General features: G+C 43.9%; 1 protein-coding gene across 1 annotated transcript; it reads left to right on the forward strand.

The window, feature by feature from the left end:
- The first annotated feature begins 28,585 nt into the window (after nt 1-28,585).
- LOC148509665 (nicotinamide N-methyltransferase-like) lies at nt 28,586-40,591 on the forward strand. Its single transcript, XM_088442937.1, has 3 exons — nt 28,586-28,733; nt 38,902-39,109; nt 40,156-40,591. The coding sequence occupies exons 1-3, from the start codon at nt 28,586-28,588 to the stop codon at nt 40,589-40,591; spliced, it is 792 nt and encodes a 263-aa protein (XP_088299063.1).
- Nucleotides 40,592-72,089: the final 31,498 nt, after the last annotated feature.

Below are 72,089 nucleotides of genomic sequence, written 5' to 3' on the forward strand. Positions count from 1 at the left end.
ATGCAGTGTCCCCAGCAGTAGTCCCCTCTATGCAGTGCCCCCAGTAGTAGTCCACTCTATGCATTGCCCCCAGTAGTAGTCCCCTCTATGCAGTGCCCCCAGTAGTAGTCCCCTCTATGCAGTGCCACCAGTAGTAGTCCCCTCTATGCAGTGACCCCAGTAGTAGTCCCCCCTATACAGTGACCCCAGTAGTGGCCAACCCCCCCATAACCTGCCCCCATTAGCAGCCCCCACAATACAGTTCCCCCAGTAGTGGCCATCCTCCCATAATGTGCACCCAGTAGCGGCCCTTTAAATTCAGTGCCCCCAGTAGCAGCCCCAACATGCCCCCAGTAGCATCCCCCACAATACACTGCCCCCAGTAGTGTCCATCCCCCCATAACATGCCCCCAGTAGTGGCCACTCCCTATAAAGTGCCCCCTAGTAGTCACACTCCCCCCCTCTGTGCTGTGCCAGAAACAAAAAATACACAGGAAAAAAAGCAACTTACCTCATCCCAGCTCCTGCCGACGACCACCGCTGTCCACTCCTCCGGGCCCACTCTCGCTCTGCACTATGGGATGGGAGAGACGTCATAACATCTCTTCCATCACTTGTTGTTAAGGGAGCCATAAGACGGAGCTCAGGAGTGAGCTCCAGCCGGCTCCCTCCGTGGATGATGCTGCAGCCAATTAGAGTCTGTCTGACTCTCATTGGCTGGCTGCTATAACAAACAGACAGCCACCACTGGTGGCTGTTTGTTTGTAACTGTGTAGGGCAGACTGCTCTCACTGCGGTCTGCCCTACACTTGGGGCCCGGGGAACTAGCGGGGCTAGTTCAAGCCCCTGCGGTAGTCCACCCATTGGCTGCTGGTGGCCCTCCGGCGCCCCCCCTTTTGCCGGTTCCCCTGGCGAGTGCCATCCTGGCCAATGGGTAGATACTCCCCTGCAAGGTTATTTGAAGTATCAGAAAAATTAAATGGGAGACTTTATAGTGTACAGGCAGGGGTGTAGTGTAGGCAGAGTCAGCGGAGCTCTTGCTTGAGTTCTGACCACTTGGGAGCACTAAGCGTGGTGGATAGGCAGTTTTTCTTTTCTTTAAACATTTTAAATATAGACAGTCATGATTGCTCAGTCCACTGGTCCCAAAATGGAACTTCAGCTGGGCAGGAATAGCACAGACACAGAAGAAAAGAAGTCAAGGAGTAGAGCAGATCTGGTAAGAGCTGTAGAAAAGACAGAGGGCCTGATTCAGAGTTGGCAATAGAGAGAGAGAGAGAGCACTTAGCTGTGTACCTGGACAAACCATGTTGCAATGCAAGGGGTGTAAATCTTTTTTGCATGTAGGATAAATGCTGGCTGCTTTTTTTTAATTGAGTAATTTTTATTCAAAATTTCAAAACATTACACAAATATTACAATTTGAGCTATCTTATTCTACAGCTTACATTCAATATAATAGTACACATTATACTATCATTTGTGCATGTATAACATTACCACAATAATACATTACATTAGTTCCCCATATATATTGTCAGATAAACCTTTGTTATTGCAATATTAATTTTAATCTCCATCAATCTCATACATATCCCCTAAACATAGATTATATTAAAGAAAAAAAAGAAAAAGAGAGAGAGAAAAAAAAACATAATAACTAATCTAAACAAAACCCTATTTTGATATAATGTACTGCCCATACCACATATCAACAACTGAATCATATATATTTTATCAGTAGTCATCAGTCTAACTCAATATGACCCCTTTAAGTTAACGGACCTCCAGACATTCATATAATCTGGATTGTATCCGTTTATACCAAATCTTATCAAATTTAGTCTCAGACCTACATGTTATATACATATATTTGTCATGTGACACAGTGGAATTAACCTGCACCTTCCAGGATTCAAAGTCAGGCCCCTCTTGAGCCAACCATGATCTAGCAATAATTACCTTGGCCAAGATACATAGATTAACAACCAGTTGTGTAGTATATCTATCTAACACTTCAGGAGATATTATTCCAAGGACGCAGGCACTTGGAGTTAATACAGAGATAGGTATAACCATATCAGCTACAGTTTGAATAACCCTAACCCAAAATATTTGCACCACAGAGCACTCCCACACCAAATGCCAGTATGTACCTCTATCTACCACACACTTTGGACATGTATCTGATGCTCTCCCAGCAAATTGCATAAGTTTGACAGGTGTGAGATATGTCCTGTGTAGAATAAAAAGCTGTATCTGCTGGAACCTAATCGAAGCAGTGGACCATCTAGGAGATTCCATACCAATGTTCCAGGCCTCCTCACCCAAGGGACCTATATCAGCCATCCATCGTTCCCGAAGGCCAGGATAATCAGAGCAGTGATGAGCGGATGGCAAAATGGAGTATAAACCAGATATGGTTCTACGCGACCCTATAACCAATAATAACTTTTTAAGGGGAGAATTCTCAATAATTGGTGGGGAATTGGGGAACTGGGCGCTCAGGGCATGACTCAACTAGAGATAACAGTAAAAATATGTATTTGTTAGGTTAAATTTGTCTCTCAACTGTGCGAAGGCCCTAAGCACACCAATCTCATATAGTTGACCAATAGATATAAGGCACCTGGAGCTCCATACTCCATCTACCTGAATAGAAGACAACTCAGATAACGCTCTAGAATTCCATAATGGGGTGTCCGGGTCTATCCCCTGATATTTAATTAATTTAGCAACCAGCTACCAGATTTTATTAGCCTGATAGAACAGGGGGGATCCTGAATGTTACGCATTTCCGCCAACAGAGCCTGTCTAGGAGTATGACCCAGGGATGACTGAGACACCAGCATACATACTAACTCATCTGTATGTTCATCCTGTATCCACTGACTCAAATGCACCAGCTGCAATGCAAAATAATACATCCGTAAGTGAGGAAGGGCAAACCCCCCCACACTCCTGGATCTAATAAGATTATTCAGTTGGATCCCTGGGCATTTATTCATCAAGACCAGAGAAGACAACATACTATTTAATTTTCTGAATATAGATAACGGTATATAAACTGGGGAATGTTGGAAAACATACAAAAATTTAGGTTGAACAACCATTTTGACTAAATTAACTCTACCGGTCAAAGTCAGGGGCAGTTTAGTCCAAACGTGAGATTTTCCCAAAAAATATTCAAACAATGGTTGAATATTTAGAGGAACAAAGTCACATGGGTTGTTAGTGACCCATATTTCCAGGTATTTGAAATCTCAGGGGAATAGAACTATCCGGGGAAGTGGGACATGACCCACGAAGCGGCATGATATGGGATTTCCCCCAATTAATCTTTAGTCCAGAGTATGTACCAAAAGTTCTAATGACCCCAAGAACCACCGGCATGGAAGCATTATAATCAGCCAAAAAGAGCAAGAGGTCATCAGCATACAAAGCAATAATGGCTGCTTTTACATGTAACCCACAAATAATGCACAGCTTTATTATTACTTTACAATTTGCATGTCAGTTTGGACGTCTCCCAACTCTAAATCTCTCTGCACATTTTAAATCTGCCCCACCTGTAGTGCAGCATGGTTTCACCAAGATGATCAGTTGAGAGAGATATCTCTCTCTATTCCCAACTCTGCATCAGGACCAGAGTGTGTAGAGCATCCAGAAAGGTAGGTGTTTGTGTGTGTGTATTTGTATGTGTGTGTGTTTGTGTGTGTGTGTATTTGTGTGTGTGTTTGAAGTAGGAGTGCATAGCATTGCTACCAGGGCATAAATGATCTTCTTTCAATGGGTGTCTAGATCCATGGAGTCAGTTCTCAGATCTATATTACTGAGTGAGACCTGGTCTCAGTCTGTCCGTACCCTCACACCCCAATTCCTCAGATTTAAAATACTTTTTTTTCAAATAGAGTCTGTAGTAGCCTCTGTCTTACAGAACCATCCTGTTATCTCGTGGCCTCTCTCCCTTAGGTCAGTTTCCAAAAGAGCATCATCAGGTACCGGAACCACCATCTCACCTGTCCCTTAAACCTCGCCATATGCATGCACAGGCTCAAGGAAAAGGATGTACAAACAACCTCACATCCCTGTGACATAGGTCCCCCTGAGACATACACTATCTGCCCTAATCACACCCCGGCGACATACACTACCCACCCTACCCTATTGGTACCAGTGACATACACTACCGACCCTACCCTATGCTACCAGTGACATACAGTACCCACCCTACCCTATGGTACCAGTGACATACACTACATGCCCTGTATCTCTGGCCCCATCAACATATACTACCTTCCCTAAACCACAGTTTCAGGGACATACACTACACACCTGAACTTTTAGTCTCCAAGCGATACAGTAAATCCCTGTCCCAGGAATGTACACTAACAATGCAATCTCCTGGCCCCTTAGACATACAGTACTCCAACTCCCAGCCCTCTGTAATACACTACTGTCCCAACCTCCGGGCTCTAAAACATACACTGCCCACCCTAGCGGCCCCAGGGATATACACCACCTGCCCTACACCCAGCCACGGGGACATAAATAATCCATTCTACCTCTCACAAACCAGGGACATACACTACCCACCCTACCCCTCCCCCTTTCCCCCAAACACCATCATGGCTTCTCTCTTTATTTTATTTGCAGGTGGTCTTGTATATATTATGTTCAATTTTATTTTATAACAACAATAGATTTAGTTTGCTTGTTTGAGAATGTAATTAAATAAATGACTCCATAATAGATGCTGCCCTTCCTGTACACTTGCTGCATCTCAGCCCCATGTGCTGACTAGAGACACACTTCTGTACTGCAGGATGAGGGCCACCATAACACGTGCCTGCTCTGGGTGCCGTAGCTCCATGCTACACTTCTGTATACAGGATAACTACATTATTTCACTGCTGTGTGCAATGGGAACAGGTGAAACTTTCCCTGCTTACAGAGAGATGTCAGCTACAGACATCACTCCCACCCATGGTGCTTTGTCTCAGTTGGAAGGGCGCTAACCCACCAAATATTATACACTCAGCACAGAAATCACAGCAAACTCAGGAATCATAGAAATACAGAATCTTCCTTTTATTGAAACACAGAAAATTGAGGAATAATATCTAATGTATTGGATATATAAACATATATCACACAGATGCTATTTTGTTATATTTTTTTTTTGCCAACACAATGGCCTTCATTAAGAGGCGCTCGCAAGAAGCGAGTGCTCGCTCTGAATGAGGGCGGCCGCTTGTTTTTTTTAGTGCGGCCTCCTGGTCGCTAGCTAAGATGTGGGTTACCACCCACAGCTTCATCGACCGACCAGGGTGATAGTCGCGATGGTCTTGACCATCGCGGCTTGTGACAGGACCCTAAGGTTGAGTCTTGGAAACCTCAAGCCCCAGGGCGCTTCCTGCTCTGATCGAGCAGGAAGCTCCCCAATGACATCACTGTTGATGTCAGTGCGGCCGCCCACAAACTGGCAGGCGTTCTGTCAGGAACGCCTCAGTTTGTGTAGCCAACCCTCCACCCCACCTACAAAATGGGGCGAGCTGTCGATCAACATCAACAGCCGCCCCTTTAGTAGTGAGCTCCAGAGCGAGAGAAATTCTCTCTCGCTCCGGGATTTGCACACATGCAGTGCGGCCACTGCGTGTGCGCAGGGCCTTAACATTGACCCGGTTGCAAGCACTCAGCACTTGCGACTGGGTCTGAATGAGACCCAATGTCTCATGTAGACCATGTGCCCATTACAGTCACACAGCTGTGGGAAATTCAATAACTCTTGGAATGGCAGTCATTTATTTCATTGGCATAGATGAAGGAACCCAGGATTGTGCCAGGAAACATACACCATGAGATCTCTATCAGTATATGACCAATGCTGGGACTCACATAATCTATCTTTGCTGCTAACTCACTGTAACTATATATAATGTTGAAATTCTTCTTATCTGAATCTTCCCTGCAGGTCGTATTAAAGGGGAAACTTTGATTGACATCAGTTTAGGATCCATCGTTCATCATCTTTTTGTTATCAGTGAATTTTTTAAGGAGATCATTGTACTAAAGTTAAAAGAATCCTGTATTATGGAACTCAACAAATGGGTGAACACCCACACTGGGGCTTTTGATTGGACTCATGCATCTAAGATTGTTAACCAGCTGGGAGGCATCAGGTAAAATGTGATTCTAAACATAGTACATAAAGGTTGAGCCAATTTAAATAAAAAATCATTTCAAAGGGGATGTAGTTAGCTTGCCAATGCCCGGGATGCCAGCAGTTGAAATCCCAATGTCGGAAGCCCAACTTGGGACAAAAGATAAGTGTTGAAATGCTGACAACTTTTATTAGCCCCATGCTGAAATCCCGACAAGCCAACATCCCAAACGATGATAAGTAGGGTCCCTTAGCTGTAAGCCACGGGGAGGGAGGGTTAGGTTTAGGAAGCATAGAGGGGTTAGGGTTAGGTTTTGAGGGCTGGAGGTTAGGATTAGGCACCACTAGGGGGCAATTAGGCATATAAAACACTGGGGGGGTTAGGGTTAGGCACTAAGGGGGGATGGATAGGTTTAGGCATCAGGAGGGAGGGTTAGGTTTAGGCATTTACAGGGAGGGTTGGGGTGAGGGATGGGGAGGTTTAGGGTACAAGAAGGAAGGGTTATGGTTAGGGAAAGAAGGGGAGAAGGTAAGTACCGATTCCATATCAAAAACATCACTTAAAGAACAACTGTTTCAGTTTTGAATGGAGATCAGAGAATTAGGTGATAATAGTGAATATTTCCTAGTTGGTGGCTGCATTCCTCCCGAATTAGCAGCTCTAATTGTGCAAATAGTCATCTAGTAATGAAAAAATTAAATAGGATACCTTACAGATAAAGAGCACATTCAGTGTTACAAGTAAAGTGTTTATATTCTTTGAGATGATTTTTTGTTTTTATGTTTTTGTGGCTGAAATATAAAAAAATGTAAGTAAAACAAACAGTTCTGCTCTGTTCCTTGAACCCATGGGCATAACTACCATAGTTTCAAGGGGTGCAGCTGCTGTGGAGCCGAGAGCTGAGGGAGGCCCATCTTTCTGGTCAAAGGTACATTTGTTTTATACATTTTTCACCATTGTGTGGTCCAAAAGGACCCTTACAAACTTTTGCTACCCCAGTATGAACCTACTCTATTACTTAATATAATTGGTTTATTATTTTAGTGTGGAAGAACAAGACAAGGAAGAAAAGGTGAAGGAAACAATTAAACGCATTGTGCAATTTGACTTCAGCAAAGAAAACCTCACGGATCCGGTGCTGTTACCACAAGCCGACTGTCTACTCACAGTGGGGATGCTGGATGTGGTTAGTCAGGACCAACAAGAATACATCAGAAACCTGAGGAAGATGTCAAAGTTGCTTAAACATGGGGGATACTTTATTGTAATTGGGGGCTTAAATACCACATATTACATAGCTGGTAATGAATGGGTGCATTTATTTAACTATGATGAAAGTTTTCTAAGACAGACCTTCACCGATGAAGGATTTGTAATTGGTTCCTGTGAGTTACTTGATAGAAAAGTAGAGAGTGAGCATACAGATTATAAGCAATTGATTATCCTTACTGCTGTCAAAGGGAATACTTAGGATGTCTGAGTAGTGGCCATTGGCTGGATGGATGATTACTTCAAAAGCTTCTTAATAACTACTGATCTAACTTAGTTATTATTACCTTCTATAGCCCTCAGCCATTTTACTAAATCTTACATAATGTACAGCTATCATGTGATATAGATTAAGTTTATATAAAAAATTATTTTTAGTAAATGTTAATTATGTTTTTAATAATCCCAAATTATTAAAAAAAATATTGCTATAATGGTTTGTTTTTGTGTTTTCTATTTAAAGCAAGGAGCTGGGGCATATAATGGGGAGAGGTTCTGCTACTATGATAAAAAGGTGCCGACACTCACCTAAACTGCTGTAGTTCCGTGGTCAGGTTAGTTTCTCTCTTTCTATACAGTACTGTAGTCGGAATGGACTAGTTGGGTGATTCAAGTTCAAGGCAGGACTGTTAGTCAATTCCAGGCTTATGGAATAAGAATTACATGTTTCAGAAAAAAAAGTGCCAGTTCTTAGGGCCTGATTGAGAGATGTACACATACCCAATGGTTAACGTATATCTCCAATGGTGAATGATCTGAGCATGCACAGGACATGTTCTGTGCATGTGCAGAAGGGGTCCTGTGATCTCACGCAGAAACCCTCCAAAGCCTTCGGGAGGTAGAGCTGGGGAGTTCCTGGGCAGCGTATCACCTCTGTTTTCTGGGAAGGATGAGGCCAGGGTCTGCATTGATGGATGCAGATTTCCTGGCCTTGCAGCTGCCAGGTCCTGGTCAGGCTGTGATAAGCTTCAGCTACCGTCACCTGTCCAAAGGGACAACCATCACAACCAATGGTCATGATGGTCGTGATGCTGAGTCCAGGCTGCGACCTTGGTCTCAGCGCTGGGATCGCAGATGCAGCAAGGAACTTTCTGTTTCCCACAGCTAACTCCTGCTGGATTTGCATTTGAGATGGATGAAATTGCACAGCTGCATGTGTGCTGCTCTATAATTCCACCCATCTCTGAATATGGCTCTTAGTACCATTAAGAGCCCTCAGAAAATAACAATAATGAGAAATATAATGAGTTCTACATAGTTGGACCAATGAAGAAGATCATCAAACATGATATCTAATGTCGTTAAAGGCAATGCATCACTGTAATATGGTTTTAGTCTATACAGTATTTATATGTGATTCCTTAACTCAATGCAAGATATTTACTTATAAATGTGTAAAACCCAAGCCAGTCAGAGGTTACTTTCCTTGTCTAACTTTGCTTATACTAACAATTAGATTTTCAGATCTATGCCAGAAAAAGGAGAGATAAACAGAGACAGAAAAAGTGTCAAATGAAAGAACGAATAGAATGAGAAAAATGTACAAGAGAGGAAACATACAAGAAAAGATAAGGATAACAAAGAAATGAAGAATATGGTGAATAGAGGAGAGAATGAGCTCCTAAAACTTAACAACAACTTAAAAAAGTAATGTATGTATACATATATACAAACAAACACATACACACATATAAAAATATATATTTATATATACTAGCTGAATTACCCACCGTTGCTCGGGTTTAGATCTTTAAATAATTAAGTTTTATTATGTGATGTAATCCAAATCTATCCACCCAGTGGAAGGCCCAGAACAGGCTCCCTGGGTCAAATTTCTACCCAGTGTACACAACGGGAGGTCTGACTGGGACCTCAAACCCCTAGTATGTCTTCTGGGATCTAAAGTTACCACTCTGTGAAGTTTTTGTCCAAATCCATCCCGTGGAAGGCACAGCACAGGCTCCTTGGGACAAAGTTATGGCTGGTACACAATGCCGCGAGGTCTGACCAGGACCCCAACCACTCCATTATGCATCCCAGACCAATTGCCACCCCTATGTGAAGTTTTCATCCAAATCCAACTAGTGGAATGCCCATAAGAGGTTCCCCAGGTTAAAGTTCTGACAAGTATTCACCAACAGGAGGTCTGACCAGGACCATATCCCCTAGTATGTCTTCTTGGATCAAGTGTTACAACTCTGTGAAGTTGTAACTAAAACCATCCAGTAGAAGGCCCAGAAAAGGCTCCCAGGTCAAAGTTCTGCCCACCGTACATCAATGGGAGGTCTGACCAGGACCCTAACCACTCTAAAACCTGCCCAGCATATAACTGGACCCCCTGCATTGGTTTCATCCCAATCGGTGTAGGGGTGTCCAAATGTATAACTGGACATACAAACAAATAATAAATAAACAAACAAACAAACGAATATATTTGTATGTATAAGATATACATATAAATATAAAACAAATAAATATTTTGTGTGACTATCCTTTGCCTTCAAAACAGCATCAATTCTTCTAAGTACACTTGCACAAAGTCAGGGATTTTGTAGGATTATAGTCAGGTGTATGATTAACCAATCATACCAAATAGGTGATAATGATCAGCATTTTCATATGTACAGTAGGGTGAAACACAGTCATTAACTGAAACAGAAATACATTAGCTGTGTAGGAGGCTTATAACTGGGTGAGAAACAGCCAAACTCTGCTACAAAGATGAGGTTGTGGAAGACTGTTTCATGTCACAAGTCATACACCATGGCAAGACTGAGCACAGCAACAATACAGAAGTTACACAAGTTACAATAATGAGTGACTACAAGCAACAGTGAAGCATGTTGGTGGCTCCTTGCAAGTTTGAGGCTGCATTTCCGCAAATGGATTGGGGATTTGGTCAGGATTAATAATGTGTGTCCTCAATGCTGAGAAATACAGGCAGGTACTTATCCATCATTCAATACCATCAGGCAGGCATCTGATTGGGTCCAAATTTATTCTGCAGCAGGACAATAACCTCAAACATAGTGCCAATGTTTTTAAGAGCTATCTTCAGCCTAAAGAAGAACAAGGAGTCCTGGAAGTGATGATATGGCCCCCACAGAGTCCTGATCTCAACATCATCGAGTCTGTCTGGGATTACATAGAGATAGAAGGATTTGAGCAAGCCTACATCAACAGAAGATCTGTGGTTAGTTCTCCAAGATGTTTGCTTCAACTTCCCTGGCGAGTTCCTTCAAAAACTGTGTGCAAGTGTACCTAGAAGAATCGACGCTGTTTTGAAGACAAAGGGTGGTCCCACCAAATATTGATTTGATTTAGATTCTCTTCTGTTCATTCACTTTGCATTTTGTTAATTGATAAAAATAAGCTATTAACACTGCTATTTTTGAAAGCATTCTTACTTTTTTTCCACACCTGCCTAAATCTTTTGCACAGTTCTGTATATATATATATATATATATATATATATATTTATATGATATAAATTAATATAAGTGGCGCACAAAGCTTATAAATAAATGATACATGTGATAAACCAAATGAAATGTGATAAAAAACATAAACTTATGCAAAAATATTCCAAAACACTCCCTATTTAAGATGGCTGCCACCCCTTCCAGATGTGATCTATTCAAAAAAATCACATAAATAACAGATATATGAATTGTGAAGGAGTGGCACCTTCAGTGTACCAGTTTCTAGAGCAGGAATTTTTAGACCAAGTCCATAAGGTCTAGAAATATGTCCTTGCAGAGTTTTCTTGTGCTTCCCACGATGTAGATCTAAAAAAAACAGAAAAAAACAAAAACACACATAGTGTAGTCTGAAAAAATATGCATATACGTTTTATATATGCTAACGTATGAAGGTACACACAATGATAGCCGTGAGTTAGAAACAAAAGCCAGAACCTTGTTCCACTGTGTCTCTCTTTGCCATTGCGAGAGATTACGGCTGCATCCCAGGATTTCAGCAGAAGATTTTCTACATCAAGCAGCCAGCAGAGTTTTTGGTGGACCAGCTGGTTCTGAATGCATGTGCATTTGGATTTGGTCCCTGGACCCGGAAATGAGATGAGAAAGATCCTTGTTATACTGATATAAGACAAGTGACAGCTGGTACGAGGCTTTTTTATACTCTGGGTGCTGGAGTTCTATGTGTTTTAACATGATTGGAGTATTTCTAACTCACGGCTATCATTGTGTGCACCTTCACTATTTTTGCACGGTAGCACCTATAAAATGTATATGCTATTGTTTCAGACTACACTATGTGTGTTTTTGTTTTTTTCTGTTTTTTATTAGATCTACACCATGGGAAGCACAAGAAAACTTTGCAAGGACATATTTCTGGACCTTATGGACTTGGTCTAAAAATTCCTGCTCTAGAAACTGGTACACTGAAGGCGCCACTCCTTCACCTTTCATATATATATATATATATATTAGGGATGTGCAGGCTCGGTTCTACTCGGAACCGATATATATAAATTATAAACATGCAGTATATCCACATATATATACACTTAAATTATAAACATGCAGTATATCCACATATATATACACTTATCACTGCCCCATATAAGATAATCTTATCTTGTATGGGGCAGTGATAAGTGTTCACAGTTTATGTTTTTAATTTTACAATATAAGGTTGTATTATATAATGTCTGTTTTAGAGCACATATTAAATTCACATGGATGGATATTATACTTTGAGTTATGTATGATACTTGATGGGTAATGGAGATCTTAGTTTGCATAAGATTTTGTAAGTCACTATGTCTATTTATTTTGTTTTGTTTATATATAGAGCTGCCATGGGAACCAGCCGAGCCAGGAAAGCATCACTTCAGGTGTGTCCGGAATCTTCGGAGGACGGAGGTCCACGCCGGAAGGTTAGGCAGTGGTGTTGTGGCAGCTCATCAAGAAGGGTAAGCCTATTTAAGAGAGTTTGGTTCACATTGTGATTTTATTGTTTTGTATCCTGACGACGGGATTACGGACCCCTGGAACGTAGATCATGTGTTTCCATCACTAAATATTTTTAAAAAAAGGCTCTAAGCGATTCCTTGTTTTTGTTTGCTAAATATGGAGGACCAGGCTCCATAAAAGGAAGGCACCAGGGTGAGGTGGGCCCCTGAGTGCCAGGATTATTGGATTGCATATATATATATATATATATATATATATAAATATTTATATTGCAATTTGTTTTATATACAATATAATTGGGGGAGGGACCATAAGTACTTGCAGAGAAAGTAATTGCTGGTTCATTTTAAGAAACAAGAAAACAATCTCAACAATAGCTAGCCTGTTAGTTTGCAGTGCAGTGTGTGAGTGTGCAGTGTACCTAAACCTATCTCCTCCTAACCTAATGCTGCTAATGGCATTAATGGTGCCCTGATGGATTACTAAAGCATTTTTTTATATTCAATGTCTCACTAGTCCAGCCCACACTTCCGCACCCTCTCCCTCCAGTCTTCTATGTGAAATGGCACCCAACACATAGGCAAATGCAGGGGGGGTTCCATCTGCCTGGAAACCCCCCGTCCCTGCCCACACCATAGAAATAGTAATATAATACATTGTTACTAGTGCTGGATGTTCTCAGTATCACAAATTAAATAATTAGCACCACCTGTGGATCTTTTAACATGTATCAGCCAGTAATAAATAACCTGTGCACCAACTAGAAGATCTGGAAAACATGCACTGTTAGAGATGCACTGCTATAGAGCCCATTATGTGCATATACAGTATGTCCAGGGCAATGCTAGGTTCTTCTTCTGCTCCTCCAGGCTCCCGGACTTGCTCCAATAGTCTGGAATGGTGCCCACATCTAAAATAAATACGTGCAGCTCAGGCAGGATGGCCTACTTGCACATCTCATGGCTTACTGTGATCACTGGTCCTGAATATGCTGGAATTAATGCACACAATACACTTTGTATGATGCTTATTAATGCTGGTAAAGTACTAATTCTGCCCTCTTCATTGACTGGCCACACTCGCTCTAAAATTAAGCATTTGTAAACCCCCCTCAGGAAATCCTGCGTTTGCCACTGGGGTCGCCCCTCTCAGGGCAGCAAAATATAACGAAAAATAATTACATACAAAAATACATATATCAAAGAAATATATAAAATAAATATAACGTACACCCAGGATCCAAATATTAAAAATGTTAAGGATCATTGTACCATGAATGTATGTTTCTCTTCACTAGTAGAAATGTATGTGTCAGAAAACATCAGTCTGCATCATATATTACAATACAATGAGGAGAGATGAAAGTCAGGGTATTAGAGATCTGTTATACACTAAGTCAAGGGCGTATTTATAATGGGTGGAGAGTGTGTTGTGCAAACGGGCCCTTGGGTCCAGGGGGGCTTGCACTGCACACTGTGCACCCATGTTATGGTTACCTCTCCAAAGTCCCACCACGGCACCGGTGTCAGTGATGTAAACAGCAACTGGAAAATTACAGGGGCGTCCATTTCTCCGGCGTTTTGCACATGCGCAGTATGGAAGCATAAGGAAAACTACCGCAGCGGCCAATTTCCCATTGACCTGCGCATGCACTGTAGACTCTGGGCACACTCTCAGAGTCTGTCAGTGTAGCGCTGTGCTCAGTGTGCTGCCGGCTGCTGGACTGAGAGGAAGGGACCCAGGACGGAGACTGCACACAGGTCACCTGCTCTCTTGAAATTAGAGATGTGCGCTGACCCCAGTGTTTTGGTTTTGGATCTGGATCTAACCTGGTTTTGGATCTGGATTGGTTTTGCCAAAACCTCACCTCCATGTTTTGTTTTCGTGTTTTGGTTTTGGATCTGGATTTTTTCTTAAAGAATCAAAAACACAGCTAAAATCACATAAAATTGGCCTTTTTTTTGTTCCTACAGTATTAATAACCTCAGTAACATTTATTTCTACTAATTTCCAGTCAATTTTGACCACCTCACAGCTCACAATATTGATTTTTTTATCTAGTTAAAGGGCAAAAAAGGTTGCATCCAGGTCGCTGGCTCAAAACTGATTGATATAATTATTAATAGAGTTGAGGACTGTGCAAAGATGATGGTTGGGATACCCTTTAGGATTGAAGAATTGATAGTTGATACTAGATGGAGCAGCCCCTGGCTGTAAAATTTATAATAAATAAATTAAAAAACAATTCATTGGTGCAGCCCTGGGCTGAATAATTAATAATAAAAATAAATTCATTGGTGCAGGCCCTGGCTGTAAAATTGATAATAAATGTATTAAAAAACAATTCATTTGTGCAGCCCCAGTCTGAATAATTAAAAATAATTTTAATTAAAAAATTAAAAAACAATTAATTGGGTGCAGCTCCTGGCTGAATAATTAATAATAAAAATAAATTCATTGGTGCAGCCAAAATTGATAATAAATGAATTTAAAAATAAATCATTGGTTTCTAAACCAACCATAACAATAATTTAAAATGTCAGGCAGCAATGCCCCATCCATCACATAATGGAAAGAAAAAAGGTGCAAGATTGAATAGTCCTTGGGCCCTCCCACCCACCCTGATGTTGTATATGAAATAGGACATTCACAGTTTAACAAACCAATCATTTCAGCAACAATGACTGCCAATTGTGGCTGAAATGATTTGTTTGTTTGGACTCCCATAAAACAAGCTGCCAATGTATATTGGATATGGAAATGAAAATGATCCCATACACAAACTGGCTTTACATTACAAGTTGTCATCATCTTTGTCCTCATCATCCCCATCAGTATGTACATCCTTTTCTTCACACAATATTAATTTGTCCCTGCTGGAATCCACCATAGGTGCCTGAGTAATATTTTTATGTAATTGCTGGTAGAGGTCTTCCTCGTGGAATTTGTAATTCATTTTAATGAACATCATCTTTTCCACATTTTGAGGAAGTAACCTCCTACACTGATCACTGACAAGGTTGCCAGCTGCACTGGAAACTCTTTCGGAGTACACACTGAAGGGTAGGCAACTTAAGTAATGCAAAGCCAGTTTGTGTATGGGACTCCAAATTGCCTCTTTTTCCTGCCAGTACTGAAAGGGACTGTCTGACATGCCTATTAGGATGTTATCTCTGAAATAGTCCTCCACCTTTCTGTGAATGGAGACTGTATGACACATAGTCACGGTAGAAGATATGTCACTAGTAGGTAGTTCTCTCAGACCGACCAGATGTAATTTTTTGGTGAACGATCTGCATGACCAGCAGGCATTCTGTAAGGAAAATTTAGTTCTTTCCTGGCAGCTGCAGAAACTGAAGGAGATGATGGCGTTTCACGTGCGACTTTATGCTGACAATTTTTTTCCCAACAGCTCTTTGCATAATTTTAGATTTTGGTCTGTTGGAAAAAAACTCACATGGTAGGACTTAAACCTAGTATCCAGAATGGTCGCCAAAATATATTTTTCAGATTTCAATAGATTGATGACTCTTGGTTCCTGGTGAAGTGAATCAAGTGCTTGATCCACCAGTCTGACATACCTTGTGCAATCGCTCCGTTTTAGTTCCTCCTTCAGTTTCTCCAGTTGCACAGCCTTGCGCAACATGAAAATTATTCTCCAATGCACTTGAATAAGGCGCATTCCCCTCCACTTCCTATGTCATAGGCCTGTTGTATAGCCCTGGATGGCCTTTTGCTGTTCCTTCATCTGCTGAAGCATATAGAGGGTAGAATTCCACCAAGTTACTACCTCTTGCTTCAGCTGATGGAAGGGCAAATTTAACAGTACCTGCTGGTCATGCAATCTTTGACAAGTGGTTGCCGAATGTCTAAAATGTCCAGATATTTTGTGGGCCGCGGAGAGCACCTCCTGCACACCCCACCAAATTAATTGTGTGAGCAAAACATGGGACGTGTTGGAATTTGCCCACATGTAATGCTATCACAATATTGGTGGCATTGTCCAAAATAACAAATCTCGAGGAGAGTCCAAGTGTGGTAAGCCATTTAGCAATGATTTCCCTTAGTTTTTATAAGAGGTTCTCAGTGGTATGCCTCTTAGTGAAACCAGTTATACAAAGAGTAGCCTGCCTGTGTATAAGCTGTCTTTTGGTAGATGCTGCTGCTGTTGCTGTTATAGGCAATACACCTACCCAGTCGGCTGTCACAGTCATGTAATCTGTAGTTTGCCCTGTCCCACTTGTACACATATCAGTGGTCAAGTGGACAGTGGGTACAATGGCATTTCTGAGGACACAATAATAAGGTTTTTGTCTTTGTACAGACTTAGAATTTCTGTTTGGAATCTAGAAGGGATCTGGTAGCGAGGACACAGGACCTCAATTAACTGTTGAAAACCCACTGCAGTAATGGTGGATACTGGATGCACATCTTATACCAGCATAGCTGTTATGGCATCAGTAATCCGCTGTGCAGCTCAGTGATTGCTGTCATACTTGTTTGCCCTTGCAAACAATTGTTTGACAGTTAATTGTTTTTTTGGAGGATACACTATAAGTGGTCCTCCTCTTGGTCCCCTTCTGGGATGAAGATCCACTCACAGCAACAGCAGCAGCAACAGAAGTAGTCATCAAGGATCCTTCTTAGGAATCACAGATAGGAGAGGAGCCAATCATGCTTCGAATAACAACATTGGATGCAGAAGGACTAGTCCCGATGACGAATGAGGATGTTGATGATAAAGGTGTTGGTGTTGTAGATCGAAGGCGCTTGGATCCCACAGAGAGGGAGCAGGTAGGTGACACTGGACTTGTTATGTTTTGAGTTTTGGACCTTGGCAACATACACTTTTTTTATTTGATGACTGAGCTCCAAGTGACATAACAAGGAGGAGGTTCCTAGGTGGTTTAGGTGCCTCCCTCTACTCACTATTGCTTGTCAATGGTTACATATGGCTTGACAACTGTTGTCCGGATTGGGGTGGAAATAAGTCCACACGTGAGAAGAACATTTTTTTGTCTTTTGCCCCGGCATGACAACAATGGGCTTTGGCTTTTTCAATCCATGGGCAAAAGCTGTTCCCTTATTTACACAAAGGACATCCTCGGCATCAACATCCTCATCACCAACATCTTCATCATCAACATCCTCATCATCCTTAGTACCTTCAACTACCAAAATATCCTCCTCCTCCATGTGCAATTCCACAGAAGCAACCTTACTGACTATGGCCCTCATTCAGACCCAGACGCAAGTGGCCGTTCGTACATTTGGTGTACGTACCGAAATATGTTAATTTAAGCGCTCGCTCGTAATTTCGAACGCAGCTAAACTTCCTCCCCAAAGTCTACCGACCCCTCCTCTAGCTAACGAGCGTGCCAAATAGCGAGCATACATCCCCAATGTGGCTTGCAGGGAACACACGCACAAGTACAAACCGGAAGTGGGCCTGTCAGATTCCGATTACCTGCTCGTTTATTCTACCTACCTCCCTCAATCGTATCATGCCAATCAATAAATCAATTAGCTTAATTGTTCGTCACAAGTTTTTATTTTTTTATTTTGACATGCAATAAACTTTGCTCTTGTCCGTGTTTGTGTTTACCCGCAGAATACGTACGGCTTAAACATTCGATTTTATTTGTCAAAATACATGTTTGAGGCAATTATCCATTTGTTTTCTGTGTTTTTACCCACGCATATTTTACTGGGTTCATTTCTTTATTTAAATTAGCTTACGCATGTCACTGTATCAAGCATATCATAACTCTCAATAGATTTGTGGCCCTGTCGAACACATGACTCATACACTAACCAATAGAATTGGTCCTGTTAATTACCCAAATACATTAGCCAATCAAAATTTTTTTACTGGTCTTTATTAAAATTGTTTTATTAAAAATACACCATTGCCATCATGAGAGCCTCGGCATTCACCAAGCGCGAGCTCATGGTATTAACCGAGGTGATGGACAGGCGGATCACCAGCCAGCCTCCCCCCATCACCAATCGTGAAAAGCGTTCCGCATATGCGGAGGTACGTGGCCGCCTGCGTTCCTTCGGCTCATGCAGCCAGATCGGCCAGCTGGAGCGCAGGTGGTCCGACCTGCAACGGCGGACGCCCCGCTTGCTGGCATGCTTTCGCATGCAGATAGCGGAAAGTAAGTTTATTTGACTTTGTTTTTCATGTTTATCTTTGTGGCCCTAACTGCGTGTGCATGTTTTCTTTTATGGCCTGTTTATTCTTTGTACTCATATCTGCATGTGCATGTTTTCATGTATGGCCTGTTTATTCTTTGTACTCATATCTGCATGTGCATGTTTTCATGTATGGCCTGTTTATTCTTTGTACTCATATCTGCATGTGCATGTTTTCATTTTTTGGGGTTCAACAATTAGCGTTTAACAAGGTGATGTTCTAAACTAACCTCAATTTGTTTTCCATCATTTAGGGGCAGAGCGAAGACTACAGCGTCATCGCCGTCAAAGACGGCGCTCTCGGCCCCTCTCCCCAACAAACATCCTCTCCACAAAATACCCTAAATTCCCCCTCCTCCCCAGCCTGCCCAGACCCTGTCGCACATCCCTCTGTGCTACTTCCCCTCCATCCCAATTCCCCCTCCCCTCCAACCACCCCTCTCGTGACTACCCCCTCGCCGGAATCCGTCATCACCCCTCCCACCTCGTTGGGGAATTTGCCCACCTCCGAGGAGGACGAGGGAGTTGGTTCTGGGCCAGCCGTCATTCTGAACGGTATGTTTCCCTTTTATCCTTTTTTGTGGTTTAAAATGTTTTGATCTAATCCTGTGTCTGTGCCTTTTCCTTTTTTTGGTTTGTCAAAAGTTTTGGTATATCTCTGTTTGTCTTTACCTTTTACTGCTGATTTCCCCATACACATATCCCTCATGGCAAAACAGTCAAACTTGTTTTTTTTTTGGTGTCCATTTTTGGAGCCTTTGTTTTTTTTGGTTAAATGTGCTTTTGGTCACACTATTGTCATTTTTGGATAGCTCTGTTTTGCTTGTTTTTTCTGGGTAATTCTTAAATTATGTATTAAGCCCCACAATTTTCTAACCCACAGAGGACCAGAGGCGTTTGGCGGACCTAGCCGGGTGCGTCCAAGTGATGTGGGGCCACGTGATCGGCCTGCTGGTGGTCCTTGATCATATGGCAGGGATCCTGCATCTATCATTTTTTTATTTTATAGCCAAATTATTTTTCATAATAAAAAAGTAAAATTTTGAGTTCAGTCTCATTCCTTGTCTCCAAATCTTAGATTGTTTACACATACATAAGTAGACTCTTGCAGCAAGTATTTGCAACTAATGTCACTAAGATTGTGTGTTGTTGATTTTTAGAAAACAGGCACATAAAACAGCTAACAGTAACAATCGGCTTGGGGCATTTTTTGGTTTTACATTTTTTCAATTAGTACATTTTACATGTTCCAATTTTGGGGGCAACCTGCTTAGACCGAGATTCCAAAGCATACTGATTCTACATAATACCTTTTGGTGTTGGTTTTGACCCAGAAAGCATATTTAAATTTTGTGCAAATTGCGACACATTACAGGATTAACCCTTAAGCAATTTTAACGTGGGTGAACCTGGTTACACTTGCTTGTAATGTTCAAGAAAATTTGGGAAATTACAAACTCAAAAAATGTATTCAACACATAACTAAAAAACCAAAGTGTTGGCTCACAAATAATACACACAGTGATAAAAAAATGTACAACCATCAAACACAATATGAAAAAAGTAAAGAAAAATCAAGAACTGGTTGACGAATGAGCATGCCAACATGATTCCACAAATGTGGCGTTGCAATATTGGGTCCAGAATATATATCCAATGTGTCCCCATGAAGGTTTGTTTTGGGTAGCAGGAAGTAGTCAACGTTTCAGTCCAAAAGATTATGAAATCAAACAGAAAATGGGAAATAATAAACAAATTAATTAGATGGTCTCCCAAAATCCTTACCACATTGTGTCAAAGAACTTCTTTTGTGCCAATAATTACCTAAAATATCTGGCCACCACATCATCGCGTATGGCCCCCCCACATACTGACCTCCGACCAACCTCGGGGGGGCCATCCTCAGGCAAGGCATCCTCTGGCTGCATTGGGACACCACTCCTTATGGCAATGTTGTGAAATATCCCACACAGGACCACAATTTTCGAAACCATATCCGTCAAATACATGAGCTCGCCACCAGAACGGTGGAGGCATCTGAATCGGCCTTTTAAAAGGCCGATACAGTGCTCCACCACTTGCTTGGTGGCTGTAAGTGTGGAATTAAAATCACTTTGTGGCCATGGTGTGGGAGCCAAATAAGGAGTGAGCAGCCAGGGCATGCAAGGGTAGCCACTGTCTCCTGTGTAAAAGAAGTGACAACATCAGGATCACTGTGTATCAAGCTTAACATTGTTATGTACTAAAGGTCTCCACTTACCCAGAAGCCACGCATCACCAGCTTGTAGGCTGTCTAATTTTTGCCATATCCCTGATTGCCAGATGACGAATGAGTCATGTGCACTCCCGGGTAATTTTGCATTCAGGGACAGGATCTGGAGGGAGGCATCACAAACTACCATTACATTCAGGGAGTGATAGTGTTTGCAGTTCCTAAAAATGGCCTCCAGCCATGCTGGAGGCTGAAGTGGTATGTGAGTACCATCCACAACCCCTATGATGTGTGGGAAGCCAGCTATTTGGTAAAAATTGGCCTTGGCCACACTAAGGGCACCCATATCCAAAGGCATTTGAATAAAATGATGGAGGTGCTTGAAAAGGGCCTCCATCACTGCCCTCAGGATCCTTGAAAAGGAGGATTGGGAGATTCCCGCAACTATTCCCACCGTGGTTTGAAACGATCCTGAGGCACAGAAATGTAAAACCGCCATAAATTGTGTAAGTAGTGGTATTGCTGTAGGTCTGTCAATTTGCCGCTCAAGATCACTCTCTATTAATGAGAGAGTGTCTATGATGATTTGGGGTGGAAGACGGTAGTATCTTAACACCTCATCATCGGGCATTCCAAAAAGTGTGACACGTGTTCGATATATCTGTGGCCTTGCACGCCTACGATGCCTACGCCTGGGACGAGATTGAGGTTGGTCGGCTTCCGGGAGCATGGCCACAACAATCCGACCAAGATCAACCTGAAATGGCAAGAATTGAATGTAAGGTTTTTTTGCCCCCAAAAATTGAAAAAATACTTATCTTTATGATACAATCCAATGATGCTTACATGCTGGGGTATTGTCATGATTTACCAAGCCTAAAAATAATTAAAAAAAAACAATGCAAAAATTTAGGGTGGCCATTTAGGATTCTAAATTGGGTACAATACAAAACATAAAAGGGGATAAACACACATTTCGCCAAAGAGCAAAACAACGGTGCGCAGACTACCACAATTTGGGCCCCAAATTATAAAAAAATTGCTAACGGTAAATCTCAACCAATTTAACTACAGAAAATAAGCAGACAAAAATGCGCTAATTAGTTCGCAATTACAATACAGAAAATAACCAGACAAAAATGCACTAATTAGTTTGCAATTACAATACAGAAAATAACCAGACAAAAATGCGCTAATTAGTTCGCAATTACAATACAGAAAATAACCAGACAAAAATGCGGAAATTAGTTCAGACATTTAGGAATCACAAAACCAAAGGTAAAAACTGTAAGGTGAAACAAAGTTGCGTTAAAAATAACATGAACATTTAATAAACAAGTGAAAAAACAAACTTACCAATAGAGGATATATAAGTCACCGGATAAAAAGGTCGTTGGGGCAGAGCCAAAAGAAACCTACCAAAGGATAATTGTTAAAAAATTAGAGAACAAAATTTTACAAAAAGAAGGATACACAAAGTGAACAAAAGGAAGATGGCCAAAAACTTACCAAAAAAAGACACGACAAATAAAAGAACCACACCAAAAAAAGCGAACAGAAAGATAAACTCCAAAAAACACACAGAAAAAAATGCCAAACACCGCCAAATACAATTCCCGCCAACAATCCACTCCGACCAACGAAACCTCAACCCGTAACAACCAACACCCGCCACCTCGACTCGAGACGCCCAAAGCCATAAATAGTGTTTATTTTCCCACACAAATTAAGGAGGGATCATAGGAACGCACAATCAATGATGCGGATGAAAAATAAGGACGCATGTATAAATACATCACGACCCAAAAAAAACGTTCTGGTGTATTTCTTGTTTGGCTGTAAGAAATGGCTACAGACCAGGCAAACAATGGCCAAGAGGCAGCCGGTAAGTTTTTCAGGCATTTCCAAACAAGGATTATTTTGAAACATAATATAGTGAAAGTTTGCAAGCTGAAATTTCTCAACGTTTAAAAAAATAGGTGAGGAGGATGACTTGGAAGAGGCTGCTGGGCCCAGTATTCTGGGCAAAGCAGGGAAAAAGAAAAGGCAGCCACAATTCACAAGAAAGGAGATGGAGGTTTTGGTTCAGAAGTGTGTGGACATCCTGTCACAGGCAGACACGAATATGGGCGTAAGCCAGAAGTGGAAAATGTGGGAGGAGATAGCCAGTGCTGTCAATAGGGTGGGTGATTATGTCCGTCTAGCCCGGGATGTCAAACGGCGGTAAGTAAAAACTTGACCCCCCTAAAACCAAAAAAAAAAAAAATGCAGGAATAATGGTTACTTTTTCACCCACAGATGGCAAGACTTCAAATATCACCTGAAACAAAAAATGGCGGACAGGGCTAGGCATGCAAGGCGGACAGGTGGGGGTCCCGCCCCTGTGTTATTGGAGTTGAATGATTTGGAAGAGCTTGCACAGGGGTTTGTGCAGGCTGTGGAGGTGTTTGGCGTGTCCAACATGGATACGGACATGCCAGACTTTGCGGCTCCTCATGTTGTCCCTGGTAAATGTTGTAATGTAACCAACTCTGAAATGTTATTGTGACAATATGTAGATTGTAATGTTCCTCTTTTCTCTTTTTTCTCACAGAGACACAGGCAGATGAGTCTGCTCCAGAGGGGAGCCTTGGCCGGTGAATATCTGCTGGCTCTGCAGGGGAGGAACCAGTACATCCGGCTGAGGACCCTGCAGAAGCCAGTCTTGCGCAATCCCCCTCGCAGGCAGTGGCACTCCTCACAGAACTCAATTTTAAATCAGATTCCCATACAGAGATTCTGCCGAGGATGGACGCCAGTCTGCTATGGGTGGCTGAGGCCCTGGAGCAAAATGCGGCGGCCAACGTGACCATTGGTCAGGCCCCGGCTGAAAATACCAGGGCCAACATCCGAATCACCAATGCCCTGGAGCAGCTCGTTCGCCAGCACATGGTGGAGCCGACCTCCCTTCCTGCCGGAACATTTGGATCCTCCACCTCTGGCACAACAACAGCCATTCCTCCAAATGTGCCTAGCCCTGTGCCTAGTCCAGAGGTCACAACATCTGCCTCTGGACAGGCCAGCCAGAGGACATCCCGGAGCCGGTCAGGCGCCCACCCTACCCCAGCCAAACGGGGAAAGAAACGATGACAGCACTGGCTACTTTGCCCACACACCTTCTGTGCTTGCCCCATATTCCTTTCTGGCCAAAACTTCCCTCTCCTTTCTTGTGAATTGTTTTTTTTTTTTTTATTCGATTGTGTGCCAAAAATATAATATCTTTCGAAAAAATGTGTCCAATATTAGTGGGTAACAAGGACCCCAAAAATGTACATGACAATGCACATGATTTGTGTAAAAATGTGTTTGGAAAATAAAACATACAAATTATTCACAACTGTATTGTGACATTAATTGACAATTGTTTTATAGTTAATTCTGGCACACATGGTAAAAACGAATTCGGAGTTTGGGACTTGCAAAAAATCAAGGGTTAAAAAAAACTGTTACTTTAAAAAACACTTTGGAATAAATGAATTTAAAAAAACCAAAAAAAACCAAAAGGTTACAATACACACAAAGATGAATACAATCTTGTAACAAAATGCAAAAATACTAACCAAATTGTAAAATACATTACTACCAAAAAACGCTAATTGATTGTGTAATCCAGAAATTAGCAGCCGACATTTTCAGCTGCGTACGGTTTTGTGCTATTACAAAGTGAAACAAAAAGAAAAACAAGCTGGTTTTCAATCCAAAGTTGATTGTTTATCTGACAAGCCGTGAAAAATTGATGAAACATCGTGGAGGCCCGGGCAAAATGACAAGGCCATCGCCATTGTGGTCGAGTAATCCAGACCCTAAGCTGTGCAAGCAGTTTGAACATAAAGAGGATCAGCCAGTGACGTATGAGTTGGTATGGACACATTGGACGTTCACATGAGCTAATTTATGTACGCCCCAAAAACGCCTCGCCACGCCTGCGTTTTTCCATCTCCACCCCCGTGACCGCCCAAAAACGGCCTGTTCTGTCAATCACATTTGACATGTCACTTCCTGTTCACAATTTGCCGAACGAGTGAAAAAAAGCTCACAATCTGCCGTACGCACATGCGCAGTGTTACACCGATGCATGCACGGTTTCTCAACATCGGAACGCAACGAGCGTACTGCTGTTAACGAGCGGCTCTGAATGAGGGCCTATGTCTGCAAGATGTTGTCTGCCTTCCCCACATTTACAGAGGGCACACAAATGTTGGAACTTGGGGGATCCTCCAGTACAATAGTATTAAGTCTGGCTCACACATGGCAACCGCGGACACACTTGCACTCTCCCTAGGGATTTGTGATTTTGATTTCTCATTGCACACAGTTGGTTTTTAAAGAGCTGTCTTACTCATCTTAACAACTTTCAATTTTTTAATGGTAACACCACCACTACTACTACAAGCAGAAAGAAAGGGCTATCAGAATCATAATCATCAGTCATCACAAATAAAGGCCTTATCCTTTCCTTGCCACTTAGTGTAGTTAATGGCATATTGCCAATTTTTTTTATCTAAAGGCAACTTGCTTTTCAACATTTTTTCCTTAACTTCAGTATAATTAGCTATACCATATCGATGGAGTGACTTAAGCCCTGGAGGATGAGGAAGTTGAAGGCCTTGCACTGCATAGAGGATGAGGAAGTTGAAGGCCTTGCACTACTGGTGGCAGCTACAACATGTGGTTCTTGGCCTTGCTCTCCTGTCGTGTGACAGCCCTCCATATTTTCTGATGTCTTGAAGCAGTGTCACAAGCACCAATAGTGTAGCCAAGGTGCAGTTACAAAATTCACACACATAAATAAACAAAACTAAAATAAAATAAATAAAATAAATTTACAAAATATATATATATATTTTTCAGGTCCAGAATTTGGGCCCAGAGCACCGATTAATAACGGCTGGAGTCGGGCAGCACTAGGTTACAACTTGCATTGCTGGCTGTATCTTGTGAGGTTAAGCCTAACACTCACACACACACAGAAAATAAATTGACAAAATAGATATATATTTTTTTCAGGTCCAGAATTTTGGCCCAGAGCACCGATTGATGATGACTGGAGTCCGACAGCACTAGGTTGCAACTTGCATTGCTGGCTGTATCTTGTGCAGTTAAGCCTAACACTCACACACACACAGAAAATAAATTGACAAAATAGATATATATTTTTTTCAGGTCCAGACCTTGGGCCCAGTGCACCGATTGATTGACGACTGGAGTCGGGCAGCACTAGGTTGCAACTTGTGTTGCTGGCTGTATCTTGTGTGATAAAGCCTAACATACACACACACAGAAAATGATTACACAATAAATACACCTTTATTATTCTTTTTTACAGGTCCAGACCTTGGGCACAGAGCACCGATTGATGACGACTGGAGGAGGGCAGCACTAGGTTGCAACTTGCTTTGCTGGCTGTATCTTGTGAGGTTAAACCTAACATGCACACACACACAAAAAAAATATTACACAAAAATACACTTTTATTGTTTTTTGTTGCAATATATATATATTAATTTATTTTAGTCCAGAACTTGGGCCCAGATGGATGCAGCAGACAGCACATTACCAGTCCATAATGAATCAGCACCAGCCCAGGACACAGCAGACAGCACAGCACCAGCCAAGAATGTTTCAGCACCAGCCAAGAATACAGCAGACAGCACAGCACCAGCCCTGAATGGATCAGCACCAGTCCAGGACACAGCAGAATGCACAGCACCAGCCCAGAATGGATCAGCACCAGCCCAGGACACAGCAGACATCACAGCACCAGCACCTCTCCCAGCCCTACACTACCCACCGTCCCTGTTCAGTCTCCACAGCCGGAGTGAAATGGCATCCGCCGCGTGGTCCCTATATACTACATTGATAATAGAGACAAAAGCTTGCGAGCCGCGAGATTTCCGACTCTATGGTTTTGCGTCGGTTTGAGATCCGAGTCAGGTGGGAAACCCCAAGCATGCTTGGATCCGACTCGGATCTTCTAAATTCGGGTGGGTTTGGATCTCTGAGATAAAAACCCGCTCATCTCTACTTGAAATGTCTTTGCACTAAGTTCTGCTGCTCCCTATCTTACCAAGGGATAAGATGGGGAGTGAGAGACCCATGTTTTACAGTAACCCTTAGAAACAACAGTCAAAATCATTTCCTTGGTATAGCCGTTCATTTCTACTTTCTATTGTCTTGACCTTTAAGGCATAGGAAAATAAATGAGAGAACTACTGGGTTGTAGATGGGAACTGATAGGAATGTTAGAGGTGAGTGAAAACAAATATCATCTGCACCATTTTAATTGACATTAATGAAGGTTGTTCTGTATTAATACATGCTGTTTGACAACCAGGGAATGCCATCATTAATACATATACTAAACTATATATGTATATTTGATTGCTGTTATTTATAATAAGGTAAAAGTTCTCAAGAATTTGAAATAAAGTGCATATGTGATTAAATTATAGCAGCAGATAGTAGCATAAAGAGCAAAATTTAAAATAGCAGCAAAAGATTATAAGGTGCAACTGTTGTTTAATCAATTACAGTTACTTTCATGAAAACATAATTTCATAAGAGGTACATCTACCATGGCAGTGATAAAATGGTGGCTGTTTATGGTGATGAAAGTCCATCATATGACACTGTTGTGAGGAGGAAAAGGAACTTTCAACCTGGACACATGTCCCTCTCAGATGAGCCTCCACCCAGGAGACCCTCGATCACGGATGATCTTGACATGGTGAAGAAAGTGGAGGCTCTTGTCCTTGAAGACAGACAAATAACCATTGAAGTGATCCTGAAAGAAGTTGGTCTTAGTTGTGGAAGTGTGTCATCATGATGGGCTCCCTGCTTGCTAACCCCATTTCAGAAGAAAACTTGATGTGCACTTTCGCAGCAGATGTTGGAGCAGGATGAAGAGAATTGTGAATGCTGGGTCTACCTGTATGACCTAGAGACAAAAGAAATGAGAAAGGAGTGGAAACACCCCCCCACCACCCTTCCAAAAAGGCTAAGGTGCAGAAATCTACAGGGGGTCATGCTGTCGTTTTTTTGGGACTGTCGTAGTGTAATCCTTGCCAATTCCTTCCGAAGGGTCAGACCATCACCAGCGCTTACTACTTCACCCTTCTGCAGAAACTGCGAGATGCTGTGAAAGAAAAGCACCAAAAATAATTACACTTGTTCTCCCTTTACCTTTATGGCAGGAAACATCCTGGTCAGACCAGAACACATTGCAGTATCTGGCACAAATAAACGATCTCTGAATACTGTAATTACTGATTCTTCTATTTCTGGTCCATCATCAATTTAATAAAAATATAGTAAGTGGCACTTCGTAATATTGGGTCACTGGAACTGCAGATGTGATGTTATATAAATAAAATATAATAATAATATTAATAATAATAATAATAATAATAATAATATAAAAAATGTGCTGTTGCTCATAGTAACGAAACATATTGTGTTTATTTTTTAATTTAAAGACAAATATCTAATAGGTCTTCACAGGCTTACTAAGATGGAGTGTAGAGGGTTAAACAGAAACAGAAACAAAATATTAATGATTCATATCACATTGTAGCGTCGTCACCTGGTTAGGTTAATATTTAATCATCATAATAATTGTCATAAGATCACTGCACATAGTGATACTTTTATAGTCAGCTGTGTATAATGAGAATAAATAACTATAGGATTCTGCTGTATATAAAGAGAACAGCCATACATATTACTATAAGGCTACAGATACAGGTCAGATACTCATCCAATCCTGTGCGACGGAAGACAAGAGAATGCAAGACAGGTCCAAGTTGAAGCTTTATCATGTGCATGGGATGGATTCCAGGGACCACCTTAAATGTTACTTTGAATCAGAAAGCGTGTTCAGAGAAGAGGCAGTGGTGTTTATTATGGAGAAACTGCACAGCGCATTAGTAACAGGTTTGTATATAGGATAAATTGTTGCCTCAGATATATAACATGGTTATTTGGAGTATCAGAAAAATTAAATTGGAGACTCTATAGTGTACAGGCTGGGGTGTAGTATAGGCAGAGTCAGCAGAGCTCTTGTTTGAGTTCTGACCACTTGGGAGCACTAAGTGTGGTGGACAGGCAGTTTTTCTTTTCTTTAAACATTTTAAATATAGACCGCCATGATTGCTCAGTCCACTGATCCAAAAATGGAACTGCAGCTGGGCAGGAATAGCACAGACACAGAAGAAAAGAAGTCAAGGAGTAGAGCAGATCTGGTAAGAGCTGTAGAAAAGACAGAGGGCCTGATTCAGAGTTGGGAATAGAGAGAGAGAGAGATAGCAATTAACTGTGTACCTGGACAAACCATGTTGCAATGCAAGGAGTGTAAATACATAATTTTTTTTGCATGTAGGGTAAATACTCTCTGCTTTTACATGTAACCCACAAATACTGCACAGCTTTATTATTACTTTACAATTTGCATGTCAGTTTGGACACGTCCTCCCAAATCTAATTATCTCTGCACATTTTAAATCTGCCCCACCTGCAGTGAAGCCTGGTTTCACCAAGATGATGAGTTTAGAGAGTTATCTCTCTCTATTCCCAACTCTGAATCAGGCCCAGAGTGTGTAGAGTATCCAGAAAGGCAGGTGTGTGTGTTTGTGTGTATTTGTGTGTGTGTGTGTTTGTGTATCTGTGTGTTTGTGTTTGTGTGTGTGTGTATTTGTGTGTGTGTTTGAAGGAGGGGTGCACAGCATTGCTACTAGGGCATTAATGATCTTCTTTCCATGGGTGTCTAGATCCATGGAGTCAGTGCTCAGGTCTACATTACTGAGTGAGACCTGAGTGAGACCTACCCTCACACCCCAATTCCTCAGCTTTAAAATACTTTTTTTGAAATAGAACCTGTAGTAGCCTCTGTCTAATAGAACAATCCTGTTATCTCGTGGCCTCTCTCCCTTATGTCACTTTCCAAAAGTGCATCATCAGGTACTGGTACAACCATCTCACCTGGTGCTGATACCTCACCATATGCATGCACAGGCTCAGGGAAAAGGATGTACAAACAACCCCATACCGCTGTGTCATAGATCCCCCTGAGACATACACTATCTGCCCTAATCACACCCCAGCAAAATACACTACTCATCCTACCCTATTGGTAACAGTGACATACACTACCCTCCCTTCCCTATGGTACCAGTGACATACACTACCCACTCTACCCTATGGTACCAGTGACATACACTACCCACCCTTCCCTATGGTACCAGTGACATACACTACCCACCCGACCCTATGGTACCAGTGACATACACTACCCACCTTACCCTATGGTACCAGTGACATACACTACCCACCCTTCCCTATGGTACCAGTGACATACACTACCCACCCGACCCAATGGTACCAGTGACATACACTACCCACCTTACCCTATGGTACCAGTGACATACACTACCCACCTGACCCTATGGTACCAGTGAAATACACTACCTACCCTATCCTATGGTACTGGTGACAAACACTACCCACCCTTCCCTATGGTATCAGTGACATACACTACCCACCCTACCCTATGGTACCAGTGACATACACTACCTACCCTATCCTATGGTACCAGTGATATACACTACCTACCCTATCCTATGGTACTGGTGACATACACTACCCACCCTTCCCTATGGTATCAGTGACATACACTACCCACCCTACCCTATGGTATCAGTGGCATACACTACCCATCCTACCCAATGGTACCAGTGACATACACTAACGACCCTACCCTATAATACCAGTTACACACACTACCCACCTTTACCCTATGGTACCAGTGACATAAACTACCCACCCTACCCTATGGTACCAGTGACACACTCTACCCACCCTACCCTATGGTACCAGTGACATACACTACATGCCCTGTATCTCTGGCCCCATCAACATATACTACCTTCCCTAAACTACAGTTTCAGGGACATACACTACACACCTGACCCCTTAGTCTCCAAGAAATACAGTAAATGCCTTGCCCAGGAATGTACACTAACAACCCTATCTCCTGGCCCCTTAGACATACAGTACCCCAACTCCCAGCCCTCTGTAACACACCACTCTCCCAACCTCCAGGCTCTGAAACATACACTGCCCACCCTAGCGGCCCCAGGGACATACACAACCTGCCCTACCCCCGGCGACAGGGACATAAACTATCCATTCTACCTCTCCCAAACCAGGGACATACACTACCCACCCTACCCCTCCCCCTTTCCCCCAAACACCATCATGGCTTCTGTCTTTATTTTATTTGCAGGAGGTGTATATATTATGTTCTATTTTATTTTAGAAACACAATATATTTAGTTTGATTGTTTGAGAATGTAATTAAATAAATTACTCCATAATAGGTGCTGCCCTTCCTGTACACTTGCTGCATCTCAGCCCCATGTGCTGACTAGAGACACACTTCTGTACTGCAGGATGGGGGTGCCATAACATGTGCCTGCTCTGGGTGCCGCAGCTCCATGCAGGTGCGCCGAGAGGGGGGGGAAGCGGGTACAGATTACCCGGGCCTGGACATGGCAGGGGGCCCGGGCCGCCCACAGCAAACCACCGTTTTGCCTTTTTTTTCTACTTCAGGGTCCATAGGGTATCCACAGGATACCTTGGGGGTATAGGTGTGACGTCAGTCGCAGGGCACCAAAGAGTTAAGCTTTCAGCCTCCCAGGATGCACTAGGTCCCCCTCCTATACCCCGCCCCCGGGCCAAGGCACCTCAGTTTAGTTTGGTGCCCGGCCGGAGTCGGGTGCACCTGTTGGAGTGGGGGCTAGAAGAGCCCCTGAAGCTTTTTCTTCATGCAGCTGTGGCTGCACATCTGGATGAACAGCATGGACAGTCAGTCCTGACGTCCATGCTGTCTTCCCTACACCCCGCCGGTACCAGAACGCCGGTACTGATCCGGGGATGCTGGTGGGCGTCTGGGGTCACAGCTAGCGGTGACCCCAGATGTTCCGGACCATGGCCGGATTCAAGGGGGACAGAGGTAAGCAGCGGGGTCCCGCGGTGGGTCCCCGCTGATCACATGGTCCTAAGTCCCCAGGCAGGGGGCTCCCTGGGGACTGGCTGCAGCGTGGAGCCAGGCGACCAACCTGCGCTTCCACTACCCCCTGGGACAGCGGACCGCAGCAGAGCGGTAGCGCTGCGGCGTCCCAGGGGTTAAATGCATGCCAGGGGAGCGCGCCTTCCCTGTCTCACAGCCGGCGCCTCCCCCGCTGCACACAGCCCTCTCTGCACTGTGCTGACTGGTCCTGTGTCAGCGCTCCTCCCCCAGGCCAGCTTCTCTCTGCTCCTCGGCGGCCATCTTCTCTGCAACGCATGGTGAACGCTGCTGGAAGTCTGGAAGGAAGCATTGTGGTCTGGGTCCCCCCGCATACCTCTCCTCCGCTGTGGCTCAGGTCTGTGTATGCAGCGCTGTGTCCTATCAGGCCCTGTGTCTGTGTAGTTGAGTGATCAGCGCTGTTAGTGCAGGAATTGTTATTTCTCTGCATTGTATGTGACTGTGCTAGCGCTGCCTGTAACTTTTCTTCTCTAAACTGTCAGCTTTATTACTGTCCCTGTTCTTTCTGCTAAAGCCCTTGTGGTGCGGTGCTGCAGGGTGGTCTCTCGCCTATTTAATACTTAATTGGTGAGAGAGGTCACATACGTGGTGCCATCATGTCTGAAAGTGATTTTCCCCTCCGGCTACAGTGTACCACGTGCAAAGTACCGTTAGCGGAGGGGGAGGGTAGCGCGGAGGGCCATTGCCGGCAGTGTTTGTCCATGGCGCGGCCTATTACGGTTACAGCACCGGTACAGGAGCTGCCCTGGGCTTGTTTCGCTCAGGCGTTAACAGCTTTAGTGGGCCAGTTAGCTCCGCAGCCCGCGTTTACTCCGATGGGTTTGTCCCAGCAGTCTGTGGTGTTGTCACCCATGCAGGGGTTCCCACGACAATTGGTGGTACCCCACAGTCTCCCTATTTCCCCGCTCCCGGGTTCTCAGGAGCCAGCGTGGGTTAACTCCCTGACGAGTGCTGTACAGCACTTGTCGGATGTGTTGCAAGGGGAGTCTGTGATGCGGCCTCATAAAAGGCCGGTGGCGTCTCTGTCCGCTCCTTAGGAGGATGACGAAGGGACGTCTGATAATGGGGAGATTCTGGATCCTTACGATCAGGAACCTTTCCATACTAAGGACGCTGATGCTAAGTCCAAAGTATATATTCCTGGACTTATTCGGGCGGTCCGCACAGCCTTGGTGATTGAGGACGAAGTTCCCCCAGCGGCTAAATCTAAGTATGCCTTTTTCAAAGATGTGAAGGGCGATGCCACAGTCTTTCCTCTTTCGGGTCAGTTGGTGGACCATTTAGAGGAGGCGTGGAAACAACCTGGCAAAAGATACCAGCCGCAGAGACGCCTGGCGGTGGCTTATCCGTTCGCGGATAATTATTTTGCTAAGTGTGAATCCCCTCCACAGGTGGATTCTCACGTGACCCGTCTTGTCCGTAGTGCCACATTGCCGATGCCATCCATGTCCTCCCTTAAGGATGCTACGGACCGCAAGGTAGAAATCTGCCTGAAGTCCGCTTATTCCCTTGCAGGGGGGGCAGCACGGCCGGCTATGGCCATTTGCTGGGTTGCCAGAGCGATGGAGCGCTGGGCGGATTCATTAGAGGCTTCTTTTGAATCCGACTGTCCGGCCGAACAGGCGGAGTTGATTGGCAATCTCCGTGATTCGGCCACCTACATCAACGAGGCGGCTCTAGACATTAGTACTCTGGTGTCTAGAATTTCTTCAGCAGCGGTAGCTGCTCGTCGCACCTTGTGGCTGAGATCCTGGAAGGCGGATGCAGATCCAAGAAAGGTCTGGAAGCGTTGCCGTTTACCGGAGAAGTTCTCTTCGGTCCGGATCTGGATAAGATTGTGGCCACGCTGGCGGCAGCCAAATCTGCTTGTCTCCCGTCGGCCGCTGCTCCTTCTGGTTCTGGACCATCGTCTTTTCGGTCATCTAGGGCCCAGAGGCAGGCCCAAACCACAGTCGTTTCCTCGACAGGCTGGCCCTAAGAAATCGGTCAAGCCCCGGAAACAGGCATGGAGTACCAGACGTCCGGCCCCCAAGCCAGATGACAAGCCTGCGGCCTGATGGTCCGGGTCTCCCCTTGGGGGATCCCAGGGTGGGAGGCCGCCTGCTGCAGTTCTCCCGGTGTTGGTCGTTCACTACGACAGACACTTGGGTTCTGGAGGTGGTCTCTCACGGGTACGCCCTCTCCTTCCGGCACAGACCCCCGGCTCGATTCTTCACCACGGGTCTACCATCAGACCGGAACAAGGCTACGGAGCTGCGGAAGGTATTGCACACTATGCTCCAGGCTGGAGTTATAGTGCCTGTTCCATTCTCCCAGAGGGGCCAGGGTTTCTATTCAAATCTATTTTTGGTACAGAAACCCAATGGGTCATATCGTCCGATTCTCAACCTCAAAGCACTCAACAAGTCTTTGCGGGTCCCGAAGTTTCGGATGGAGACCCTACGGTCCATCATTCTGGCGCTGGAACCTGGGGACTACATGGTGTCATTGAACTTACAGGACGCTATGGCGGTCATGGCGGCTTCTCTGCGGCTGCAAGGAGTCCGCATGTTGCCGTACTTGGACGACCTGTTATTGGTGGCAGGATCTCCAGAGCTCCTGTTACACCACTTGGACCTGACCATTGCACTGCTGCAATGGCACGGCTGGCTAATCAACTGGCAGAAGTCCACTCTAATCCCGTCTCGGAGGATTCTGCATCTTGGAGCCTTATTGGACTCGGGACAGCAAAGGATCTTCGTGACGGAGGACAAGATCTCTGCTTTACAGTCAAGGGTGCGCAGTTGTCTGCACAGCCGCCGGGTGTCCTTACACTCGGCGATGAGGTTACTGGGCTCCATGGTGTCGGTGTTCGACATGGTGGAATACGCCCAGTTTCACTCCAGACCTCTGCAGCACCTGATCCTGTCCAAGTGGAACGGGCTGCCTCAGTCTCTGAAGTTCCAGACGATTGTGCTCACCCCGGAGGTTCGCCTGTCCCTAGCATGGTGGTTAAAGACGACCCACCTCAACAAGGGACGTCCGTTCTGGGTTCCAAATTGGGTCCTGTTGACAACGGACGCCAGTCTTGGGGCTGGGGAGCAGTTTCGGGTCCACACTTGTTCCAGGGCAGGTGGACACCGACAGAAGCGGAGCTTCCAATAAATATCTTGGAACTCCGTGCGGTCTTCAATGCTCTCCTGCAGGCACAGCGGTTTCTCCAGGGTCACCCGGTGCAGGTCCAGTCGGACAATGCTACCACCGTGGCCTACATAAACAGGCAAGGAGGAACTCGCAGTCGGGCGGCTCTCGTAGAGGTCTCTCGGATCCTGGTTTGGGCGGAGCGCAATCTTCCGGCCATATCAGCGGTCTTCATCCCGGGAGTGCTAAATTGGGAGGCGGACTTTCTAAGTCGCCAGGACGTTCATCCAGGGGAATGGTCCCTGCACCCGGACGTTTTTCAACTACTGGTGGACAGGTGGGGTCTTCCAGAAATCGACCTCATGGCGTCCCGGCACAACAACAAGTTGCCGGTGTACGGGTCTCGCACAAGAGACGAAGGGGCGTCTCTGGTGGATGCTCTGTCCGTCCGGTGGACGTTCAGGTTCACATACCTGTTCCCTCCGGTCTCCCTTCTTCCATGGGTAATCCGGAAATTCAAACAGGAAGGAGGGACGCTCCTGTTGATAGCTCCCGCGTGGCCCAGACGGCACTGGTTCTCAGACCTTCAGGGTCTGTCCGTGGACAGTCCTCTGCGGTTGCCGCTACGACCGGACCTTCTGTCTCAGGGTCCTTGTCTTCACCCGGACCTGACTCGGCTGTCTTTGGCGGCGTGGCTGTTGAGACGGCCATGCTGAGGTCCTGGGGGTTTTCCAGCTCTGTGGTGCGTACCATGTTACGAGCTCGGAAACCGTCTTCCGCGAGGATATACCATCGCGTGTGGCATACGTTCTTCCAGTGGTGTCGACCGAGAGGTTATGCACCGCGGGAGTTTCGTCTGTCTCGGATTCTCGCCTTCCTGCAAGCGGGACTAGATCATGGGCTTCGCCTTGCTTCTTTGAAGGTACAGGTTTCGGCCCTATCTGTCTGGTTTCACCGTAGGATTGCTACAATCCCGGATGTGCGCACCTTTATGCAAGGTGTTCTCCGTATTCAGCCGCCCTTTGTTCCACCTGTGGCGCCTTGGGATTTGGCTGTGGTCCTGAGGGCTCTCCAAGGACCGCCGTTTGAACCACTGGGCTCAGTGGATATTAAATGGCTAACAGCTAGGACTGTTTTCCTTCTGGCCGTTGCTTCAGCCAGACGTGTTTCTGAGTTAGGGGCTTTTCTTGTAGACCCCCTTTCTTGGTTTTTCATGGGAACAGGGCAGTGCTCCGCACTCGGCCCGAGTTTCTTCCCAAAGTTGTTTCCCAGTTTCATGTTAACGAGGAAATAGTTGTTCCGGCCTTTAACTCACCGGGTCTTTCCGTGGGTGAGGCCTCTTTGGATGTTGTGCGGGCCTTAAGGACTTATGTTGACCGCACTTCTTTGTTTAGGAAGTCGGACGCTTTGTTGTCCTCTATGGCTTCTGTAAAAAGGGTTGGCCTGCTTCAAAGCAAACTTTGGCAGCCTGGATCCGTATGGCTATTTCTGAAGCTTATCTTCATGAAGGCCTACCGGTCCCTCCTTCTCTGAAGGCTCATTCCACTAGGTCTGTGGGTCCTTCGTGGGCAGCTCGACGTGGTGCCTCGGCAGTTCAGATCTGCAAGGCTGCTACGTGGTCTTCTGTCCATACCTTCGTGAGGTATTACAGGTTTGACACCTTCGCCTCTCAGGATGCTTCCTTCGGGCGGCGGATTCTCCTTTCTGCACAGGAGCGTCCCCACCCTTAAAGGATACTGCTTTGGGACATCCCCAAGGTATCCTGTGGATACCCTATGGACCCTGAAGTAGAAAATATGAGATATGGTAAGAACTTACCCTTGTTATCTCTATTTCTACGAAGTCCATAGGGTTCCACAGGACTCCCGCCCTGTCGCACCTGTGCTGCAGATGGGCTTTGCTCTGGTCACCGGTTTTCCGTCTCCCTCTGGTGAGAATGTGATTCTTGTATGTGTCCAGATCTTTGTTCTTTCTCTTCCTTCTCCTCCTCCGGCCTATGGCTTGGTAACTAACTGAGGTGCCTTGGCCCGGGGGCGGGGTATAGGAGGGGGACCTAGTGCATCCTGGGAGGCTGAAAGCTTAACTCTTTGGTGCCCTGCGACTGACGTCACACCTATACCCCCAAGGTATCCTGTGGAACCCTATGGACTTTGTAGAAATAGAGATAACAAGGGTAAGTTCTTACCATATCTCATATTTTTTCCCCCAACCTACTCTTTTACTCTTATGCACTCCCTAACGGGTGGTAGTACGCGTGGGGAAAAGGGATGGATGGTCACCGGCCACACTGTCTTGTGTGTCAGGTCAGGTGCCACTTACTTGTTGCATTGCAGCCGCGCCGCTGTGGAGCGAATGCTCTCGCGAGATGATGACATCCTCATCTCACATGGCTCAGTCTCATAGCAGGCATGGCCGGGCACCAGGCACCACTTCCATGCTCCGGGGCGAGCGGTGAGCAGGGACTGGGAGGGGCCAGGATTACTGAAAGGCAGTCTGGGTGCCTTGTTTATGTGGTGTAGCAGACTGAGCAGAGAGCTCAGAGCAGCAGACACAGTGAGTGAGAAGTCTGTGAAGGAAGGGAAGAGCCGAGCGCGCCACTGACTGCTGTAAGTCTGTGAGTTGGATGTCTATGAATCTATGATGGTACTATGGTGCTGCAACTACCTGCTGCTGAAAGTTCTAAAATATCTATAAATTCTATATAATTTATAAAAATGCATCCATCACCAGTAGTGTATATTTGTTAAAATATATCTGATATATATCATATATAGATAGCTATATCTATCTAATCATGTATGAAACATATATATATATATATATATATATATAGTTATGCAAGGTCCAGTATGCGCTGGTTTTGATAAGGATGCTGCTAATTGAGTGCTCTCATGGTAGAGCTTATTTCCCCTTCATGCTAGGGACCTGGAAGTGACATGAGTGAGGGAAGAAGTGCAGTTCCATGCACATTAAAGCCACGCAAAGAAGAAAGTTGTCCCACCTAAAGAAGAAAGTTGTCCCTTTGCGGACTCGCTGCGCTTGCCAAGCTTCGGGCACGGTGGCTCGCCACGCTTGCCAAATGGTTATATTCCCCCTCTATGCCCACTTGGATGGTAGGGAGTGACGCTGGACACTGGCTGATGATATCTGGGTCCTCTCCAAGAAGGGGATTTAGACACTACTGTGCCCTCATGCTGATGATATAGACACGCCCCCTAAGAGGTGCAGCCCTGCCCCTAACATGCTGTGTCCACACTCCCTCCAGGGGGACCCGGGAAGCTGCTGTACCGGGGCTGAGGATTTCTCTTGACAGCCCTGGCTCCATGCTACACCTCTGTGTACAGGATAACTACATTATTTTACTACTGTGTGTAATGGGAACAGGTGAAACTCTCCCTGCTCACAGAGAGATGTCAGCTACAGACATCACTTCCACCCATGGTTCTTTGTCTCTCAGCTGGAAGAGCACTAACCCACCAAATATTATACACACAGCACAGAAATCGCGGCAAACTCAAGAATCATAGAAATACAGTATCTTCCTTTTATTGAAACACAGAAACTTGTGGAATAATATCTAATGTATTGGATATACTGTATAAACTTATATCACAGATGCTATTTTGTTGTATTTGCTTTTTTGCCAACCCAATGTCTCATGTATACCATGTGCCCATTACAGTCACACAGCTGTGGGAAATTCATTAACTCTTGGATTGGCAGACATTTATTTCATTGGCATAGATGAAGGCACCCAGGATTGTGCCTGGAAACATACACCATGAAATCTGTATCAGTATGTGACCAATGCTGGGACTCACATTATCTATCTTTGCTGCTAACTCACTGTAACTATATATAATGTAAAAATTCTTCTTATCTGAATCTTCCCTGCAGGTCGTATTAAAGGGGAAACTTTGATTGACATCAGTTTAGGATCCATCGTTCATCATCTTTTTGTTATCAGTGAATATTTTAAGGAGATCATTGTACTAAAATTAAGAGAGTCCTGTATTATGGAACTTAACAAATGGGTGAACACCCGCACTGGGGCTTTTGATTGGACTCATGCATCTAAGATTGCTACCAAGCTGGGAGGCATCAGGTAAAATGTGACTCTATACATAGGAGTACATAAATGTTGAGCCAATTTAAAAAAAAAAATCATATCAAAAGGGATGTAGCTAGCTTGTCAATGCCCGGAATGCCAGCCGTTGAAATCCCGATGTTGGAAGCCCGACTTGGGACCAAAGATAAGTGTCGAAATGCTGATGCCTTTTATTAGCCCCATGCCGAAATCCCGACAAGCCAACATTCCAAACGATGATAAGAAGAGTCCCTTAGCTGTTAGCCGTGGGTTGGAAGGGTTAGGTTTAGGAAGCATAGCGGGGCTTAAGGTTAGGTTTTGAGGCTGGAGGTTAGGATTAGACACCACTAGGGGCAATTAGGCTTAGAAAACACTGGGGGGGGGTTAGGGTAAGGCACTAAGGGGGGATGGATAGGTTTAGGCATCAGGAGGGAGGGTTAGGTTTAGGCATAAAGAGGGAGGGTTGGGGTGAGGGATAGGGAGGGTTATGGTTAGGGAAAGAAGGGGAAAAGGGGAGAGGGTTAGTACCAATTCCATATCAAAAATATCACTTAAAGAACAACTGTTTTAGTTTTGAATGGAGATCAGAGAATTAGGTGAAAATAGTGAATATTTCCTAGTTGGTGGCTGCATTCCTCCGGATTTAGCAGTTCTAATTGTGCAAATAGTCGTCTAGTAATGAAAAATGTAATTAGGATACTTTACACATAAAGAGCACATTCAGTGTTACAAGTAAAGTGTTTATGTTCTTTGAGATGATTTTTTGTTTTTACGTTTTTTTTATGGCTGTGATATAAAAAAATTGAAGTAAAACAAACAGTTCTGCTCTGTTCCTTGAACCCATGGGCATAACTACCATAGTTTCAAGGGGTGCAGCTGCTATGGAGCCCAGAGCTGAGGGAGGCCCATCTTTCCGGTCAAAGGTACATGTGTTTTATACATTTTTCACCATTGTGTGGTCCAATGGAACCCTTACAAACTTTTGCTAATGGGCCTTCAAATATTAATTTACACCCCTGCTTGAACCTGCTCTATTACCTAAAATAATTGGTTTATTATTTTAGCGTGGAAGAACAAGACAAGGAAGAAAAGGTGAAGGAAACGATTAAACGCATTGTGCAATTTGACTTCAGCAAAGAAAACCTCACAGATCCGGTGATGTTACCACAAGCCGACTGTCTACTCACGGCTGGGGTGCTGGATGTGGTTAGTCAGGACCAACAAGAATACATCAGAAACCTGAGGAAGATGTCAAAGTTGCTTAAACCTGGGGGATATTTTATTGTAATTGGGGGCTTAAATACCACATATTTCACAGCTGGTAATGATAGACTGCATTTATTTAACTATGATGAAAGTTTTCTAAGAAAGACCTTCAACGATGAAGGATTTGTAATTGGTTCCTGTGAGTTACTTGATAGAAAAGTAGAGAGTGATCTCATAGATTATAAGCAATTGATTATCCTTACTGCTGTCAAAGGGAATACTCAGGATGTCTGAGTAGTGGCCATTGGCTGGATGGATGATTACTTCAAAAGCTTCTTAATAACTACTGATCTAACTTAGTTATTATTACCTTCTTTAGCCCTCAGCCATTTACTAAATCTTACATACTATACAGCTCTTATGTGAAATAGATTGTTTCTATAAAAAAATTTTTTTAGTAAATGTTAATTGTTTCTAATAATCTAAAATTATAAATAAAATATTGCTATAATGGTTTGTTTTTGTGTTTTCTATTTAAAGCAAGGAGTTGGGGCATATAATGGGGAGAGGTTCTGCTACTATGATAAAAAGGTGCCGACACTCACCTAAACTGCTGTAGTTCCATGGTCAAGTTAGTTTCTCTCTTTCTATACAGTACTGTAGTTGGAATGGACTAGTCAGGTGATACAAGTTCAAGGCAGGACTGTTAGTCAATTCCAGGATTATGGAATAAGAATTACATGTTTCAGAAAAAAAATTGCCCGTTTTTAGGGCCTGATTGAGAGATGTACACTTAACCAATGGTTAACATATATCTCTGATGGTGAATGATCTGAGCATGCACAGGACATGTTCTGTGCATGTGCAGAAGTGGTCCTGTGATCTCACGTAGAAACCCTCCCAATCATTTGGGAGCTAGAGCTGGGGAGCTCCAGGGCAGTGTCTCACCCCTGTTATTTGGGAGGGATGAGACCAGGGTCTGCATCAATGGATACAGATTTCCTGGCCTTGCTGCTGCCAGGACCTGGTTAGGCTGTGATAAGCTTCAGCTACCGTAGCCTGGCCAAAGGGACAACCATCGCAACCAATGGTCACTATGGTTGGGATGCTGAGTCCAGGCTGCGACCTTGGTCTCAGCGCTGGGATCACAGATGCAGCAAGGAAATGTCTTTTTCCCACAGATACCTCCTGCTACATTTGCATTTGAGATGGACGAAATTGCACAGCTGCTTGTGTGCTGCTCTATAATTCCACCCATCTCTGAATCTGGCTCTTAGTACTTTTAAAAATAACACTAATGAGAAATATGATGAGTTCTATATAGTTGGACCAATGAAGAAGATCATCAAATATTATATCTGATGTCCTTAAAGGCAATGCAGCATCGTAATATGGTTTTAGTCTATACAGTATTTATATGTGATACCTGACTCAATGCGAGATATTTAATTATAAATGTGTAAAACCCAAGCCAGTCAGATGTTACTTTTATTGTCTGACTTTGCTTATACTAACCACTAGATTTTCAGATCTATTCCAGAAAAAGGAGAGATAAACAGAGACAGAAAAACTGTGAAATGAAAGAAAAAATAGAATGAGAAAAATGGACAAGAGAGGAAACATACAAGTAAAGATGTGTTTTCTTTATAAATAAAGTCTCTAGTAGAGCGCTCCACACTGCTGCTGCACCTGACACCTACACCTTACAGCCCGGTGTTCCAAATCAACAAAATATAAATGGTGTATACACACCTGTGTCATATATATATATATATATCAGCGCTGTGTTTATATTGTTCAAAAATAAAGAAAAAAATGACTTCTATATGGCTTTAGGTAAAAAATGTATTCACAATTTGACAAAGTCAGAAATGGTATATAGCTGGCTCCAAAATATTCCAAAACACTTCACCTGCCATACAGGCAAAAATGTACTGTCCCAATAAAATTTTCCAACTGGCCAAAAAAACTGATTAATACTAGTCCTCTTTGAAGAAAGATCCAAACAGACAGTTCCCCATAAAAAAAGAAGAATTATTTAATGTAACAAAATGTCAAGGTGAAAAAATAAAAAGAAAACACTGTATCCTTTAAAACACAAATCTTCTAAAAAAAACCAGTCTCTTCCACTTCAATGGTATAAAATTTATGCACAGAAAACGAAGGGGTATCTTTCCGGACCTGTGGGGACCCAATCGCATATGGTGTAATCTGCTTTGCCTCTGTCGGTGAGTGTAGAGATATAGAGAAAATCCTATAGTACCTGATATACGCAGGATGATATTGCCTCTCAAGCGGTGGATGTTATGTAAAGCTCGGCTCTCACCCGAGACTGAACCGCTTCTCTATACACTCACCCTGGCTTGTTGGTAAATCTAATAGGCAGGGTGGTATACTCGCATCTTTTCACCCGCGGCTCCGGCTCTATGTATAGTGCGAATCCTCTTAGGTCCCGACTATGCCGGTTCTCTAATAAAGAAATATGCTCGCGGCTCTCACCCGTGGCTCCGGCTTTATGTGTATAGCAAATACACGTGGGTCCTGTCTATGCCAGTTCTCTGACTGAGCAATATGCTTGCGACTCTCACCCGCGGCTGCAGTGTTATGTGTGCTGCAAATCCATGTGGGTCCCGTCTGTACTGGTCTTTCCGACAGCTGCCTCTATCTAATTCCAAGATACCTTTTCTATGTGCCAGAAGTGAAAAAAATATATCTATAGCCTCCGTGAAGAGAGAAGAGAATGAGCTCCTAAAACTTAACAAAACTTAAAAAAGTAATGTATGTATACATATATACAAACAAACACATACACACATATAAAAATATATATTTATAAATACTAGCTGAAGTACCCGCAAATGCTCGGGTTTAGATCTTTAAATCATTACATTTTATTATGTGATGTCATCCAAATCCATCCAGTGGAAGGCCCAGAACTGGCTCCCTGGGTCAAATTTCTGCCCAGTGTACACCAACGGGAGGTCTGACCGGGACCTAAACCCCCTAGTATGTCTTCTGGGATCTAAAGTTACCACTCTGTAAAGTTTTTGTCCAAATCCATCCCGTGGAAGGCACAGCACCGGCTCCTTGGGACAAAGTTATGGCCAGCACACCATGCCGTGAGGTCCGACCAGGACCCCAACCATTCCATTATGCATCCCAGACCAATTGCCACCCCTATGTGAAGTTTTCATCAAAATCCAACTAGTGGAAGGCCCAGAACAGGCTCCCCAGGTTAAAGTTTTGACAAGTGTACACCAAAAGGAGGTCTGACCAGGACCTCAACCCCCTAGTATGTATTTTTGGATCCAGTGTTACAACTCTGTGAAGTTGTAACCAAATCCATCCAGTGGAAGGACCAGAAAAGGCTTCCAAGATCAAAGTTCTGCCCAGCATACATCAATGGGAGGTCCGACCAGGACCCTAACCCCTCTAAAACCTGCCCAGCATCTAACTGGACCTCCCACATTGGTTTCATCCCCATTGGTGTAGGGGTGTCCGAATGTATAACCGGACATACAAACAAATAATAAACAAACAAACAAACAGACCAATACATTTTTATGTATAAGATATACATATAAATATAAAACAAATAAATATTTTGTGTGACCACCCTTTGCCTTCAAAACAGCATCAATTCTTCTAGGTACACTTGCACAAAGTCAGGGATTTTGTATGATTATAGTCAGGTGTATGATTAACCAATCTTACCAAATAGGTGATAATGATCAGCATTTTCATATGTACAGTAGGTTGAAACACAGTCATTAACTGAAACAGAAATATCTGTGTAGGAGGCTTAAAACTTTGTGAGGAACAACCAAACTCTGCTACAAAGGTGAGGTTGTTTCATGTCACAAGTCATACACCATGGCAAGACTGAGCACAGCAACAATACACAAGTTACAATAATGAGTGTCTGCAGGCAACAGTTAAGCAAGTTGTTTGTTTATTTGTTTGTGATGGTTGTGTTCGCAGGATATTTTTCTGTGGCAAACATGTCATGTTTTGATGGTCTATCTGTTTAATACAGCATTTGTTAATTGCTTGATGTCAATAATTTAATTAATTAACTTAAGTGTTGGGGAAATGTTGGTTTGCTTTTTATTTAAAATATGTCACTAAACTTTATTGTTAAAATGTCATTTTTTAAACTTGTTTTTTTTGTTTAACCCTTCGTTATTTTTTTGGGGTGGTTTTGTTTTTGTTTATTTCTTGATAAGGTTTTGATGTTGTTAAGTGCATGTTCTAAATAGAATGTTAGTTTTAAGTATTGAAATGTTTTGCTCTTAACTTTGCAATCACACCTAAATGCCTTGAGCCAATCAGGTATGGGAATATTATGTAATATTTCTGTCACATGATTAATGCAGTATCTAATAGAAGTTAGCATATGTGAACTATGAAACTTAACTAGCCAATCATTTTTTTTTAACATCAGCATATTTTGAGTTTATTGTTAAACTTGCAATTGCCTTCATGAGAGCAGCAGCGTTTACACACCGTGAGCTGGCCATTTTGGTCCAAGTTATGGACCGGCGCTTGGGCACTCTAGCCTCCCCCGTCCGCAAATGCCAAAAAAGAGAGACATACGCGGAGGTGCACCATCGCCTGTGTATGGCGGGGTACTGGAGGAGCATTGCTCAATTAGAAAGGCGGTGGTCGGATTTGCGGCACCGCTCACCTACCCTTCTGGCTACTTTGCGGCTGCGTATACGTCAGCGTAAGTAAGTTTTTTTTAACTGATTACTTTTGACATCCATTATTAAGGGCCTATTTTTTATTGAGTTTCCGATATTTTAGTGTAGTGTAAATATGTTATTAACCAGTAATGTATGTTGCAGCTATTGTACAGTATGGGCCTACTGTACTTTATATTATTGTCAGTATGTAAGATATTTTTGAAAATCAGATTTTAAAACTCTACTTATTCAAATTTGCAGGAAGCGAAATTCATGTTTGTAAAAATATGAAACAATACCCAAATAAAATGTTTGCAAAATATATACTTCACTTAGGACAACAGCGGAGATGGAGAGTGCATCTAAGGGCACAACCATGTGCAAATGTGGACAACACTCCTCCAAACCCTTCCCCTGCCCACTCCTCCCAATTTAACCCTCCCCTGCCCACTCCTCCCAAATTACCCCTCCTGACCAGGCCCAATTCTCCCAAATTACCCCTCCCTCCCCTGCCCACTGCCCACTCCTCCCAAATTAACCCTTCCAACCCTGCCCAATCCTCCCAAATTACCCCTCCCGACCAGGCCCAATCCTCCCAAATTACCCCTCCCTCCCCTGCCCAATCATCTCAATTTACCCCTCCCCTGCCCACTCCTCCCAAATTACCCATCCCGACCATGTCCAAGCCTCCAAAATTACCCCTCCCGACCCTGCCCAATCATCCCAAATTAACCCTCTTTCCCCTGCCCACTCCTCATAAATTGACCCTTCCCTCCCCTCCCCTCTTCTACCAAATGTCTCCTCTATCCCCTCCCCTCTTGGAACAACAGTCACCACCATCCCCAGCCTTGGCAAGGAATGCAGGTAATCTGTACTTTAAATTATTTATAATGTAACAATATGTCCTTTATTGTAACTAGCATGTATGTGGGGGGCTACATGGTTGTGTTGATAAGGTTGAATATTCTAAATTTGTGCCCTTGTTGACATAACTGCAATTGTTATTTTTAAAACATAATAACGTGGCCAATAATATTGTGGGTATGTCTTGATGGTGTGGTCATTAGAATTGGACAGTGCTATAGGTTTGTTTTAGACATTTTTTAAATTTCATATGCCTACACTCTTTAGAATGTGATAACATTTAAATACAAACCGAAGGAAATCTTGGCTTTGGTGCATGTTGAAACATACTTGAGGTGTCACCATGTTAAATTTAGTCATGGAAAAGGCTAATATTTGAAATGTATCCACATTGGCCCCCAAAAAAGTTGCTCTGTGATGCCTTTACCCATAGCACTTTTTTATTGTGAAAAAATCCACCATTTGGACCATGCTCACTACTATTCCATGTTGTTGATAAATCATAAGTGCTACTTTATGTTAAACATTATAATTTGCTCAAAATCACTATAAAAATGTTTTTAAGGTGTGAGTTTACACACAGATAAGTATTATACATTGTGGTTTTAATCACTGTTTGTTTTTACAATCATTATTTCAAATTAAACATTACTCTCCAGTTGTAATATATAAATTATGTGAGCTGTGCCATGCCACAGCCAAACACACGCCTTGTGTAGCTGTTACTGTTTGAGACATTTGCCCTTATTAACACTTGTCTATCTCTTATTTATTATCCAACTTATAGTGGCCTACCCTCTGTTACCTGGCCCTTTATCATGAGGCCATGAGACTTTCTGTAATGTCCTTTTTTTGGTGTCTGCTATTACAGGTTGAGTCTCCCATATTCAAATATTCCGAAATATGGAATATTCCGAATTACGGAATATTTTTAGAATGACTGAGAAAGTGAAGCCTTTGCTTTCTGATTGTTCAATGTACACAAATTTTTTTTAAAGCACAAAATCATTAACATACAGTATACAATAACCTTTTGGCTTTGTGTATAAGGTGTATATGAAACGTAAATGAGTTTCATGTATGTACACAAACATTTTTTGATGCTCAAAATTATTAAAAATATTGTATAAAATGACCTGTAGGCTGTGTGTATAAGGTGAGTATAGAACATGATGCATTATGTGTTTAGATTTGGGTCCCATACCCCAGATATCTCATTGTGGTATGCAAATATTCCAAAATACGGAATATTCCGATATCCAAAATATCCCTGGTCCCAAGCATTTGGATATGGGAGACTCAACCTGTATCTCATTTTCAAAGGAGGCCACAAATGAAGATTTGGACCCTGTTCAGCAAATTAGTTATTTTCTTCAATGTGTTTCTTAGCATAAATTTAATATTTAGGAGTTTGTTTTGTTTAACCTATAAACAAGGCTTCCTCCTTTTTTATTTTTGGAGAGAAAATGGGAATGTGTATACATATATGTATTTTTCACACTGATTTTTTTTTATTTATTTATTTTTTGGTCAATTTTTGCACACAAGCGTTACTATAATGTGTACCAACCCCTGCCCCTATTTAGGCCATTTAAGGTTGGCAAACTTTGCCTATGCATGTGTACTTATCTTTCAGCTAGAGCTTAGCTTAGTTGTCCCGCCTGGTGTTGTTTTTTTTTTGGGGGGGGGGTGTATGTAATATAATATTTGTAAGGACCCATTTTCAAAACAATACAACTTTTTTTTATATTACATACAGATCCACGCATTTTGAATGCTGTCCTCATCCTGGAGCTCCGCTTGGCCAGGCAGTATTTGGGCCACCTGGATGTATGTTTCAGACACATGATTGATAGTTTGGAGCAGCCATGATTGATTTCATTTAGTTTTTTTATTATTTAAATTTTTTATATTTTTACAAGAATTAAATCTCATTTTGTTACTACCACAGAGTCCTTATTCATTGTTAAGCAAGTTTGAATCAAGGTGTACAAATGTTTTTGTATTTTTATCTTGGTATTTATTTATTTACATCAAATATGACATATTTATACATACATTCCTAATTCAATGGCTAACTGTAACACCACATTTGTGGTGTTTTTGAAAAAGACATATGGCTGATTTTGAGTTATTTAAACTAGTTTAGAATTGTGCATATTTTTTAAAACTAAAAAACTTACAAACAAAAAAAAACCCTAAACAGGTTAGCCCTATCTACAATATGTTCCTAAAGCATTTAAAATTCTTTCACTCTTAAGTGTTTGTTTGGATATATTTACCCAAAAAACCCTGTCTAGGCTTAGACCCACTTGTGACAAAAGTGCAATCCGGATTACCTCCAACACACATTCACAAACCAAATTTTTAAAGGGGTGTTGATATTGTTTGCCTTTATACTTCAAAAATACAATGTATGTGATGTTGAAATGTGCCATTTATTCACAACAATGACATCAAAACACACACAAAAATTTACAAACCAATAAATGTACTAGAAAGTGAAAACACAAAACAATTGTTGCTAAATAAATAATCAAGAACTGGTAGAAGATGGAGCATCACAACATGATTGTCCAATCCATCCAAAGTGTGGGTTTTCCAACTGCAACATACAGTGGTATTGATAATGTGTTGTAGATGTTTTTTGGAGGGTAAAAATTATGTTTTGAAACAAAATAAAAAAATAAAAAACAAACATTAGTAACATTCATGGCATCACTTCCAAAGTAAAGCATTGGTAATCATCTAAAAATAAATGTCCTAAATATGGTACTGAAAACATAACACATACGCTACAATGTGAAATACATACCCGAAAAAACGAGCAACCACAGCATTGCGGATGGTCCTCCTGGACACTCCCACACCACCTACATCATGGGGCCATCCTCCGGCAAGGAATCCTCTTTCTGCATTGGGACTCAACTCCTTATGGTGATGTTATGAAATATCCCACACAGGACCACTATCTTGGAAACCATATCCAGCGAATACTTGAGTTCGCCACCAGACCAGTGGAGGCATCTGATTCAGCCCTTTAACAGGCCAATTGTTACGATCCTCTAGCAATTGCTAGTACCGAGATGGAGGTGTTGGAGATACATCGCACATCGAAGAACAAACACAAGAAGTATAGTTAAATCACGACAGTTTACAAAATAAATGATATGATGGACCAGTGAAAACGCAACATGTCAATGGTGCAATAATAATTAGCTGAAACCATAGGACAGTCAATAGAATATACTGTAGGTTTACAGTCCAAACTAAAGTTGTTAAATGGCCAGGAGGCCTAGTAGACAGCAATGCTTGAAACGTGGTGAAGAAGCAGGATTGCTGGATGGCCTGGAGGGCCTATCAGACAGTGATGCTTGAAACCTGGTATAGAAGCAGGATTGCAGTATGGCCTGCAGGGCCTAGCAGACAGCGACGCTTGAAACCTGGTGTAGAAGCAGGATTGCTGTATGGCCAGGAGGGCCTAGTAGACAGCGGTGCTTGAAACGTGGTGTTGAAGCAGGATTGCTGTTTGGCCTGAAAGGCCTAGTAGACAGCGGTGCTTGAAATGTGGTGTTGAAGCAGGATTGCTGTATGACCTGAAGGACCTAGTAGATAGCGTAGCTAGAAATGTGGTTTAGAAGCAGGATAGCTGTATGGCCTGGAGGGCTCAGCAGACAGCGATGCTTGAACCATGGTATAGAAGCAGAATAGCTGTATGGCCTGGAGGCTCTGTAGACAGCGATGCTTGAACCGTGGTATAGAAGCAGGATAGCTGTATGGCCTGGAGGGCTCTGTAGACAGCGATGCTTGAACCATGGTATAGAAGCAGGATAGCTGTATGGCCTGGAGGGCTCAGTAGACAGCAATGCTTGAACCGTGGTATAGAAGCAGGATAGCTGTATGGCCAGGAGGGGCCTGCAGACAGCATTACTTGAAACGTGGTATAGAAGCAGGATAGCTGGATGGCCTGGAGGCCCCTGGAGGCAGCGTTGCTTGGACCCAGGGTACTTGGGTCACTTAAAAGCCGGTGAGCAGAATACACACAGCATGTAGAAAATATAGCTGGAAATCTGGATGCAGAGAGAGCAGCTTGCATAACCAAAAGTTCCACATGAAAACTCTATAACCGACAGGGCAGCGACAGTCCAGGAAGTTCAAATAGGATCAGCTGCCAATCAGGCAACACTAGGAGGAAACATGTGAAATCCTCTGACGTCTGGGTCTCTTAGCAACCGGCAACCTAAAAGCATGGGCAGGAGCAAGAGGAATACTTGCAGGAGACAAGTCCTGGACCGGACTTGTAACAGTACACCCCCTTGACGTGGGGTTGAAGAACCCCCAGATCCAGGTTTATCAGGAAACTTCTGAAAGAAAAGTCTTTTCAGTCTGGGAGCATGGAGTGAATCTTCCGAAACCCAGGAACACTCCTCTGGGCCGTAACCCCTCCAATGAACCAAAAACTGTAATTTACTTCTGGAGAACTTGGAGTCAAGAATTCTTTCAACAACAAATTCCTGTTGACCATGGACAGTCACTGGACCAAGTTTGGCACTAGGCTTACTTCCAAATCTCATGGAAGAACAAAACAGTTTGAGGAGAGAGCACTGAAAAGTGTTCTTAATACGTAAAGAATTGGGTAGTTGCAACTTGAAAGCGATGGGATTCACTTGAGCAATGATGCGAAAAGTCCCAATGAATCTAGGTCCCAATTTATGAGTAGGTTGGCGCAGCTTGATATTCTTAGTAGAAAGCCAGACCAAATCTCCCTTTTTCAAAAAACATGGTCTTCGATGCATGTCAGCAATACTCTTAGGTGTAGACAACGGAAGAAGAAGACCAGGAGGAGCTGTCCAAGGAGTCTTATTATGGGCACAGACTGCACATGCTAACACAAAATCACGGACATCTTTGGCTAAGGATGGCCACCAGACAGAACGGGAGAGAATGTCCATAGTCTTAGAAATGCCTGGATGACCAAAGGCTTTTTTAGAATGAAAATCCAAAAGGACAGTTTTCCTAAGTCTCTCAGGAACAAAAAGAAGATGAGCAGGAACATTCAATGGAGATTCAGATTGGCATCTCTGGAGTGTCTCAGCTAGAGTCTGGGTAAGGCAAAATGAATGAAATCTTTAGGAATGATGGGTTCTTCAGAAATGGAGACTTGTTGGTCAGAGAAGAAACTTCTGGAAAGAGCATCAGCTTTAACATCTTTAGAACCAGGAATAAGATTGATGGCGCAATCATATGGTTGATGTGGAGACAATGCATTAGCTTTTTGTTTAGAAAACACATCAGCAAAATCCAAATATTGAGGAGGAATGCTACAAGCGGACGAAACTTCTGGACATTGTAGCATCCGCACAGGGAACGAAAGGCATGAGGACTGACATTCAGGACTCCACTTAATAATCTCCCCAGAGGACTAGTCAATGGAAGGATTGTGTAATCTTAGCCACAGAAGGCCCAATACAATTGGAACCAAAGGACTGTGTAGAAGAAAAAATGAAATGAGTTCAATATGTGAAACACCTACGGTAAGACGAATAAGAGGTGTCTTAACCTTAAGAGTTCCTTTAGGGATTAAGCCTCCATCCAGGCCACAAATGGAAACTTCTTGCTCTAATGGAACAGCAGAAATCTTTAACTTCTGAAAGAACGCATAGTCCATAAAATTAGCTGCTGCTCCACTATCCAAAAAAGCCTGTGTCTTGAACTCTTTATTAGCTGAATGAATGGATACAGGAACAAGTACTGAATTCTTGGAGGAAATTGAGGCTAAAACTAAGTGTAATCCCTTCTGTACATTTAGACCCTGCCTTTTTACGAATATCAAAGGACAGTCTTTTATGGAATGAGCCTTGTCTCCACAGTACAAACTAAGACTTTGTGAACGTTTTCTATGCCTTTCTCCCGGAGAAAGACGAGAAGCTCCAATTCGCATAGGCTCCTCGCGATCCAGTGAAGGAGGCAACAAAGAAGATCGGTGGACATAGTAGGCAACTGCTGCTCTCTCCTTCTTTCATGTAAATGACGGTCAATATGTACTGATGTGCCCAGATATAATGTGGCATCACAGCGTTATCTCTCACGCCACACATGGCGCGCCACACACCACGCCATGAGTCGCGCCACAAAGAAAGTTTAGTAGTGAAAAAAGTCATTACGTGTAATACAACATTTTGCCCACCAGATGTCACTTTTCCTAAACTACATAGCGCATGCGTCTGATTTCATTACGTGTAATATGTAATACAACATTTTGCCCAGCAGGTGTCACTTTTCCTAAACTACATAGCGCATGCGTGTGATTTCCAATGTACCGTAAGGTATGTTCTGTATCACCGCCCGATGATTGTTTGACAGAAGCGGTGATTCGGTACACTATACAGTATTACAGCGTTTTCCACATGGAATCAGGAATGTATGGTATAATAAAGCGGTAGAAGAATGTCTAATCCAGTTTGAAATCATTAAGCTCTGTATTACCCACTGACTGTGCGGTTGAAATCATACTGTGTTTGCGCAAATGTAAATACTGTCGGCACTGTCCCAGACTTAGACATTAGACTTTACAAACTACAGAACTCTAGTAATGGGTGAAGCGTGTGGCCTAGCGGTCTAATGCCTAGTCTCACTGCTTCTCCCCTCTTCTTGTTCCGTGGGTTCGAGACCTTGAAAATACAGTATGTTTTTTTAATTTATTTTTAAAATCTTCACTTAAAATATTCAGTATTCAATACAGTACATGTGGAGCGCATGCCTGCCCAGTGCTTCAGGAGTCAAACAGCGAAAATAGGATTTTTATTATTGTACACACAGTACTGTACCTTAGAACGCAAACTTGCGTCAATGCCGGTGCTGACATAAAAGTGGACATTATAGTGATTTATTATGACCATCAAGTGGCAATGGGCCCTGTTAAAGAGACTGGTTTCTGTATATCAAACTGACTGCGCGTTTAAACCGCAAAATTGCATCAATGTCTGCGCATGTCCAGTGGTCGGGTTTCAATCACAATGGAATGTGTGCCGCATGTCCAGTGGAGCCAAGCCATGCATTAAGTAGCGCTATTTTATGGCGCATGCCCAGTTGTCTGTATTGCTAACTGTTGAATTTTCACACTTGTGCCATTCTGCACTGTCCGAGACTTACCGCACAGTATACACAATAGTAAATTCTTGACTTCATAAGGTGCTACAGTAGTGGACTAACAGCAGTTTGCAGGGAAGGCTTCTTATTACATACTGACTGTGATGCAGAGCGCAAACTTGCGTCAATGAAAATGCTGTCCTAGACTTGGAAACTTTAGTAATTTAATATGTTTAGTAACTGATAGTTGACTCTGTATAAGAGAGGGGTCTCTATAGTACAAACTGACTCCGCGTTTAAGCCGCAAAATTGCATCAATGTCAGCACAGTTTGCGTTGTGGTAACTTATAGCCAGTTCTGATGAGTTACGGTACAAATAGGATCTCTGGCGCGTGCCCAGTGGTGGGGTTGCAATGAATTGCCAGTGGTGCTGCGCCATAGCCATACCCTTGTAGCGCTATAAAATGCCATGGCGTACAGTATGGAAGATCATACAGTAGCGGGTCATGATTCACACACAGTGAAAGTGGGATCTCCGTATTACACACTGACTGTGTAATAATAATATTAAAAATAAAACGTGTAACCTTGACTGTCTAATAATAATAAAAAAAAAAAGTTTAACCTTCCAGGTTTCGAACCCGGAACCAGGTTGTACAGACGTCTGCAAAGTAGAAGTTCAATTTCTTACCTCTACGCTACAGACGCCTGAGTACTTCATCGTATGGTACTGTAGATGTCACATAAAGTACTGTAGAGGACAGATGCAATTCTTACTAAGAGAGACTTTTGAGCAAGGGGTTAGGTGATCCGTCTTGCTTACACTTCTCTCCTTATGTTCGAGACCTTGATAAATTAATTTATTTTTTTAATGTTCACTATAGTACTGTATAGTCTTGTTATCCAACCCTTACAAAAATCAATATATAGTACTGTAGATGTGCCCAGCTACAGTACTGTAGTTTGTTGCTCCATACGGTACGCCATGCAGTATACTGCATTGCTAGTTGCGCGCTACACTGTGGCGTATTGAGTCTCATAGCACTGCGCATGCCCAGTTGTCTGTATTATAGTAAGTACAATACGGTAGACATTGTAGTGATTCCATGGCTCTAGGAACTACAGTACAGTAGATGCAGTAGTCTAGGGGGCTAATGCCTAGCCCTACTGCATCTACCATTTTCTTGTCCCGCTGGTTCGAGACCTTTAAAATATATACTGTATATGGTAATTTCATTTTGTTTTTAATCTTCACTAATACATTATCCAGAAATTCTGGTATTTCTATGCCACAGTACTTTATGACAAAAAAGTGTAACCTTGACTGTGTAGTAATAATAAAAAATAAAAAGTGTAACCTTTCAAGTTTCGAACCCGCAAAAGGGTTGTACAGGCAGTGTAATGTATTGGTTTGATTATTTACCATTACACTACAGCCGCCTGAAATACCAAGTTTGCACCTGGCTTGAGTGTTTCCTACAATACTGTACGTCATCGTATCTCAGGCGCATGCCCAGATCTACAGTATACCCATGTAGCGCTTTTTTTATTTTTAAGTCTTCGCTACTTTTGTTCAGTATTGTTATCCAACCCTTACTAAACTCAGTACATTTTAATATATTAGGGGGTAAATGTACTAAGATGGGAGTGCTATTAAGAAGTATTACTGTATCTTCTAGAAGGTGCTACTGTAGATAAATGAGAAGTAGAATCGGTTTGGTTGCTATGGGCAACATACAGTACAGTAACTTCTTGAATAGAACTCCCATCTTAGTAAATTTACCCCTAGAAGTTTCACTTTTTACCCCCAATTTTTTTTCTTCCGCCCCCAAAATGAAAGTGAATTTTTAGTGTGTTCTGACTTTTTTTAAAAAAAAGTTACGCAGTTTACAGTACCTTTAGGGGACTGTCTTAAGGCTGCACGTTGAAGGCTTCCCGCAACATTGCACCCCAATTCACCAATTTTTCCCCCCTGCTATTCATACGGTAGGCGAAACTTTTTCACATACTGTCTTACTGTACATTGCATTGACTTCCCGCCTACGGTAGGCGGAAAAGCTTTCAAATTGAATACAGCGATAATTTTACGCCTGTTGAAATGACGTAATCTGCTAAACTTTTTTTAGCCAATCACGTGTTTTTGCTCCAATGGGTGAAAAAGTGCCAACCAATGTGTTCCCAAATGTCATCTCACAGGCTGTGTTTGAAAAATGACAGTTGGGAGCTGATTGACTGACACCTTATCACTTTTTTATCACTTCTCACTCTGTCTCCTAACACTGCTTAGTACAGTAAATACACCCCTTGGAGTGAAAAGACGAGACCGGCTAAAAAAAGTAAATAGACCACCCCTAAATTGAAAACGTCAGTATATGACTGTGGGCGGCAACCCCCATTGGCCGGCGCGCCTCTGGTGAGTGAAATCCTGTCCAATAGTACGATACACCCCTGCATCTGTGTGTTATTGACTTTTTGTTCCTTTTTAATGACAGGTGCACGTGTTGGGTCTCAGGCGCACTTAAAGACTGAATTACATACAGTACAAACACCAATTGTATAAATTAATGACAATTTTTATTTAACCTACAGTAACATGCTGTACAGAGGGGGGGGAACTTCTTTAGCTTTCCACCCCCATAGTCCTCTACTGTCCCCCGCTTCTTTCTTCTGCCGCTGGCATGTCCAGGAGTTCCAAGCTGGACACGGATGTGACTACTGTACAGTACCTAGGAGGAAAGAGATGATGTGAGAACAGTCCTTACTCAATGCCGACCGATACGCCCTACTGAACCGAGGACTACAGTACTCAAATTGATTAGGCTTTTAAGTTAAAATCATCTCTGGCACTTTTGGCCTCAGATCCAGAGTTTCACCTATACCAGGTGCAGACTCTACCTTGCATCGGAGTGCAAGGTCCACTGTACGCCCTGAAGAAAGGAGGATAGGCAGAGACAAACAGACAGTAAAAGAGAGACACACAGGTTCTCACAGGAGATGCTCTTGTTCTTCATCCTGCTTGATCCCACACACCCTGTACTGTAGGAGAGAGAATACTCCATGCAGGGCACTATCCTGCCCTAACAGTGTCACACTAATCCACTTATCCACATTAATATATGCCCTAACTAACCAGACTAACAAATTTATTAATAACTAATTTGTATTATAATTAAGCCTGGTGGTGAAATACTGTAAGCAGTGTCCCTAGGCCCACAGCCCATAATAGAATGATAAAAAAAAAAAATACATGAAACAAGACAGTATTTGGGTGCCCCAGATGGAGGTGAACACCAGCTGTCTGAATACGATAACAGAGCATTAACATAATCAAAAATGCTTTTCTCACCTTATCCTGATGTCGAAGGGACCGCCACTCCAACCATACAGTAGATGTACAGTAGAAGCCTGTCTCTCAATTCACGGTGCACCCACTACTGTACAGTACTGTATGTCTGCAACTATGGATGTGGATATTGAAGCAGCCACTACTACTGTACTGTATATGAACCAAAGGAACCTGAAAACTTGAAACATCTGCATTACAAACGGCAACATCAAGTGCAGTAGCAGAAACTGGCAGCTGCAGCACAATCTGTGACGATGCCAATGTGTGCCTTGGAACAGGGGGCAATGTACAGTAAAAGTAGGTGTAAGGAAAAGAGGAAAAGTATGAAGTACAGTACATAAGGTACAGTAAGGGAAAGTTATTGTAGAAAAAGAGCTTATAAAATAAATTAGGAGAATACTGTATACTGTATAATGTAGGGACAGAAAGCACAACCACAATACTGTACATACAGTATGGACACAGTGTACAGTACTTAGCAGTCTGGATCACAAACTGAAAAGAGGAAGTTAAACCCCTCCTCCACATTACTAATTATATACAGTACAGTATAAGCTACATAGCAGTTGCTTGACCGTTTCTTTCGATGACAACTGGTAAAACTCTATGGAGATGATCAATATAATTGTTACACTGGGCACGTGTCAATACTGTTCTCCTAAACTTCATTATCCCATCCAAAAGTTCCTGTTTAGTTGTTGGTTTCACATCAGACCTGATGAACCTCTTCAACTTTGCCCAGACCATTTCAATGGGATTCATGTCCGGTGACCTACAGGAAAGTAAAAAAAAAATATTCAGTCACAGAGTACTGTACTTTAGTAAAAAGTGTACTAGAATAATTACTGCTCGGTACTGTACATACGTTTTGGTACAATAAACAGTTAATACAGTACTATAGGACAATACTCACTCTGGTGGTGTGCGTTCCCAATTTATCCCTCTCTCTTCCATGAATTGTGCTGAAGCCGAATGTTTGGGATCATTATCCTGGAATAATCGATGTCCTCATGGAAAGCATTTTCTCACAAATGGCACCATACAGCAATCTACTATTTTTTCTTGGAAGAAGGTCTTATCCATGATGCCTAAAGATATGAGAAATTGTCAGTAACAAGCATACACTGTACAGGACTGTAAATATTTTTTATTGGACAGTTAGTGTTGAAATTGGAACACAATACAGTAGCAATCTAGCAACATACAGTATACTATAATAAAAAAAGGTTGATGTAAAGTACCTACCATGTGCATTTAGAAGGAAATCTATATCTGGTCCGCGTTCTCTCAAATGCATGAAAGCGCACAGTCTGTAAACTAACAAGAACACCACACTCTTTCAGCCAGGCCTGGATTTGTCGTGTTATTTTGCGTTCTTTTTTCATGCTTGCAATTATCTTGCTGATGGCTTTGCTGATTTTTGCCATGTTTGATGACAAAATCTGTGTAAAGAGCAAGAGAAATATGTTACAATACTGTTGCTGAGTATACAGACTGAGTACAGTATACAGTACATAATTTAATGTTCAGTATCTTAAACACAGGGGGGTATTATATTCTTACTGTACATCAGCCGTAACATGTACAGCATAACCAGCTAATAAATTTCATTTTGCAGGCTGTGTTTAATAAATGATAGTTTTGAGCTAATTAGTGATATATATTTCCCAATTTAATCTCACATCAAGCTTTCATACAGTATGCCCCTAAATATGCAAATATGCATCTACCGTATGAAGGAGACAAACAGGACAATAAACACAGCAATATTGCGGCTGAAACTAAGACGGCCAACGAGCAAAACAAGATGGTAGCTGGTACAGGACGGTCACTCACGGGAGACTATGAGGAGCAGCGGGAGGCTAGGGAACAATCGTGTGTGTGATAGTTAGTCCATACACAAATAAGCATCTACGGGGATGGGTGAAGGACTGGGCATACCGAGGCAGCGGGACGAAAAACACAGCAATATTGCGACTGAAACTAAAATGGCCGCCGAGCAAAACAAGATGGTGGAGGGGACAGGACGGTCACTCACGGGAAACTATGAGGGGCAATGGGAGGCTAGGAACGATTGGTATGTGTGTGTGATAGTTACTGGATTCACAAATAGGCCTCTACGGGGATGGGTGAAGGAAGGGGCATACCGAGGCAGCGGGACGATAAACACAGCAATGTTGCGACTGAAACTAAAATGGGCGCCGAGCAAAACAAAACTGTACTGTATATGCATTGAAAACTCGCTGCGCAAATCAGCGTCTAACACAGCAAACTGCAAAATGACCGTGAACCTTAACATAGCAAGCTACCATACTTACAGTACTAGCGGGTTGATACTGTAGGAAACACCTGTAGAAGCTCAGGGTACATCAATGAGCAGCAACAACAGTGACTTAGAAGTCAGGCAGCATTGCAGGTAGTAGTAGTAGTAGTAGTAGCTCAAGGGTTCGTACTGTTGATACGTGCTGATGAGACAATCCGAGCAGCAAGTCCGTACAGTTAAGTAGCAGATTCACAGTGTGGATAGCTAGTGCGGTCTGAGATGCTCTTTTATGCTACCAGGGCCAAAAGAATTCCTTCCTGCAGAAAATCTGGCCGCTGATTGGTGTATTTGAAATATGCACTTCCTTGTGGTCCAATGGCATGGCAGAGTTTCGGTGGCAAGGTTTTCTTTGTCATAAAAGAGCATCTCAGAGCACACTAGCTATCCACACTGTGAATCTGCTACTTAACTATATGGACTTGCTGCTCGGATTGTCTCATCGGCACGTATCAACAGTACGAACCCTTGAGATACTACTACCTGCAACGCTGCCTGACTTCTAAGTCGCTGTTTTTGCTGCTCATTACCGTGATCTACCTCTGCATCTCTGCCTGACTTCCGAGTCACCTTTGTTGCTGTACCCTGAGCTTCTACAGCTGTTTCCTACAGTATCAACTCGCTGGTAATGTAAGTACGGTAGCTTGCTATGTTAAGGTTCACGGTCATTTTTGCAGTTTGCTGTGTTAGACGCTGTTTTGCATAGTGAGGTTTCAATGCATATACAGTACGGTACCGTTTTGTTTTGCTCGGCGGCCATTTTAGTTTCAGTCGCAATATTGCTGTGTTTATCGTCCCGCTGCCTCGGTATGCCCAGTCCTTCACCCATCCCCGTAGATGCTTATTTGTGTATGGAGTAACTATCACACACACAACGATCATTCCATAGCCTCCCGCTGCCCCTCATAGTCTCCCGTGAGTGACCGTCCTGTCCCCGCCGCCATCTTGTTTTGCTCGGCGGCCATTTTAGTTTCAGTCGCAATATTGCTGTGTTTATCGTCCCGCTGCCTCGGTATGCCCCATCCTTCACCCATCCCCATAGAGGCTTATTTGTGAATCCAGTAACTATCACACACACACACAACAATCATTCCCTAGCCTCCCGCTGCCCCTCATAGTCTCCCGTGAGTGACCGTCCTGTCACTGCCACCATCTTGTTTTGCTCAGTGGCCATTTTAGTTTCAGTCGCAATATTGCTGTGTTTATCGTCCCGCTGCCTCGGTATGCCCCGTCCTTCACCCATCCCCATAGAGGCTTATTTGTGAATCCAGTAACTATCACACACACACACCGATCATTCCTAGCCTCCCGTTGCCCCTCATAGTTTCCCGTGAGTGACCATCCTGTCCCCGCCGCCATTTTAGTTTGAATCGCAATATTGCTGTTTTTAACGTGTGTTTGCATTATTGCACCACTTTGCACATTTAACTTTGAGACTAATGGTTTTAATGGTCATTTACACACTAAGTTTTGATTTATGTTATAAAAATAGCAAATTTAGCGCTCTACTTTACAGTACTGTACTGTATATCAGTTCAGATATTCACACATTTTATTACTGTTGAGCTGACACCTACCTTACCGTACAGTACTGTACAGTTTATAATTAGGGAGTGTTTTTTAGACACCTGTATTTATCATATTTATTATCTTGTGCCTCTATACAATCTCACAATAGTGGTTAGTGCTTTAACAGTTTTAGCACTGTGTAATCTCCTATATTTACCTGTATACTGTATAACACATGCACAGTCTTAGGAGACAGTGAAACTGTAAGGTACTTTAAAAAACCAACCCTTTCACACAGTAAAAATCTGATCAGCAAATTACTGCACTAAGTACAGTAAAGTGCTTTATGTCACAATCCTGGCTAGTTTTTACCTTTTGTGACTTACCTCTGCCAGCTGCTCCATGGATCTGTGTTTGTAATTCTCCTGGGACATCTGCTCTGGCTGAATCATGCTGGCTGTAACATCTCTGTGTGTGCAGACTGCTCTCCCCCCACACTGATTAAACACCTGGACGCTGCTCTGTCTGTGAGCATTGCTAGTCTTAATTGGAATCACAGGTGTGGTCCTGTTTATCAAGGGCTGCAGAGATGAATAATCCCTCTGCATGCTGTGCCTTGCTCCACTCTGAATGCCACTGCCAGACCACCTGTCTGTATCCACCAATCGCTGCCAGACTCTAGGTATATAGATCCTCCTCTAATAGCACTCAGTGCTTGAACATCGTGTTACGTTCCGTGGTGTACTGCTTGAGCTATAGCTGTACCTCTGTGTGCCAGTATGTCCCAGGCTCCTGCTGGTTCCTAGACCAGTGCTATCCATAAGCCTGCTGCGTTCAGCTATCAACGCTACCAGACTCTCACCTACGGCTCCCAGGCCGCTCCACATAGCTTCCACGCTGCCAGCTTATCCACACGGCTTCTAGGCCGCAACAAGTAGCTTCCACGCTACCATCTCTCACCCACGGTTCCCAGGCCGCACCAAGTAGCTTTCACGCTACCATCTCTCACCCACGGCTCCCAGGCCGCACCAAGTAGCTTTCACGCTACCAGAGTCTACCCACGGCTATCCAGCCGCTCCACGTAGCCACTCAACTACCAGCATCTACCCACGGCTATCCAGCCGCTCCACGTAGCCACTCAGCTACCAGCATCTACCCACGGCTATCCAGCCGCTCCATGTAGCCACCCAGCTACCAGCGTCTACCCACGGCTATCCAGCTGCTCCACATAGCCACCCAGCTACCAGCGTCTGCCCATGGCTATCCAGCTGCTCCACGTAGCCACCCAGCTACCAGCGTCTACTCACGGCTATCCAGCCGCTCCACGTAGCCACCCAGCTACCAACATCTACCCACGTCTATCCAGCCGCTCCACGTAGCTACCTAGCTACTGGCATCTACCCACGGCTATCCAGCCGCTCCACGTAGCCCCCAGATACCAGCGTCTACCCACGGCTAATCGGCCGCTCCACGTAGCCATCCAGATACCAGTCTTCCTGCCGGTCCCAGTCCGGTTCCACCAAGTCCACTCACCTCACGGCTCATTAGCTGCACCAAGTAGCTTTCGTGCTACCATCCATCTGCAGGCTCATCTACTGGTACCCCGACCAGCTCTGTCAGCCTACCTGCCGGTCCCAGTCCGGTCCCTCCAAGTTCCTTCTGGTCTCATTCCAACATCTCCAATTTCCAGTTCCAGTCACTCATCACCAAAGGCAGTTCTCACTGCTACCCACTTCTTATAATAAAGAGCTATTCATGTTAACCATGGTTCCAGTCCAGCCGGCCTCCAGTGATTCCAGCTCATCACCTGATACAGGTAACCCGCTAGCACCAACTGTGACAGTATGTTCAAGCCTAACGATGGTAGCGAATCAAGCACTTAATCCTGGATCAAGTGCTTTCCGTAACCTAATCACTCGTTTGGATTCACAGGAGGCGGTACAGCATCAAGTACTACAGCTTCTGCAAATTCTGACTAACCGGCTAGATGATACCCAAATCTTACCTGAACCCCTAACTACTTTCCATCAACTGCTGGAACAGCTACAGGCTCTACTCAACAAAATCTTTCAGATCATTCCTGAATTTCTTAGAGCCACCTCTGTCTCAACTAAAAACTCTGTCTTGGAATCTCTAAGAACCAAAGATTCTTCCATGCCAAGTAAAGTGAGACATCGAAGTTACCCGCGCTCCAAGCTCTCTGTGGCTGAACGCCAGCGGCGTAAAGAATTACATCTCTGTCGCTATTGTGGAGCTTCTGACCACTTTCTCAAAGGCTGTCCCCTTTGCAATTCCAGCAGTATAACTATGTGTCAACGTCTCAATGCCTGTTCCGGTCCTGTCCCGGATTCTGCCTGTTCCGGTCCCGTCCCGGATTCTGCCTGTTCCGGTCCCAGCCCGGATTCTGCCTGTTCCGGTCCTGTCCTGGATTCTCCCTGTTCCGGTCCCGTCCCGGATTCTCCCTGTTCCGGTCCCAGCCCGGATTCTCCCTGTTCCGGTCCCAGCCTGGATTCTCCCTGTTCCGGTCCCAGCCCGGATTCTGCCTGTTCCGGTCCCAGCCCGGATTCTGCCTGTTCCGGTCCCTGCCCGGATTCTGCCTGTTCCGGTCTCGTCCCGGATTCTGCCTGTTCCGGTCCCAGCCCGGATTCTGCCTGCTCTGGTAGGGGACTTCAGTTGGCTACCCCAGGAGGGTCCTCAAGTCTCGTAACCCAAGAAGGGGTTTTGAGTCACTCACCCCAGGAGGAAGTCTCTGTCCTCGCATCCCAAAAGGGGGGTTCATGTTCCATACCCCAAAAGGAAAAGTCGAGTCAGCTTCCCCAGAAGGGGATTTTGGGTCCCATACTCCAACAGGGAGTGTCAAGTTCTGTACTCCAGGAGGGGACCTTAAGTCTCTCACCCCAGGAGAGGGTTACAAGTCTCGCACCCCTGGAGGGGGTCTCAAGTCTCGCACCCCTGGAGGGGGTCTCAAGTCTCGCACCCCAGGAAGGGGTCTCAAGTCTCGCACCCCAGGAGGGGGTCTCAGGTCTCGTACCCCAGGAGGGGGTCCAGGTTCCAGTTCCAAGGGAGAAGTGTCATGTACTACTAATCCTGATCATGGCTCCTGTTCAGCATCTCCTGAAAATATTGTTCCAGAGGATGACAGTTTCTGTAGCCTGTTCTCAGCCTCGAATGTTGAAGCTGCTGTCTCTGGCTCTTCAGGACTCCCTCCAGTTCCTTTAGTTGGTCCAAGTACCGAACAGCTGTCAACTTCAGTTGTTTTGATTCCTCAACAATCAGAGCATCCTCAAGTCTCTTCCAGCCCTGCACCTGAATGTGCTCCACAATCCTCGAACACAAAAACTTCATTGGATACTCCAGGATACATATATTTTGATGGGGACTTATCGCAATACTTTGCATTACTGACGCAATATGCTGCAATCATGGAAGCAGATCCAGCTTGTGGTATCACTCCTACCAACCTTACTAAGTACCTTCTCTCTTCCTTTAGAGGTAAGGCATTGGACTGGGCCAATCCTCTCATCGAGTCTAAAGATCCTGTGCTTCTAAAAACAAAGACTTTCAGTGAAGCTGTTATTAAAGAATTTGGTCTTAAACCTGTCAAACGAAATTCTAGTTCTGAAAATCGGTCCAAGCAGTCTGTTGGTCCTACTAAAGAATCATCCTCTGCTGAGTCCTTCACTTCCCTGAACATGAGATGTGCGCCCACCTCCTTGTCCTCTTCATACTGCGGTAACTCCCAAAACACCATCAAAATTGGTTATATTTCACTTAGTTCCTCCCAGGAGTCCTATCAATGTTCAAGTCCTACTAAACCTTTGATTGTACCTTTAGATACTGACTCGGAGTCTGAACTCGATCCTGCATATGATAATTCTCCATTCCCTGAAAACCATCTGCCATTTGACCCTGTCCTTTCCAGTCATGTGTTTCCACAGGAGTTACCAGAGATCCCATGTCCATTGGTTGGCACAAAACGTTCTCGCAGCAGAAAGAAGAATCGAAGAAGGTCTTGAATCATCCCCTGTGAAGAATTTCCACTCCTGGTATCCCAATAATGCAGAATTAAGAAGATTTCTAAAGTGATGTTTCTAGAGTGATGGTGTTCCTATGTTTGAAGCTCCTGTAATGTCATGTTTGGAAGAAAGTTTTTCAGTTTCCTGGGCGTCTCATTTTTTCATGTTCTCCTATGTATTTATTTGGGTGTTCGGAGTCCACCCTTGAAGAGGGGGGTACTGTCACAATCCTGGCTAGTTTTTACCTTTTGTGACTTACCTCTGCCAGCTGCTCCATGGATCTGTGTTTGTAATTCTCCTGGGACATCTGCTCTGGCTGAATCATGCTGGCTGTAACATCTCTGTGTGTGCAGACTGCTCTCCCCCCACACTGATTAAACACCTGGACCCTGCTCTGTCTGTGAGCATTGCTAGTCTTAATTGGAATCACAGGTGTGGTCCTGTTTCTCAAGGGCTGCAGAGATGAATACTCCCTCTGCATGCTGTGCCTTGCTCCACTCTGAATGCCACTGCCAGACCACCTGTCTGTATCCACCAATCGCTGCCAGACTCTAGGTATATAGATCCTCCTCTAATAGCACTCAGTGCTTGAACATCGTGTTACGTTCCGTGGTGTACTGCTTGTGCTATAGCTGTACCTCTGTGTGCCAGTATGTCCCAGGCTCCTGCTGGTTCCTAGACCAGTGCTATCCGTAAGCCTGCTGCGTTCAGCTATCCACGCTACCAGACTCTCACCAACGACTCCCAGGCCGCTCCACGTAGCTTCCATGCTGCCAGCTTCTCCACACGGCTCCTAGGCCACACCAAGTAGCTTCCACGCTACTATCTCTCACCCACGGCTCCCAGGCCGCACCAAGTAGCTTCCACACTACCAGAGTCTACCCACGGCTATCCAGCAGCTCCACGTAGCCACTCAGCTACCAGTGTCTACCTACGGCTATCCAGCCGCTCCACGTAGCCACTCAGCTACCAGCATCTACCCACGGCTATCAAGCCACTCCACGTAGCCAATCAGCTACCAGCGTCTACCCACGGCTATTCAGCTGCTCCACGTAGCCACCCAGCTACCAGCGTCTGCCCACGGCTATCCAGCCGCTCCATGTAGCCACTCAGCTACCAGCGTCTACCCACGGCTATCCAGCCGCTCCACGTAGCCACTCAGCTACCAGCGTCTACCCACGGCTATCCAGCCACCCCATGTAGCCACCCAGCTACCAGTGTCTACCCATGGCTATCCAGCCGCTCCACGTAGCCACCCAGCTACCAGCGTCTGCCCACGGCTATCCAGCCGCTCCACGTAGCCACTCAGCTACCAGCGTCTACCCACGCCTATCCAGCCGCTCCACGTAGCCACTCAGCTACCAGCGTCTACCCACGGCTATCCAGCCGCTCCATGTAGCCACCCAGCTACCAGCGTCTACCCACGGCTATCCAGCCGCTCCACGTAGCCACCCAGCTACCAGCGTCTGCCCACGGCTATCCAGCCGCTCCACGTAGCCACCCAGCTACCAACGTCTACCCACGGCTATCCAGCCGCTCCACGTAGCTACCTAGCTACTGGCATCTACCCACAGCTATCCAGTTGCTCCACGTAGCCCCCCAGCTACCAGTGTCTACCCACGGCTAATTGGCCGCTCCACGTAGCCATCCAGATACCAGTCTTCCTGCCGGTCCCAGTCCGGTTCCTCCAAGTCCATTCACCTCACGGCTCATTAGCTGCACCAAGTAGCTTTCGTGCTACCATCCATCTGCAGGCTCATCTACTGGTACCCCGACCAGCTCAGTCAGCCTACCTGCCGGTCCCAGTCCGGTCCCTCCAAGTTCCTACTGGTCTCATTCCAACGTCTCCAGTTTCCAGTTCCAGTCACTCTTCACCAAAGGCAGTTCTCACTGCTACCCACTTCTTATAATAAAGAGCTATTCATGTTAACCATGGTTCCAGTCCAGCCGGCCTCCAGTGATTCCAGCTCATCACCTGATACAGGTAACCCGCTAGCACCAACTGTGACACTTTAATGTAAATGCTACAGTACTGTAATTGGCTTTTCTGTGTGATAGGGGTATTAATGGAGTTGTATAGAGTACAGTAGCAGCACATTCATGAAAGTGCAGTTTGAGTCCTGTAATTGTTTACAGTGTTGTAATGTGAATTATTTACTGTATACAGTACATTATTTCCACTATTTTACTTAACATTGCAATTAGTGTCTTTATACTTGTGTATTTCAGAGTGCACTGAACTGTCAAAATGGTGAAGAGCAAAGGTTTTTACAACGGAAATGAATCTTGCCCACTTCCACTGACCAAAAGACTGAGTGCACTAGTCCCACAACGGTCTACAAGCAAACCTTCCAAGAAGAAAACAGGTAAGGAAAATTTACAGGTACCTCTTCTAGTCAAGGCAAGGAAGAATGCAAAGGCGAAGAACAACATTTTGCAAGTGGACATCGGAGAAAATGGAGCAGGGAACATGGAGCAACCCATGAACGTCCCGAACCAGGAGGAAACACCAGTCATTTATGGGCCAGAAGAATTGGACACCATTGAGCCTCTTGTTGAAGATGTATCCTGCTCACCAACTCGGTGAAAACTGTCATTCCAAGAAGATAATGCATGCACATGTAGCTGTGCTAGGATGGTGAGAGACCTCGTTGGAAAAGTTGGTCAACTGGAAGCGAAAATTGACAACTTGATAGAAGAGCTGAAGGAATGGCTGAAGGACATCATTGCAGAAGCAATGAAAGTAGCAATCCGGCAAAGTAAATAAGAATGGCAAGAGGCCACTGCCCAGAGTACCAGGAAGAGACATGACCAGGCAATTCAGTATGAAATGGTCACACCGGATGAATTTGAGCCTGAGGAGAACGATGACGATTTCAACTTGGAGACTGACCCATCCTTCCACTTGCTAGATATGGACAATACAGTGGCATCAGAGCACTTGGACATGACACCAGTGCCATCATGCAGCCTGCCTCAGTGGGAGAGTACACCAGTGGCATCACATTGCCTGTCTGAATGGTCAGTTAAAGAATCGAGGATCAACAATGCAAGCATGCCTGTACTTTCACCTGGAACGCCTGTCATATCGAGCACACCAGCACCACTGACTGTATTTGGAACACCCTTACCGGATATACCACTGGCTGTGATCAATGTTGACAAGGACAATGAAATTTACAGAGCTGTCAATTGTGAGACGCATCGATATGGGCAAGCAATATTTCAGGAACACATGCCCTGCGACCTGTATTGCAATTGGAACGAAGCGGGTGAACTTTGATGGAAGTCGGAAGAAAGTGCCAATCCTAAACAATTTAAGAGAAGATATCCTCTCAAGATGCCGGACAAGATTCAGGATTGGCGAGGAAGAACTTACCCGGATAAAGGACACGCTGAATGGGATGCTGCACATGCCAAGGAAACATGCATGGAGGACAGTCACGCATACAAGTACAGATCTGCAATCAACAAACACGACTTGAAGGGACTTGTCAGAAGACAGGAAGACCCGGCGCTGCCGCTGTCCAGGACGTGGCAGCGGCAGAAGAAAGAAGCTGAGGACAGGAGAGGACTAAAGGGGTGGAAAGCAAAAGAGCTAAAGAAGTTCCCCCCCCTCAAAGCCTCTTCCACCATAACAGATAGGCCCTATGTGAGGCCAACGGACCATTAAACCCAACCTACAGTAGACCAACAGGTCTGAAGAGAGGAAGACCCATGTGAAGAGAAAAGCGGAGGACAGGAGAGGACTATAGGGGTGGAAAGCAAAAGAGCTAAAGAAGTTACACCCCTCAAAGCCTCTTCCACCATAACAGGTACCGGTAGGCCCACTGTGAGGCCAACTGTACTGTACATTAATTAATATTGTAGTTTGTTAGGCTGGTGAGATACAGTAGGGCTGATATTAATGTTACAGTAGATTAGTGTGACACTATTAGAGCATGAAAGGGCCTTGCATGGCATATTCTCTCTCCTACAGGGACCTCTGTGTGGGATTGAGCAGGACAAAGAAAAAGAGTTTCTCCGGTGAGTGCTGTATGTACCGTACGTGTGTGTCTGTCTTTTACTGTCTGTTCATCTCTGCCTATCCTCCTTTCTTCAGGGCGTACAGTGGACCTTGCACTCTGATGCACGGTAGAGTCTGCACCTGGTATAGGTGAAACTCTGCATCTGAGGCCAAAAGTGCCAGTGATGATTTTAACTTAAAACCTAATCTTTTTGTGTAGTCCTCGGTCCAGTAGGGCGTGTCGGTCGGCATTGAGTAAGGACTGTTCTCACATCATCTCTTTCCTCCTTGGTACTGTACAGTAGTCATGTCCGTGTCCAGCTTGGAACTCCAGGACATGCCAGCGGCAGAAGAAAGAAGCGTGGGACAGTAGAGGACTACAGGGGTGGAAAGCTAAAGAAGTCCCCCCCTCTGTAAAGCATGTTACTGTAGGTTAAATAAAAATTGTCATTCATTTATACAATTGGTGTTTGTACTGTATGTAACTCAGTCTTTAAGTGCGCCTGAGACCCAACACGTGCATCTGTCATTAAAAAGATACAAAAAGTCAATAACACACAGATGCAAGGGTGTATCGTCCCATTGGCCAGGATTTCACTCACCAGGGGCGCGCCGGCCGATGGGGGTTGCCGCCCACAGTCATATACTGTACATTATCCCTGTTGCCCATCACAGTGATTTCATAGCTGCCCGGCACTTACAGTAGAATACAGTACAGTAGACATACAGTACTGTATACACTGAGGGACGTTTTCAATTTAGGGGTGGTCTATTTACTTTTTTTTGCCTGTCTCGTCTTTTCACTCCAAGGGGTCTATTTACTGTACTAAGCAGTGTTAGGAGACAGAGTGAAAAGTGATAAGGTGTCAGTCAATCAGCTCCCAACTGTCATTTTTCAAACACCGCCTGTGAGATGACAGTTGGGAGCACATTGGATTGGCACTTTTTCACCCATTGGAGCAAAAACACGTGATTGGCTAAAAAAAGTTTACTGTTGTCGTGTATTTATTTAGTTAAAGCTTAGACAGATAAAATTGTATATAAATAGCACCAACCAATCAGATCCTAACTGTCACTGTACAGGCTGTGTTTGAAAAATGACAGTTACTGTAGTACAGTAGCTAATTGGTTGGTGCTACTGTATTTACAGTTTCTCCAATTTTTTCTCTCTCCAAGCTTTATTAAATCACCCCTTAAGAGTGGTGTGCAATTAATAAAAGTACTGAATGGGTGACTTACTGTACTGTATTTTCTTACCTTTTAGTTGTTACAGTATCAATAAATGTAAATACAGTATACTGTACTTTATCCACAGAACCAAGTAAAGACAGAAAACGTTGTACTGAATAAAACAAATTTTTATAAAAATCATAAATAAAGGTGAACAAAAAATTAAAAAAAGATCCACCAGGTGGTGGGCCATCTGCCTGTACAGGCCTAAAAAGAACATAATTTGTTCTGTGGAGAGAAAAAAAAGGGTACAGTATTACAACACTAATATACAATATTGTACAATCTTGACACTAACATAAATACTGTACTCTACCTCGAGTCAGGCGTGGTCCCTGTCTCCCTGAGGGTCCCTGCCTCCCTGAGGGTCCATGACTGAAGACTGTATTGGAAAAAAATATATTCACATTAACAGTGCTGTATTTACCTTTATATGGTATGGTGCTACTGTAAATGGTTTGGCTACTGTAGCTCCTAACAAAGTACTGTACAGTACATAAACAAACAGAACAATACAATGGCTACAGTACAGTACAATGCAAGAAAAGTACTATACAGTTTAAACATATACTGACTGAAGCTGGCAGACAGAGGGATACTTTTGGTGTGGTGTAGATACAGTACAGTAACCTCCCACAATTTAATGACTATTACTGTACAGTATCTGCAAAGCATGTTTGCAAATGATTGATGACCCTGCACTGAACAACTGCTTGTTCAGAGTAGACTCATCACTTACTGTACTGACAAACAACTGCATGATTACAATGTCATAATCATGCAGTGGTTGTCATACCGGTATCTTTAAGTGGATGGGCACCTTTAGAGTGATGTCCTTTAAAAAAAATCAAAATAAAAACACAAAGTCTGTAAGGAGAAGAGGTTGGAGAAGCGTCTTTGTAGTACAGAAGAGAGAGAAAGACGCTGTGAAAACAAAAAAAGGAGAGAGAGACAGTACAGAAGAAGACAATGTACTGTATAGTTGTGTAGGGTACAGTACTTACATGGCCTGTGAGGCCTGTGAGGCCCATGTTCAGGCAACTGCGGGAAAAAAAAAATTCCTGTTACACAAGTACAGAAACAATGAGTGTGTAAGGAGAAGAGGTTGATGATGGGTCTTTGGAGTACAGGAGGAAGAGAGAGGCACTGTAAAAAGGAGAGCACAATGTAAAGTACAGTAGTGCACGGTACTTACTCAGGGCAGCAAGCCGCGCTCTGAATGAGGTTGGTGGTGGTAGGACTGTGGACAAAGAACAGTTTCCATCAAAACCATTTGGAAACAAATAAACTGTGTAATGGTGCGTAAAAACTACACGATATGCTCCCTGAGACGTCCACTTTATCGCCCAGTGTGTACGCACCATAAATCTTGAACAGAGCCTCCATAACATCAAAAACAAACACAGACAGAGGGAGGGGGGGGAGAGGGAGAGGGAGAGAGAGAGAGACTGACAAGGGTAAAAAAGGATAGCGATACAGTGCTGTAGAAAACAATGTGGTGTACTTTACTTACGCGGCTCGGAGACGCCAGTGGGCGCTGGTATGGTTGTCGTTGGTGGTGGTAGGACTGTGGAAAAAGAACAGTTTCCATCAAAACCATTTGGAAACAAATAAACTGTGTAATGGTGCGTAAACACTACACAATATGCTCCCTGAGACGTCCACTTTATCGCCCAGTGTGTACGCACCATAAATCTTGAACAGAGCCTCCATAACAACAAAAACAAACACAGACAGAGGGAGGGGGGAGAGTGTGTGAGAGAGAGAGAGAGAGAGAGAGAGAGACTGACAAGGGTAAAAAAGGATAGCGATACAGTGCTGTAGAAAACAATGTGGTGTACTTTACTTACGCGGCTCGGAGACGCCTGTGGGCGCTGGTGTGGTTGTCGTTGGTGGTGGTAGGACTGTGGAAAAAGAACAGTTTCCATCAAAATCATTTGGAAACAAATAAACTGTGTAATGGTGCGTAAACACTACACGATATGCTCCCTGAGACGTCCACTTTATCGTCAAGTGTGTATGCACCATAAATCTTGAACAGAGCCTCCATAACAACAAAAACAAACACAGACAGAGGGAGGGGGGAGAGAGAGAGACTGGCAAGGGTAAAAAAGGATAGCGCTACAGTGCTGTAGAAAACAACGTGGTGTTCATTACTTACGCGGCTCGGAGATGCCAGATGGCGCTCGTGTGGTTGTCATTGGTGGTGGTAGGACTGTGGAAAAAGAACAGTTTCCATCAAAACCATTTGGAAACAAATAAACTGTGTAATGGTGCGTAAACACTACATGATATGCTCCCTGAGATGTCCACTTTATCGCCCAGTGTGTACGCACCATAAATCTTGAACAGAGCCTCCATAAAAACAAAGACAAACACAGACAGAGGGAGGGGGGAGAGGGACAGAGAGAGAGAGAGAGAGAGAGAGAGAGACTGACAAGGGTAAAAAAGGATAGCGATACAGTGCTGTAGAAAACACTGTGGTGTACTTTACTTACGCGGCTCGGAGACGCCAGTGGGAGCTGGTGTGGTTGTCGTTGGTGGTGGGAGGACTGTGGAAAAAGAAGAGTTTCCATCAAAACCATTTGGAATCAAATAAACTGTGTAATGGTGCGTAAACACTACACGATATGCTCCCTGAGACGTCCACTTTATCGCCCAGTGTGTACGCACCATAAATCTTGAACAGAGCCTCCATAACAACAAAAACAAACACAGACAGAGGGA

This window comes from Taudactylus pleione, unplaced genomic scaffold (assembly GCF_031769625.1).
Source record: "Taudactylus pleione unplaced genomic scaffold, aTauple2 ptg000318l, whole genome shotgun sequence".
In the NCBI taxonomy this organism is placed as follows: domain Eukaryota; kingdom Metazoa; phylum Chordata; class Amphibia; order Anura; family Myobatrachidae; genus Taudactylus; species Taudactylus pleione.

Coding starts and splice junctions, on each gene's coding strand:
- LOC148509665 (XM_088442937.1), top strand. CDS start 28,586: ATGCAAGACAGGTCCAAGTTGAAGCTTTATCATGTGCATGGGATGGAT. Junction 28,734..38,901: donor GCACAGCGCATTAGTAACAG/GTTTGTATATAG, acceptor TCTTCCCTGCAG/GTCGTATTAAAGGGGAAACT. Junction 39,110..40,155: donor ACCAAGCTGGGAGGCATCAG/GTAAAATGTGAC, acceptor TTATTATTTTAG/CGTGGAAGAACAAGACAAGG.